The sequence below is a fragment of the Lissotriton vulgaris genome, chromosome 6, assembly GCF_964263255.1.
Source record: "Lissotriton vulgaris chromosome 6, aLisVul1.2, whole genome shotgun sequence".
Taxonomy (NCBI): domain Eukaryota; kingdom Metazoa; phylum Chordata; class Amphibia; order Caudata; family Salamandridae; genus Lissotriton; species Lissotriton vulgaris.
Genome location: NC_141694.1, coordinates 68542409 through 68614497, shown reverse-complemented (window position 1 = coordinate 68614497; position 72089 = coordinate 68542409). Strand labels below are relative to the sequence as shown.

The following is a 72089-nucleotide window of genomic DNA, read 5'->3' as shown; positions in this document are numbered from 1 at the left end:
ACCCTGGTCCCGGGTCTGACCTCAGCTTCCGGGTCTGCCTGCTCTACACCGTGAGCCACACTTCTCCACTACTTATTTTTCAGTCGCCTTAGACTGATTAATGGTAGGTGCTTTTAGTGTGATAGTTGACACAAGGGGGTGTCATTTCTGACTTGGGTTACTAGGCACACCCTCGGGGTGTCTTAAATTAAACTATGATGCTCTGGGGTTCACAGTGACACTACCTTTTTGACATTGCACATTTGACATAAGTGGAGATCTCTGATCTGATTGCATTCCATATTTCAAATTTTTGAGCTTCGAGTTAATCTATGCCTTGTATATGACTTTGACATGGTTCCCTCTTGTTATTAGCTTTTAAGAGATCTATGTCTAGAGTATTTTACCCATCTGGGATTGCTTTTAGATGCGCAATCGCTATTTCATTTTTGCCTTTTTTCCATCTTTGATCTTTTGCTCAGCTATACTCCTTCTTCTTCTGTCCGTTCTCTTTTTTATTTTTTCTGTTTTGAACACATTGATTGGTTTAGAATGGATTAGTTACTTTTTAGTGTTTTAGGATTGTGTATTCACTTTAAGTCTCTATATGTGTGGAATTTGGGGTATGGTCATGTATTAGTTTGTCGCTGATATGTTACATCTCCATGTATGTTGCCATTGTGTGCATGTGAATTTGTTTTGTTTAATGCATCTTTTATATATGTGTGTATATATATCTATATATTTACTACATTAAGGAAAAGCTGATTGGGAATTTTTAACTTTGGAACTCTAAACTGTTATTTTCTCCTGAGGGTGAAAGGAATGGCTTTGGGTATGTATGATTGAGTATGTTCGTGTTTTGGCTGCTGGCAATGGATGTTTGGATTTTGACCTTTCTTTGCTTTATTGATGTAGGTATACAGCAGTACAATTGAAGAGAAGTATCTCTAAGTTGATATACAGGAATACAGTGACATTCCCTAGAAGGTTCACAGGTAATAGGCAGCGGTAGTGAGATCATATGAGTGTAGCCGATGTATATAGGATTGGTGTTAACCTTGTATGCTTTTGTTACAGGTATCCTCATCCCCGCTGTTCCTACTCTAATTCCTTTCCCTCGCCTGACTGCCTTAATACTCTGTGTTGCATTATTTAGAGTTAGGGACGTCGCCTCCTGACACCTGCAGCTTCCGGCCGGAGGTGCATAAACACCAGCAGCTCCTCCGGTGGAGCGGGGGTCATTGCTGCTCTTTGGGGGCATTATTTGCAGCGTACCTGCAGTTTCTTGGGGCCACAGAACTTCACCGCTCCCCCCGCCGCCGAGTGCTACCGGCCGCCGAGTGGGGAGGAGCTTTGCCTTGCCTCGCCAAACTACACCTCCCAGCATCCCTGTAAGACTGGGACCGGGACGCCGCCTCCTGACACCTGCAGCTTCCGGCCGGAGGTACATAAACACCAGCAGCACCTCCGGTGGAGCGGGGGTCATTGCTGCTGTTTGGGGGCATTATTTGCAGCATACCTGCAGTTTCTTGGGGCCACAGAACTTCACCGCTCTCCCCCGCCGCCGAGTGCTACCGGCCGCCGAGTCGGGAGGAGCTTTGCCTTGCCACGCCAAACTACACCTCCCAGCATCCCTGTAAGACCGGGACCGGGACGCCGCCTCCTGACACCTGCAGCTTCCGGCCGGAGGTGCATAAACACCAGCAGCACCTCCCGCGTCGCGGGACGCGCGTGGGCGACGCCGGGCGGAGCCCCGGCAGAGGGCGGACCGTCTGTGGCCATCCGGGGACGACGAGGGACGGGACGGGCCCCCCCCTTCGAATAGCAGCACTACATAATGGGTAAGCGCAAACTGCAAACATCTATAAATGGGGGCACAGTTAAAGCCAACGTTGCGCGTAAAGCTACTGCATCGGCCAGCATCATGTCATACCTTACAACTGCTGTGGGCAAACTGAATCAGGAAATCGCAGATAAAGAACGTGAACTGGGTTTGGACCCGATAATTCTGGATAGTCAACTATCCCCTTTAGCAAATAGACTTCCTATCCCTCTGGAGCCTGCAATACTCATTTTTTTTTTTTTTAAATCTGTTTTATTGGTACACGTGGCATACAATTACATTTCTTGTGTGCATAATTCAAAGGGGAAACAACAATTGGAGTAGTTCGTACATCATCAATGCGAATGTTGGCGACGGTAGAACGTCAATAAATGCACTCACTGTTAAAAAGTACCATCCGTTATCTTGGGGCGGTCCCTGCATTCACCAAATCATTCGCTTCATTGCTTCTGTACAGTGTAATGCGCTCTGCCTGCCTTACTATGGTGCCAGACCTCACCCGTCAGGGCGGGTAGCCTGATGGCCAGCCGCGCCCCCGGTATTCGCGACCCACTGGTTAGCGATCGAGCAAGTTGTCCCTCAGTAGTGTGAATAACCAACCGGGCCCAGTTCCAGGCAACCTGCATATGTGCTGTGGTCGGCTAGGAGGTTCAGTAGTACGCCTCCGTGAGGCAGAAGGTTGCGGCAGTGGCTTGCATGTGTGCTGCACTCCTGTGTTTCGTCGCCGTGTGTCGAAAGTGAAAGGTGTGGGTGGGAAAGGCAGATCCAGCGTGGACAACTGGGGGGTGTCCTTTGCCGTAAACGCCACCAATTCAAACTGGGGAAAAACAGGAGAGTAGGTGAGGGTGTGAAGAATCCGATCTCGGAGTAAGGGGGGGGGGGGTGCTGCAGTGTTGGTTCTGCCTAGGCAGTTTCGGGTGTAGTAGTCTCGCGGGGTGCTGGCCTTGAGTGTGTTCGTTCGGGGAGGAGGTACTAGTGGTGTGTGGTAGCTCTAGGTCTCGGGTGGGGGCGCATCGGTGGGGCCGACTGTGTATTTGGGCTCCGCTGACTAGTGGGGGGGGGGGGGCTGGGCAAGGCGGGATGGGCGGGATGGGCGGAGGAATTGGGGGGGGGGATGGAGAGGGAAAAGGGGGGGGGAAGGTTATGGGGGCGAGCGGTGAATTGCTGGGGTGGTATTTCATGTCCATATATGTGTGGCTCCCGATACTCCCCTTTCTCACTACTCAGTCTGTGGTTCGGACCTGTCCCCCCCTGTCCACTGGGGAGGAGCCATCTCCTTACAATATCCCTTTATCGTGGCAGGCCCTGGTGAATGCTCTCAGGAAGCCCTGCCATGTCTGGGCTATCGGTATGGCCCTCCGCCCCGCCGTCTCTTCTCTACGTAGCACCGTGCCCTCTGCGGTCACCCAATAGATGAGGGAGGCGCTCCAATGTTTCGTCAGGGGCAGTTCCGCGGCTTTCCAGTGGCGGGTTATGAGTCTCTTGGCGGTTATCAGCCCCAGATCCCAGAACCTCATGTGTGCTTTGTTATGCTTGGTCCTTGTTAGGAGGCCCAGCACACAGATGTCCCAGTCGTGACGTAGGCCCAGCGCAGTCCCTTTTGTCAACAGCGTGTTGACATCATGCCAGTACGTCCGGAGCTTGGGACATGCCCACAGCATATGCAGGAGATCCGCATCTAGGAGCGCGCATCGCGGGCATTTGGAGGTATTCAAACCAAAGTAGCGGTTAATCTTGTCCGGGGACAGGTATGCCCTATGCATGATATAGAACTGTATGATTCTGAATCTCGAATTGCGGGGAACGTGTTGCGGCCCCTCTAGGATCCTCTCCCACTCTTTATCCGACCAGTCCCTCCCCCTGTCTGTGGTCCACCTGTCCTTGAGCGACTGAAGGGAGGCCGTTGTGTGGGACCTCAGCGCCTGCGTTAGCCAGTGCACAACGTGCGACCCTGCCCCCATTACGTGCAGGTATTGTATTAAGAGGTGGGTCTCGGGTTCCACGGACATATCGCCCCAGTGTTCCGTTAGGACCCGCATCATTGATGCATGCATCAGGAATTGTCCCGCTGGCAGTCCTGGATTCTCCACTAGCCCCTCGAACGGTACCATGGCCCCGTCGTCGTACAAGTCCGCCAGTGTCTCAAGCCCCACCTGCGCCCAGTCTTGTAGGCGTGCTGCAGTCACCACTCCCCCAGGCCTTGGCAGTCCTTCTAGCGGCAGGGCTGGTGCGTAGGGGGCAGTTTCCTTGGTCAATCGCAGTGCACGCCTGTAGCATCTCAGTGCCACTGCTAGGTGTAGCTGCGTCTCGCGTGTCGCGCCTCTGAGGGGGTGGAACAGTGCGAGAGCTTCCGCATGGGTCAGGGCCGGGACTGTCGAGGCCGTGTCATTTAGGTTCCTACCCGCAAGCCAGGCCACCACCCATTGGAGCTGCGCGGCAAGGTAGTAGTGCTCTTGATTCGGGACCGCAAGTCCCCTGGAGCCTGCAATACTCATTGATATTGTAACTGATACTGGGCCTAAAGACACAGCCAATACCTCAGGACAGGAGGGTCAAGAGAACAGTAATCAAGACAGCCAACAATTAATACATAATTGCACTCAGGAGACTGTTCCCCATGCTACTAAGCGCATCAAACGGTTAATTCAAAGACCGAAACCACAAGGATTACATTCTCGTAAAAAAAAAACGTAATTCATTGAGTGATTTGGAATCTTCAATTAAGGATATGGTGGACAAAGTGCTTGTGGATAAGCTTGAAGTGGTACTCATACAGATCTCTACTGACATATTTGATACACTAAAGGAATGCGTAACTGAAATATTGGGGAAATGTGAAAGAATTAATGCTTTTTTAACATCAAACCTGAATGAACCCCTTGTATCTGCAGAAAATGTAAAACCACAGCCTCTTACCAATCTAAACAGGCAACCCCAATCCCCGATGGAGTTGGGGAATGCCGTACGCAAGGTCTTTTGACATCAACTGCACAGTTACAAGTCTCTAAAGCTTGTGTAAATAAGCAAAAGGACAATAGCACAACAACTATGGCGCGTTTAATTAGTAAATCTTGCCTTCCCCAGACTAAGCCTATGACACCATTATTAGATGAGCCTAACTCATCAGGACTTAGGAGACATCGTCCAAGGCCACCAGTTCACCTTCCTCCTGAAGCTACACCTTTTGTTGCCGTTTTGGTGAATGTACCAGTATTGAAACCAGGTGAATTTGAGTCAAATAGTGCACAGTTAGATAATATTAAGACGTGATGCGATGCAAATTGCACAGGGCCAAATAACATTTCAGAGTATATTCAGACAGGCAGACGGGTTGACTGGGTGGGATTTACAGACAAGAAACTTGCTGGTGATTGCCTGATTGTTAATTTCAATAGACCCTATGAGGCTTCACGATTATTCTGGGATGCCACAGAGGTAAAAGAAGACAGGATCAGAGCGGTACCCTTAGGTTTCTTTTACCCACGGCCCGTACTACACAAGTTGCAACCGGGTAGGGTTACTCAGCATGTTACCCCTAGTCATACTCCCTGCCCTAGTTCTTGGGCCACGCAAATAACAGGCATGTTACCAAAATCCTCTGATAACCATAGAAGTGAAATAAGGACTGGTTTGGTGTTAACAAACAGGTTTTCTGCCCCATCAAATTTAGAAGAAAACGATTGACTGACTTCCCCTGGCAGTACCCTAAACCCGTCACAACCTATTTTGCTTATTATAGACGAAAAGGGTAATACAGTGAAAATGATGAGCTGGAATATTGCAGGCTTACGCTCAAAGAGGGGCGATACAAGATGGCTGGACTTGCTAAAAAAATATGATGTGGTGGCCCTACAGGAGACGTGGGATAGGGATTGTGATTTCTGGTTAGATGGATACACATCTTATTTTTTAGCTGCCCAGACATCGAGTTCAGGTCGAAATAAAGGGGGGTTGTTGTTCTTAATATCTGTTAATGTGAGTGGCACTGTAAAGGTATTAAACACTCTGTTCCAAAACTATCTAGTCTTGGAAGTTACTATGCCTAATAATTATAAATGTGTTTATATAAACTTTTATAGTGCCATACAAAGTACAACCCAAAATGACAATATTAAATCCTTGACAGAGTTTTTATGTAAATATAAGGAGGGTCAAACCACTTTTGTATACTTCACCCTGATGGGAGATTTTAATATACACTTATGTCAACAGAATTGCCAGTTGAGAGATACTACTAACATAGATACGCTGCCATTCTCACTTTTTGAACACTCTGTAAAGTGGTCTGCCCTAGAAGAACTTCTCTTAGAGAATGATTTATCTGAACCAGAGTTCTTCGACACTAACAAGATGGTGCCAACTTACAGTGCTAGGGACAGCAATACTATTATTGATTACATATTTATCTCTCCGGGCATGTTACAAAATGTAATTTTTTATAATGCTATACTTACCACATTCAGCGATCATAATCCTGTTGTTTTAGAATTAGAAAACAACAACTTGTTCTTATTTAATAAAGGTAAAAATCCAGAAATATTTACAGACTTAACTGCTAAGGACCAGGGGAGACGGGTTAAATGGAGCAAAGTCATCCCAGAGGAGTTTTTTTATTCCCTGAACCTAAAGGTGGGTAAAGAAATTAACATCTGTAGGGAAACACTTAAATTTGAGGGGAATATAATTCTGTCATTCGAAACTATCTGCCATCAAGTAGCGGATGATTTAAAATGTAAAGTGAAAAACAAGGAAAAAAAGGCAAAGGGGTGGTTTGATAATGAGTGCTCCAAATCCCATAGAGAACTATATAAAGCACTGAAAAAGATACCCCGAGATAGACAGGAGGTGGCCAGGTTTAGGAAAAAGTACAAACTGACCACTCTAAGGCGAAAAAATGAAATAAAAAGAAAAGCATGGGATGACTTATATGAGAAGGCTACTTTAAGGGATAGCGCAAAATTCTGGACTATTGTTAATACCCCCTTATTTAATGGGAAAGAAAATGCACCACTAGAGGTAAATATCCCTGAGCAGGACTTGCTGCACCATTTTCAAAAAATGTATGGTAGTAATCTCAAGCAAGGCACCCTAGATCCAACTCTGATTGAGACGCAGCAGATTTTTCCTAGATTTTTCATAAAGGAGGTCCAGAAGGCAATTGAGGACATGGCGGGCCAGAAGGCACCAGGTCCAGATGGCGTACCGGCCGACATGTTTAAAGCAAATCGAGGCATGTGGTCAGTGGTCCTCACTAATGTTTTTAATGTAGTTGCCATAGATAAGACTAGAGCCCCAACATCCTGGTCACAGTCCATTATAATCCCCTTATTTAAGAAGGGTCAAAGGGGGGACCCAAGATGCTATAGGCCCATATCTTTGTTTGATTCTTCTTTTAAAATCCTAGGTAAGGTTATCCTAGAAAGAATCTCAGCCTGGGCCACTAATAAAGATATTTTGTGTGAGGCTCAGTACGGCTTCAGATCTGGGAGAGGTACAGAGGATCAGTGCCTAAATTTACATCTTACACTGAGCAAATACACTGTAGCATCAAAGGGAATGATGTACTTGGCATTCATGGACTTGTCCACAGCTTTTGACCTTGTCAATAGGTCAAAGCTGTGGACAATACTCCTGGAAAAGGGTCTGGACTGAGCACTTGTGAACTTTCTGACGCAACTCCATAGTGACCTGAGGGCGACTATTCGCATGTCTCAAGAGGGAAACTGCACCGCTTTTTTTAAGTCCGGAAGGGTGTTACGCCAAGGGTGCATTTTGGCCCCCATGCTTTTTTCCCTATACATTAACTCATTAGGAAAATCCTTGGAAGCGGCATCTACTGATGTACCGCGCATGGGTGGCTCTTTGATGCCGGTTCCATTATATGCCGATGATACGGTATTATTGTCGAGAACCCCAAATGGCTTACAACATCTACTTAATGCCTTAGGGTCTTTTATGCAAGACTGGATCTAATAGTAAATATAGAGAAATCACATGTAATGGCAGTGGGTAAACGCAAGAACAGTATTAAAACCCTCTCCTGTAATGGCTCAGTGCTTTCTAAAGTCAAAACTTTTACCTATCTAGGAGTAGTGTTTGATGAGAAAGGGACGTGGGCACCACAAATTTCGACCAAAGCTGCGGCAGTAAAGAGATCAGCAGCCGCTATCCTGGGTTTCGCAAAACGACTGGGTGGCAAACCAGCAGAGGCTATATTGTCCATCTATTGAGCCAAAACCCTAGCGATTGCCAGGTATGGGGCCTCAATATGGGGTTTTAAAAACTTGGGCCATATACAATGAGAAGAGAACATATTCTTGCGATCTCTTATGGGCCTCCCCCAATCTACTCCAGCTTTTGCACTCCATATGGAATTGGGACTGGGGTATATTGAAGACACGCTGTCCTTGACCCCGCTTCTGTCATGGATTAGAACATGGCTCAATCCAGATTTAACTTTAAATCATAAGATCATCATGGGCTATTGTTCATTATCTATATTTAATATCTTGATTTTCCTATCAATTTTAGCCCTTTTTGCACATCTCTATTGCATCGATTGTATCACTTGTATTGCATTATATATTCATTATTCTTACCATTATTCTCGTCAATAAAATTTTCTTGAAATGTAAATCATAAGATCATCAGGGATTGTGTGGGGCGGGAAAATGTGGCTGAGATCGGGTGGCTAACACATATTAAAATAACAGCAGGATATCTGGCCCGCCCAGATCTATATACAAAACCTGAGACTTTGATAAGAGAGGACATTAGATGGGTTAAGACCCATTTCGTTTGGAAAAAGGAAGCGGAAAGAGAGGCCTGTGAAATAACGAAGCCAACTGTAAGGTCTCACTACATGATGATTACATCATTATCTATACAACCATATTTGACGATAGTCAACAAACCATTTCATCGGTGGCTCCTTACAAAATTTCGCTTCAACCAAGCCCACCTTCTGCTGGGAGAATATGAAAAGTGGTGTAAGCCCCACAAGAATTCTCCCTGCAAATGTGATGACTTTTCTGACCAGGACATATTGCATTTTGTGTTTTTTTGCCCCTTCTATAAGAGTGGTAGAGATAAGTTTATCAAGCCAATATTGAAAGATCAAGAGTTTTTGCAGGTTAAACCGGCTTTATTGTTCCTACAGATTATGGAATCACCGCTAGTAATGTTTGGGGTTGCAAACTTCCTGACAATGTCAATTCGATCTTGGCAAAATAGACTTCGGCCACTTTTGGCTCCGCATCATGGGATTAGATGATTGACCTAAATAATTTTAGGCTAATAGTTCTGTACCATCTGTAACTCAGTAAATACTTGTATATGAACTTTGCAAGGTTTGCACATTTTTCCCTGGTTGAAATAAGTTTGTAAATAGAATATAGTAAATTTTAATTTACTAACTTTGTACGATTTGCACATTTTGCTATGTATTCTGTGTCTGACTGATTGGATAGTTATCTTGATCATGTATATATATTGAATCTCTGTTTTTAATAATTAAAAAAAAAATTCTAATAACCTGTGTTTGTTATGATCGAAAGTGAATGTATAGCATACTTTTATGATTTTAAAATAATCGAATAAAGTGTATTTGACTCTGACTCTGAACCATTCCCTGTAGTGCTTCCTGAGGGACCTCTCCAGAGTTCAGTTGCCTACTTGCAACTATTCTATGACCCTGCTCTGACCCTCACAGCAGGCTCATAGAATAGCTACAAGTAGGGCACAAAGGTCCTGGGAAAAAAAAATGCACTGCAACAGAAAGCAAATTACAGATAAGGAAGCAGGTGCCAGACAGGAGGTTTAAATTCAGTGACACATTAATCAACCCCAAATTTATTCGTGTCAGTTGAAGCAGGGCAGGTGTGCTTGCTTTTCTCCCCCATAATCTACAGTGATGAATCAGAGGGTGGCAGTGATATACCAGAGGGTGGCATGGGTGAATCAGAGGGTGGCAGTGGTGAAACAGAGGGTGCTGTGAACCTGTGATGATGAACCAGACGTAGAAACAACAAAGTCACGACCGTTGCGACCGACAAGTAAGTTCGCAATTGCGAACTGGTACAAAACCCTCGCGAACTGGCAGAAACCCTTGCGAACACAAAAAAAATCCGCAAATTCACGAGAATGCGTGGATTTTGCGGATTGCGAGCTCGCAAATACGCAAATTCGTATACGCCAGATTCGCAAAATTCGCCCATGCTTATTTGGGACCCAGTGGCACAATCTAAGCTAGAGAATATTTCTTGAATAGAATTTAGTTGTATTTTGACCATACATCTTCAGACATGTCTAAATTGAATGCCAAGATTGAAGAAATGGCCTTTGACCTCTTTTCTAATATCCACTCAAGTAGTGTGAGTACAACAAGGGAACAATCAGTTGAGGGATTCAGAATGAAGTTTCAGAAGTTGGAAGGGCTTAAAAGGCAAATAACATCGCGTTGGTGGGACGGAATAACCTTACAATAATACTGTGATAACAAAAAGATACAGAGAGGGCTGAGGATAATATTCTTCCCAACCTTTGAAGACCTCGATGAGGATTCGCTCAGAGATTGGGAGGACAACCTACAACAGGCCTCTAATACTATGATCCGTATCCCGATTCGGCACACTGACAAAAACGTGACCAGACTAAGGGAAGACATAGTCAATCTGGAGAGGGAGATTGATTTTCCCGATTTAAAAGATGTAATCAAGAAGAATTATGAAATGCATGATAAGGTTATTTAGAACCACCAAAGTTATCTAAGGGATAAAAAATTTAAAAATATAGCATGACAACAATGACTATAAGAACGAGAGGATTTAAACCTTTGCACATATTTGACAATACCAGGCCCTCTGGTGAAGGTAAAAGAAGTAGGGAGGAATTGGCAGATTCAATTTCTATGAGCAGTAATTCTCTTTCCACCGTTGAGAGTAGTACCTCTGGGGATGAGGGCACAATTCTACCAACCTCTCCAGGACGGCTTAATTTTTTAGAGGAGATGGAAAGAAAGGTGGATGTTTTATCATGTTCTGAAGATTTGACGTTCATCACCATGGATGTGACTGGATTTTATACATGTATTCAAAAACACTTTGGTATGTTAGCGGTACAGTAATTTTTCAAGACACACCCTGTGGATCATGCAGAGCACAAGAGATGTTGATGGAGATGACCGATGTCATCTTATCAAGGAACATCTTCCTGCATAATGGGACTTGGTACCATCAGACCCAGGGGACTGCCATGGGTTCCAGGTTTGCTCCCTCGTATGCCCGTCTTTTTATGGGCTGGTGGGAGAAGGAGCATGCCAGGGGCAAATATGCCTCCCCCTGGGCATGATTGTGTTCTGGGGGATGTATATTGACGATTTCTAGAAAAGGTGGAGTTTCCCCACCTTGAGAGGTTGTGTGCACTCTTCAACTCAGGCCTGAAAAGGTCATTCCCAAATTTCTCATTTATTCATTTCAAAACGTTTGTCAAAAAAATCAGCCAAGTCATCAAATATTCTTCATCTCTTAATGCCGTTTATTTATTCATGCATAATATAAACTTCATGATTAAATCAAATTTCACTTCACATAAACCCAATGCATTTCGGGTCAGGGACCCTTCTTCGGGGGTCTGTATAAGGAAAAAACAAGGACTTTTATGAGCCACCCTTTAAGTGTTCTTTTCAAAATGTAAACATTCACGAAACTTTTCAAATATACACTGAATCAATCGACATATCAAGTCAATGTTAAATAAACAGAGTGATCAAGATAATCTCGACATTTCGAAAGAGACATCTGTCGGTTCTGTAAAAAAATTCAAAGGATAGAGTCTTAACGCAAAAGATCTAAAGATACAGATTTTGTCTTAAAACTACTTTTCCTATGTTGCTCGCTAAGTTTGTAAGCCTAATTTTCGTGTGTTAGATGGAAAATTCATGTTATCTACATTTTCAGCATTTCGATCGTACTCACGAAAGTGAAAGTCCGCGCAAACCTTGTGGTGTATCCAATCCTCAATGCGCTAGCAGTTTACTGAGTGCAGTGGTTATAAAACACTCTGTTGATTGGATCAAGTGGTAGTCACGTGATCGCGACCTGTACATTTTATAGGACTTTAAATCTGAAAATGATTATTTAATAAGATAGGGCTAGTGCTTTAAAATAACATGATGAGCAATGTGGAATGTCTCGGTGAATTATACAAAATGACATTTAAGACGCCTAATATGTAAAGTCTGAAAAAAATAAACAAAATGGACATATATTAATTGTAAGAGTACATAAATGTTTAAATGATATTAAATGATTTCTAGTGTGTATTATAAAGAGAATCTACTATCACGTTATCTTTCATAAAACACGATGATGATCTCTAAAATGTCGGCCATCTTGGATAGGGAAACAGTTTGCAGAAACAACAGTCTTAATTCGAAATTAAAGAAAACAAGATAATTCGATCCTGTCATTTAATCCTTGTGGCTGTAGGCTACACATTTTACGAATCCGAAAGTATTCTGCTCTTAATCTTTTTTTATGAATATCAGTGTCTTGTTCTGTTGTGATCACTTCATGTATGGTAAATCGAAGTTGGGAAATGTTATGTTTTTCCTCCAACCAATACATTGCTATGGATGATTTTTGATTCCTTTGTCTGATATTGCTCTTGTGTTCTGTTATTCTAACTTTGATCTTGCATTCAGTTTGGCCTACATAAAGTTTACCACATGGGCATTTAATGCCATAAATAACGTTTTTTTGTGTCACAAGTGCTTGAGTGTAGTAATGGAATCTGTTTTCCTGTCATGGGGTGAGTGAATACTCCTCCCAAAATTACATTATTACAATGTACGCAGTTCATACATTTCTGCATGCCTTTATGTGTCTCTGTTGTAGATTTCAACCCTTTTCTCTTCAACAATTCTTTAATATTTCTTGATCTACTGTAAGCAAATGTAATCTGTTCAGCAAATAGTGGTTGGAGATCTGGTTCTTGAGTGATCATTGTCCAGTATTGTCTCATAATTCTTGATATTTGTTTGGATTGTACTGAAGGTTTAAGCACACATACTGTGAGTTTTGTTTCTTTTTTCTCTTTTGTTTTAAGTAGGTCTTCTTGATTCATTTTCATCACTCTATTTTTTGATTCTTCAAGTATCGTTTTGGGGTATCCTCGTTTGAGATATTTTTTGATCTGATTGTCAATAGTGGATGAAACTTCAGTTGGGTCAGATGTAATTCTCTTTTGTCTGATAAATTGTGAAAACAGTAGGTGTATTTTTAAGGAATAATGATAAATACTTTCAAAGGGCAAACTGCTGTTTCTATCTCTGCTTTTTGTGTATACATTCGTGAATAGTTTTTTGTCCTCAATCTTTATTTTTACATCCAAAAAAGCCAATTCTTTGTGGTGAATTTGATAAGTAAGCTTGATTGTTTCATGTTGTTGATTTAGAGTCATTATATTCTCTTCCAATTGTTGTCTTGATCCTTTCCACAATATAAAAATATCATCGATGTATCTTTTGAATACCATTAATCCATCTTTCCAGTTCGAATTCTCAAGAATATGATCACTCTCAAATTTTGCCATAAAGGTGTTTGCGTAGGACGGAGCCCCGCAAACCTCATGGAAGTGCCACTACACTGTTCAAAGAACTCTTCCTTCCATTGTAGGTAGCTATGAAATAAGGCATATTGCATCAATTCCATTAGAAAACCTTTTTCTGATCCTTCAATGTCATTCTGCAGTAATCGCCACTCAATGGCTTCAAGTCCCTCATTATGAGGGATCGAGGTATATAATGAAGTAACGTCTATTGAACATAGTAATAGTTCTTCAGCAGTTGTGAGATCGAGGTTTTTCAACATATTGAGACATCCAGAGGTATCCTTCACATAAGTTACCCAATTTTGCACCAACGGTTGTAAAAACCAATCCAGATATTGCCCCAATGGTTCCGAAAGTGATCCACACAGGCTGACCCTATCGGTCAAAATGACGACATCATCCTGCTGTGGAAAGGCACCTCTGGTCAATTAGCAGAGTAGCATTCCTTTTTAAATAGCAAAACAAGATGCCTGCTCTGTGATTACCTCAGTAGCACCAGGAGAACTGCGGAAGTGACGGGCACTTAAATGCGCACACGCCGGTAGCTGCTCTTGGGAATGGACGTTGGAGGCGCCCCGGAGTGGAGAGGCAAGTTTTTAGACCTAGATTTGGTCTAATTTTCTAGTTATACTCTCCTTTTCTCCTGGGTTGCTTCATGTCCCGGCCGCCATTTTATAAGCGGAGCTCCCGATTTTTTTCTCATCTTTTTTTTCCTTTCTCAAAACTGCAGCACTCGGCGAGTTTGCATACTCCTTTATCTTGGAAATACAGCAACTATCTTTCTTTCCCTTGCTGTAATTATAGTCACACAGCAATATTTCCTCAACATGTGATTCCTTTTGGCGCATTGCATCACGGAGGGATTGTAATGGTTTTTGTCGACCGAACTATTATTTGACGCACATCTATGCTATCATTGCACTGATCTACAAAAAGAACTGCAAGTGTGTGACGAGGAGATCCACCTCGGGAGCCTGATAGGGGATGCGATGCCTTTGGGACTTACCAATAGCTCCTCATTGTCTCTCTCCTCGCAGCCTTCAGAAATATCACCCTTCTGACTGCCAGAGACCGAGTCAGTACCATGTTACTTTAACTGGACTGAGTTCGCAGGAGTTCCCGCTCCTTTTTCAGACGTCACGGATGCGGAAGCTGAAAATATTGGAACGCCAAGACGAGGTGTGTGTCATTCACGCGGAGGACAGGAGTGCGAGACAACTGAGGAGACTAGCTTTTCATGGTGGAAGAAAGAAGCGGAGGAATAACGGCCAACGAGTTTGAGAACCAGAGTAGAAGGGCTGGAAAGCCCATCCCAAAGACTACCGGAGCCAGGAGGCCAACAACACCACGCTCCGCCCTGCCACACTTCTGGAGAAGTGTGGCTAGCACAGGTACGCTCACGTATAGCAGGCTGGGCGGGGAGGAAGTTCTAAAGTCGTCCTGAGAAACACCAACTATCCCCATGCACTGCCCTTCCTGAGCACAATCAGCACCCGAACCTCCTAGAGTTTGTCACACCAAGTGAATCCTCAAACCCTGTCCCTGTGTGCTAACAAAAGAACACCATCCTAAATTAGTTCCCCTTTGTTTTCTTTTCTGTTTATTTTTTCGCCTACGAGCCTGGGGCATCCTGGAGAGGCGACGACATGGAGTAAGAGGGAGCGGATCCCCGGAAAAGGACCTAGAGGCCTCCCTTCCCTATTATCGACCCAGTCCCAGGAGAAAGAAATTCTTGAAACCAATAAAACCATGGTTAACACCTTTACATGCCTCCCCTGTTTCCTCTGTCCCGCTTACAAAGTGATATTGATAGTTCCAATTTTGTACAATTAACAGTGACAGTTGGTGATTTTTGCCTCAACCTCTGGAATAAACTATTTTTGTCCGCCATTTTGTTTTACCTGAAGAGTTGCCCTGAAGCCTCTGCTCAAATAAAAAAGTCGCAATTGACAAGACTTTCTTTTTAGTACATCTTCACAATGAAGTCTGCTAGCTCAAATAAATCCCAAGATTCCTCTGGTTCCAGCAATGCCAAGCGTAAAGATATTGCAAGTAGTGCTAATAAAAGGGCAAAAAAGACCCCACCTCTCCGTCTAAATCTCCTCTACCTTTAACATTGGAGGATATTATGGAAAAGTTGCGAAATATCCATCCATTCATGGCAGAGACCACTGCGACACTCCACAGAATATATGAGAAATTGTCTGGCTTAGACTTAAGGTTAACCGATGTCGAGCAACAAATTGGTGATGCACAGGATGTCGCTGGTATAGTTAATGCCCTATCTAAAGAGGTAATTCACCTGAAGACAGTAACAGAAGATTCGGAAAACAGAAATAGATGCAGCAATTTGCGTATTTATGGTATTCCAGAAGGTTCTGAAGGTGATGATATTAACTCTTTTTTGAAGCTGCAGATTCCTCAGATTGTTGGTCTACCAAAGGCGACATATCTCAATATCCAGAGAGCTCATAGGATTGGCCCTCGCACTGCGCAATCCTCAACCAAACCTCGAGGCATCATTGCTTATTTTCTTTTATATTCTTTTTTTTAGTTTAACATTTTTTATTCAGATTTTTGTCTTTAATTACATCGAGTATACCAATGATACAGAAGAAACATTTCATCATAAAGTTACATTAATCTGTGTCCATTATCAATCGAGAGTTAACCTGAAAAAACATTTCCCACTTGTTTTCACATTATAAACATGTCATAACGTTCACATTGGGGGTTATCCCTCTGATGTAGTGATAGGAAATGTACGAACTCTCTGCTAAGTACTTCAGTTTGAGTCAGAGATTGCTTATTTTCTTTTATATTCTGACCCAATGGAGATTCTTGCTGCTGCCAAACAACGTAAACTGATGCTTTGGTTTGGTCCAAAAATTTTCCTCAGTCAAGATGTTTCAAAACCCACCGCAAATCGCCGGAAGGAGTTTTTGGACCTCAGGCCCATGCTTCGTTCAATGAATGCTCGTTATGGCCTCATTCACCCTTGTTTCTTTAAAGTGACATACAAAGAAAGAACACTGACCTTCGAAGATCCTGCGGACCTTAAGAACTTTGTACATATGCCTAAATCTGAAGCAATGGAACTGAGTAAACCCTGAATGCTTTTTTCTCTTCTTTTTTCTTCACATGTCTACAATTAATGTATAGTAAGTTCCCTCATGCTGTGCGCTTTAAGTCCCTTTTTCAATATAATTGCCCCTTAATCATTTACTTATTATCCTTTTGTTTACGTTTAGTTTTGATGATCTGGAGCGATATGTGTTCTTTTTGTCACCCTCTGTGATCTGTATTGTCTTTCTTATCTTGCTTACATGACTAAAGTCCTTCTGATTCTGGTTATATACTCTAGATATATTTCTCAAAAGAGACTATGTTCTCTCTTCTTTCTCTTCGTTTTCCTTTTCTCTCTTTCGTCTGTCTTTCTTCAGTTTTTTCTCCCTCCCCTCCCACATTTCACTGTTGCGAGTTTTCTCTTCCCTAAGGCGATTCTGGATACCTCTTACTCTTCGTTATTTGGTCAGCTGTCTCTCAGTAAATACTATGGTATTCATTTTTCTTCTGCTACTCTTTTCCTTTCATCTTCTCAACCCTTTGGCTCTAATCTCTCTTCCATTTGTTTCAGTTTGTACCTCTTTTTGTACATAGTTTGTCAATTATCAATCCTGTTTTGCTTAATTATTTCAAATATCTATTTGGTTATGTATTTATTTCATGTTACAAGGTTTATAATCACGTTTATATATACCTATTTACCACTATTCTACTGAGTAATTTACGTCTGGTGTCATGGAATGTTAAAGGTATTCGTAATCTGGTTAAAAAGCAAAGAGTCTTATCCCACTCGCCCAAATTAAATTGTCAAATTGCCCTACTGCAGGAAACACATCATAAAGAACAAGATATTAACTCTATTAGGAAACAATCAATCAATCAATCAATATATTTGTAAAGTGCGCTACTCACCTGTGAGGGTCTCAAGGCGCTTGGGGGAGGGGAGGGGCGCTGCTACTGCTCGAACAGCTAGGTCTTGAGTAGCCTCCTGAAGGTTAGTAGGTCTTCGGTTTGCCGTTGGAGGATGGGGAGGGTGTTCCAGGACTTGGCGGCGAGGTAGGAGAATGATCTGCCGCTGGTGGTCGCTCTCCTGATTCGGGGGACGGTGGCGAGGGTGAGGTCGGCGGAGCGGAGCTGGCAGTTCGGTGTGTAGAAGCTGACCCGTTTGTTGAGGTATGCTGGTCCGGTGTTGTGGAGAGCTTTGTGTGCGTGGGTGAGGAACTTGAGGGTGATCCTCTTGTTGATGGGAAGCCAGTGCAGGTCTCTCAGGTGGGGTGTGATGTGGCTGTGGCGAGGGATGTCGAGGATCAGGCGGGCAGATGCGTTCTGAATGAGTTGCAGTCGTTTCAGCAGCTTTGCCGGGGCTCCCGCGTAGAGGGTGTTTCCGTAGTCCAGTCTGCTGCTGACGGGGGCCTGGGTGACTGTTCTTCTGGTGTCGGTGGGGATCCTCTTATAGATCTTTCGGAGCATGCAGAGGGTGTTGAAACAGGAGGATGAGATGGCATTAACTTGCTTGGTTATGGAGAGTGTAGAGTTGAGGATGAATCCCAGGTTGCGTGTGTGGTCGTTGGATGCTGGAGCTGCTTCTAGGGCAGTCGGCCACCAGGAGTCGCCCCAGGCTGAAGGCGTGGGGCTGAGGAGGAGGACCTCCGTCTTCTTCGAGTTCAGTTTCAGACGGCTGTTCTTCATCCATTCGGCGACGGCTTTCATACCTTCGTGGAGGTTGGTTTGGCGGTGAGAGGGTTCTTGGTGAGTGAGACGATCAGTTGTGTGTCGTTGGCGTAGGAGATAATGTTGAGATTGTGCAGTCTGGCAACATGAGCGAGTGGGGTCATGTAGATTTTGAACAGCGTCAGGCTGAGGGAGGATTGGCAATGTCTTTTGCTGCCAGGCTGTACAAAACAAAAATGGTGTTCTCATATCGTTCCGTAGATCTTTCAATGTTCAATTGATAAATGCATATAAAGACGATGCTGGAAGATGGCTTCTCCTCGAAGTAACCATTAATAACACTCATTTTATGATTTGCAATATATATGGACCGAATGGAGTAGATTGTAACCAACCTCTTGACCCCTTTTTAGATCGTAAGTCGAAACTAGATTTGTTCTATTTCAAATGCATAAGGCTTTCTAAAAAACTATTTTGGATAAAGGGCTCACTGATGTATGGAGAGTATTGCACCCTAATGATTTGGAATGTACCTTTTATTCTCCTGTTCATAAGTCCTTTTATAGAATAGGCTATGTGTTTTTCACACAACTTACACTTCAATTTCTCACTCATGCAGAAATAGGATCAATTCTAGTTTCCGATCATGCACCTGTTATTGGAAATGTTGATTATCCTAACCCCATTTTATCCATTCGCAGATGGCGATTTAATAACACCCTTTTACTAGATCAGCAGTTTACAGATCAATTAACACAAGAATATTTCACTCATAACCTCCCTTCAGATACGCAAATTAATTTTGCCTGGGATGGGTTCAAACAACTGCTAGAGGCTTTATAATTGATTATGTTGCCAGAAAAAAAGAAAACTCTACAGGATTCCCCAAATCTTTTAATTTAGATCAAATTCTTGAAACACAAGTATTTTTCCTCTAATAAGGATGGAACAATGTCTAAACTCATCAAATGCAAATTGAAATATAATAAGCAATCCCTCGATGATGCCTGTGGTACATTACTTCGATTTAATGCGAAAAAGTACGGCGGGCGCAATAAAGCTGGAACATCTTTCGCTAATTATCTGAAAATTTAAAATACAGAAATCTAGATTTGTTGCCATTACCGATTCCTCTGGTGTAGGACACATCACTGATTCCGAAATTTTAGATTGCTGTACTGATTAATATAAAAAATTATATACTCCAGAATCATCCTCATCCCCCTCTGCTGAACAAATTGAGTCTTTTGTTCAATCGATTCCCGAAGACCCTAATAAAAATATAAATCTATCCTCCCTGACACACCTTTATCTGAACAAGAACTGTTGAATGCCATAATCATGCTCCCTAAAGATAAAAACCCTGGGCCCGATGGCTTTACTGTACACTTTTATTTTCATTTCAAACACCTTTTAATTTCCAAATTATTACTGCTTTTTAACCATTTTTGAATGCTAATTGCACACAGGGCTCTTTTGCTCATGGCCATGCTATGCCTCATACCTGAAAAGGATAAGGATTTGTCTCAATGTGGCAATTATAGACCTATCTCATTAAACAATATGCAGTGCAAGATTTTTGCAAAATTGTTGGCTATCCGTGTCAAATCTGTTATTCCAGATTTAATAAACATGCACTAGTCTGGGTTTGTAAAGGGCAGATTCATCTCAGATAATTCAAGAACCCTTCTTAAAATTATAGATTTAGCGCTCAAACTCAATCTTCCACTACCTGCCATAACATTAGCTGCCGAAAAGGCCTTTGATTGAGCGAACTTGGATTTTATGTTTGCTGCTTTGAAATGGCGTGGTTTCAGTCTCCAAGTTATCCAATATATTAAATTATTATATTCTAATCCTTCTACCTCTATGTTGGTAAATGGTAAGCAGTCCAGTTACTTCCCCTTGCATAGGGGAACTAGGCAAGGATGCCCCCTATCTCCCCTGTTATTCATCCTTGCACTGAAACCCTTTTTAGAAACAATTCAACGATCCTCAACTTTTTCAGGTTTTCAGTTCAAAAGCTTGAATATAAAATACACTGCATATGCAGATGATATTTTACTATATGTATCTAACCCCACTACCTCCCGGACGGAATTCTTCTCCTTATTCAATTTTCCTGTTATTAGAACATATCATTCTGCTTTTACGCTTAAACATATTTTGATTTCCCTTTCAGACAATTATACAGCACCTTCCACAGTATGGGGTCAACTAGAGCATGCACAGTTTTCTCCTTTTACCTTTAAGGATACCATTCATATTACTCAACCCCCACAAGATCTAATTTCCTCCATACTTACCCACTCAATTGCAATTAGAAAACCATTACTTGCGCCTTTAAATACTATTTCTGACAACATTCTACAAACCCCACTATGGTACAATACAAACCTTAAATTAAAGAACAGGATCCTTGGGTGGAAGGAATGGATCAACAAAGGCATTATCACCAGTGCAAGCCTCGTAGGATCAGTTTGTCCACATGCAACAGACCAAAAGACTGTCTAATTATAAAACGCAGTACGTTTCAAATGTTAAACACATGGAATAAGGTCAATGGTAATGAGAAAAATATTGCTAGTTATTTATGATTAAAAATGGACTTGACTGATTGAAATGTAGACATGCAAACCTCTTTGTTGCAGGGAGTCAAGCGGAGTTGAGGGTTACATTGCGAATCTGTATGGGCAAAAACCATGATGTGGGTGGTGTGTCAAGCATCTTTGTCGTAGAGAGGCCAGTGGAGTAGCAGGGTCACATTAATAGCCTTTATAGTAACATACCATGATGAGGTGCTGTCAAGCACCCCTGTTGTAGAGAAGCGCGCAGAGTATGTACAGTGGGCACGCAGGTCCAAATCACATTACTCAAAGTTTGGATAATGATTTACCTTTCTTACTCAGGCAGAATTTGTTTCGAAAAAGGTTTTTTTAAACTCAGTATTGAGTGTGTTCCCTCATTCTAGTAGACATTATTCCCCTTGTTTCGGAGGCCTGCAAGTTAAACTTGAGCTGTGCACCTAGAATAAAAGCATTTAGGCTGCATTTACCTCTGAATTGAAATGAACATTTATCTGGCTTCCTTTCCTTTTACATTGTGCCCATTTCTAAACCAAATTGGCCTATGATATACTAATTTTCTACGAAGCAATTGGTGAACATGTTGCTGATTAAAAGGCAGTTCAGAGTGTGCCGGTTTCAAACGCTTTTTCTGAAATTATTGTAGTTCGACCCTGCTCATGTTTTATTATTGTTTGCCGCCCACGCACCTATCTCACATCTCAGTTATTTCCATCTGAAAACATAACATGGACTGTGTGCATGTTAGGTATTGCAGCCGCAGGCGCCTTACTTGTCTGCAATGTGTCACCTTAAAGGCAAGCAAAGCCTGCGGATATTCATGGGGACGATCGGTCCTCGCACACCTCTTCTCGGCAGTGGCGCCCTGCATTATGGGCGGGTGGGGGGGTAGAATTTGAGATAGGGTCGCCGCGCAGCGGGGGCATGGGGGGAGGCGGGAGGAGTTCAATGGAAAAATATCAATAAAATAAAACTTACCGTCCCGCACCATCTTCTGGATGGGTCCTGACTCCCACCGTTTGACTCGTGCGCTTTTCAATTCCGGGTCGGCCGGCTGCAGCTCTCGCATCATCATTAAAGGCGGCCTCCCTCCCACCCCCCGCCAATGAGAACTGGTGAGGTTCAGCGGGGCGCGCCCTACCAGGGCCATTTTCTCTATGTAGTCTGCTCCCACATAGAGAAAAAGGAGAGTGGGCGGTCCTGTTCGAGGGCAGGGGGGAGTGGCTTGCCCACTGTTGTGCATACAGCGCGTTTTATATTGCTTTGCACAAGAGCATACAAACACACTTGATGGTGCTTCGCATGCAGAGAGCTGGTTGCTGATGATGTGATCCCTTACCACTAGGATCTTGAGGTATGGGGCCGCTCTGCTAAAACCCACAACAGACCTTCTCAGATATAATATAATATACTAGCTAGGGAGGGTGAGAATTAGGTTTTGTTAAACCCTATTCATTTTAGCATAATACTATGCTTGCACCGTTTGTGTTCTATGGACTAGTGACTATGCTAATTACTTTGTTTCTTATAATATGTTTGCTTGTATTAGCTAAGATACTGCGCTTGAGGGCACTGCATTAGTGAATAAACATTTCAAATATGCACGTGTCCTCTTTTACTCCTGGTTCTTGATTGAAATGGTTGTATAATGAAAGAGTGTTCATGTGTTCCACGTTACCTGAAGTGTACTAAGTTCATGTTCTGGTTTGTCTAAGCATTGGGAGTTTATGATAACCAATGAGAAATTGTAGCTAGTCTAGTAGGGGATTTTTGGGTACTAAGGTGAGTTTTGGGACATCCTAATTCACAGAGGTTCCAAGCCTCTATGCACAGTTCTGTCTGAGCACGGAATCCCTGCGACATGGCGCCCAATCGTTGGTGGTCTTATAGCGTGATACTTGAGTAGTACATCATTCAGTCCTTAACACCTTCACTATTGTTTCTGGTTAACAGTGGTGTCGGACAAACCTACCTATATTAGTATAGGTCTTTTCAAGCTTGAATCTTTCTAAACGGTTTCCTTGAATTACTACCCAGTTGTGCTACAGGGTTGACTTTGTACCTTTTTCTTTCTGTGTCACTATGGCCGCGGTGGACATTCCGCAGCATAGTCGCATTGCGGTGCGTAATCATTTGCAAAATTATAATGTTCACGTGGATGGCATGGCAGTAATAATGGTAAGCAGAGGTGGCTTACCCTTATGAAATTTTTTATTCGTCGGTGACCTTCCCGCCGGTGGACGGAACTTCAGGTTTTTCCATACGTACACTCCCACTGCTGTGCCAAATGAGTATACTCCGTATAGGGCACAGGAAATTCTTCTTGATACTTGGCAGCACCGCGTTTGGTTTAATGGCGCCCTACCCCATTCATTATCAGCTCCGAGGTTAGGTCCTTTGCCCATTCCAGGCGCAACTTGACCTGTCTTGGCTGGATTTACGCCTCATCCTCAGCACAGAGCTTGTCCCGTGGCTGAAATCAGACGACTACATGTAGTCGCAATTAGCGTGATTAGGTCGTTAGTGCAATACATCACCCGCAATATCCCGGGCGGGGCCCCGGGTGGTGCGGCGCTTCCTGCCGGACAGGGCGGTATGAAGCTCAGTCCTGTTATGGTCAACACTGTGACTGAGAAGTTTGACCAGGTGGAAGCTGTATTTCCTAACACGTCTTCTGGTGAAAAACACAGGATTCTGACAATTAGCTTACCGAAGGATTTGACCCCCGAAATCAGTGACTGTGAGACCTGGGGTAAAACATTTGCAGCGGTCTACGCGAGGTGTTACGGAACCCCGTCACTGACTGTCCTACCGACGGTCCTTAAACGTGTTCAGGATGACCACGGACCGGAGGCTGCGGTTGAATTGGGTATGCGCCTCTGTGGCTCCTTTGATGTGGTTTTCGATCTCATATTTGCTAATGTCAAGGGGGATGCGGTGAACTTTCAGGTTGCCAATGCTTTGTAGGCGGTTCCCGATGCCGATAAACCCTGACAGTTGGCGAAAATTATTGTGGCGGCTTATAAAACCGTGGGCCGCAATAGTAGGGGCCTCAAGCCTTTTTCTACTAAAGAAAAAAAACAACCCCAAGGGCAGAAGTCGGAGAGTGACAAACAGCCCAAGTCCAAAAAACAAACTTAGCCTAAAAAACAGAAACAGGGAAAACAACAGCAACAACAGAAACACGAGTCTCGTCCTGTGTCTCCATTGCCTGCGCCAACAGAACGTGTTTATGACTTGCACGATTGCGCGATGACAAAATCACCTGACCGTTTTCAGGTTTCTGATCAACGTTCTCCTCGTATTTTTCAGGAGTCATCAGCTTTTTGTTACGGTGGTGGAGGAGGTGGCAAGGGTCAGGGCGCCCAGCAAGGATGCGACCAGCCCCGCCCGAAAGACGGCAAAGGCAAGCAGGACGATTCTACACAGAAAAGACCCCAGTTTCAGAAAAAGAAAGTCGCTGCTTTAACAGCACATAGATATGCCACAGATAGAGAGAACCCAGCTTCGGAATCAGACATGGGCTCTGACCTTACTGGACAGCGCGGCGGAGATCACTATAGTGCGAGAGGCCCTGCTTCCACTACTGAAGGTGACAGCGACTGACCGTTATGTTGTTGTGGAGACAGCTGACACTAGAGTAGCTGCCCCCTGACAGGATCTATGAAATAATTTTATTCATTGAAGGTGACATTCAACGCACCATAGAAGGGGTATTTTGGGAGAATCTTACGACTACCTATGATATTTTGTTAGTGGAGGCTGACTGGCCCCCACCTTTTGTGCTCGCAGCTCCGAGAGGGGAGGAGGTAATCCTCCCCAGTTTCGCGCACACAGTCTCGAAGGAGCATGCGCTGAATTTTGCAGAAGAGTGGGCTAAGGCTCTTGCGCCGTACTCACTGTGGATGGGATAAATGTTCCCCTCACCACGAGATTCCTTTGCAGTCTATGCCTCAGCCTCAACCCCAATATCACATGAAGCGCGAAGCGAAGGCTTCCGTTGCAGAAATCCTTGAACAATTGGAATATCAGGGTGTTATTGAAACTTGTGTGTCGCCAATGAATAACCCTCTTTTTACTGTAACCAAGCCTGACGGTTCATATCGTTTGGTTTTGGATTACCGGCATTTAAACTCGCATTGCCATACCTGTGCAGTACAGAATACACACGGCTCTGCTTTAGTGGATAGTCTCGTGCGTAAGCGGTTTAAAACCACGCTTGACATTTCCAATGGTTTTTATGCTCACCATTCGGATGGTCTTAGTTCCCAATGGACCTCCTTTACTTGCGGCGGTGTCCACCAACATTTCAAACGTTTGCCCATGGGCTACAAGAATAGTCCTGGAGTGTTTGCTGCCCGCATAGTCTCTCTCTTAGAGAGAGTTGACCCGGATGCTTGTTCATATGTGGATGACATTTATCTCACAGATGACGAACTGTGGGAGCATCTGTGTCGCGTTGACCGCTTAATTTGTAGCTTTGAAGACTTTGGTTACAAATTCAACTTTGCAAAATCGCACATTGCAGAGTACACGGTGTTGTGCCTGGGCTACGAGCTCAACAATAAAGGTCGAGGATTAGCTCCTCACTTCTTGGAGAAATGTGCACAGTTGCGCGCTCCGACAACTCTGAAAAAATTACAGTCTTTGCTGGGATTTTTAAATTTCGGGAGGACATACATTCCTGAATATGCCCAGCGTATCAAGCCTTTGTATGCTTTGATACAACCAAATTTTACAAAATGAAACTGGCTGCCTGAGCACTCGGCTATACTGCAATCTTTGCAGGCTGATCTGCTCGCTTCTAAATACTTATTGACTTGTGATAATCACACCAACCTGGTGATAGGAATCATCCCTGGGACGGTGGGTTTCACATACCTTACTTTTAACGAAGGAGATACAGTACCTATTGCTTACAAGTCACACTTGTACACTTCGGCTGAAATGCGATTTTCCACTGTGGAGAAAGTTTTGACGGCTGTGCAGATGGCAATTCTAAAGGAACGCGCCCTGTCACAGGGAAAACGCATGTTGGTTGTTACCCCGTGTCCTGCTTTGGAGGCAGTTACAAAGTCCAGTGTACCTAATTCTAAGGCATTGCACTCTTGGTGGATACAATGGGCTGCATCACTGACGTCTCCGGATGTCACGTTCATTTTTGATGCATCCTTACAGTCGCAGGAGTTTTTGCAATATGAGTTTGTTCATCCTGCTCCTTTGGCTATGTGGCCTTTGGAGGATTTCCATTGCATCATATACACCGATGGTTCGGCGCAGGTTGCGCATGGTTCTAAACACGCCTACATTTCGACGTGCGCCATTGTGGTAGGTGCCATGGTGAACGATGAGTTCAAGTCCAGAGTCGTGCACACGCAGACTCTAGGGGACTGCACCGCACAATAAGCAGAGTTTCGTGCTTTGATGCTTGCATTGGAGTACGCTGATTCGTGTGTGACTACACTTATCGTAAGTGATTCTTACTACTGTGTCCAGTCTTACAATGAGAACTTGTTCTTTTGGATTCAGAATGATTTTCGTGATTCCAAAGGTAGCACAATAAAACATAAAATGATCTGGATCCGAGTGGCTGAGCTTAAAGAGCAGTTGCCACTCGTGTTTGTAATTCATACTCTCGGTCACCAGCGCGTTGGAGTCCATGCTGTCAGCAACTCGCTTGCTGATGAAGCCGCAAAATCAGCGGTATCGACATATTTAGTTGCAGCAGTCACACGGTCCAAAAGTAAGATTGATGACGACATCTTGGTGGCTGTTGCTGCCACTGAGAAAGGAGATAAATATCCTCAGGGGTTCCCTTCGAAGTACACATTCCACTTAAGTCCCGATAAGGTTCCTTATGTGAAAATACCTGAAGTTGGAGAGAGATTGATTCCCAACTTGGATCGCAGACATTTACTGATCACGGCGGCCCATCAAGGGGTTGCGTCTGCACATGAGGGCGTTTCAGCTAATGTGTCTCAGTTGCAACAACGTTTTTGGTGGCGGAGCCTGAACAAACAGACGCGTGACTTTGTCCTTCAATGTGACATATGCCAGCAGATTAAGCCTTCAACTGCTACGCGTCCGCCCCAAACGCAGTTTTTCATTCCTAATAAGCCATTTGGTTGTGTTTATTTAGATCACTGCGGTCCTTTTTCTTCTGATACTGCGTATAAGTACATCTTAGTAGCAGTTGATTCATGCACACGCTTTGTTTGGGTCTGGCCTCATCGCAGCGCTGATTCACGGACTGTCATCAGGGATTTGCGTGTCTTTGTAGGGATTTTTGCCTGTGGTACCTTCAATTCGGATCAGGGTCCTGCTTTCGCCTCTAAGGCGTATAGGGATGCCATGAGTTCGATGGAATTCCGAGTCAAGTTTTCGTCTCCATACCGACCTGAGGGTAATAGTGCTGTGGAACGAATGAACCGTGACTTAAAGCAATCACTGACAGCTCGAGTTATAGGCACTCGCAGAAACTGGCTGGCCCATCTCAATGGCGTGCAGCGTGCTCTTATTAATCTCCCTAGAAGGTCTCTGGGTGGGCGGACCCCATAAGAAATGCTCTTTGGTATCAAGATGTAGGTCACGGACCTTGACCGTCTAGACGCGGTCGGTTCGGGTGCCTCCTTTGACGTAGATGAACATTGCAATGTTTTACAGACTCTAAAAGAGACCAGAGACAGTCTTGCAAAGGAACATTTGCCCTCCACCTCGGATGATGCGTTGCAGTTCCCGGTAGTTGGCTGGCTACCCCAAGTTGAAGAACTGGTTCGGGAGAAGACCTCTAAAAAACTTCCTGGGACGCCGCGAGGAAACTTTGCCTGCTCTTATCCGTACCTGCATCGGCTCTACTTCTTGCCGCTCCCGCTTCGCGGGAGCCGCTGCGTGGAAGCTTTGCCCACCAACGCTGCCTGTTTGCCCTGTGTTTGCTGAGGTGCTGAGAGGCTACAGGGGAGCCGCGCGGCAGGGACTCACTCTCCCAGGAGTCCCTGCGTGACCAACCAACATCCGGTCAGCGCCCCCTGTGTGACCCGCCCCAGCCGGCAAACAGGTGAAAAGGACCCCGGACCAGCCGACCAGTGTGACCTCTAAAAAACTTCCTGGGACGCCACGAGGAAACTTTGCCTGCTCTTACCCGTACCTGCATCAGCGCCACTTCTTGCCGCTCCCGCTTCTCGGGAGCTGCTGCATGGAAGCTTTGCCCACCAACGCTGCCTGTTTGCCCTGTGTTTGCTGAGGTGCTGAGAGGCTACAGGGGAGCCGCGCGGCAGGGACTCACTCTCCCAGGAGTCCCTGCGTTACCAACCAACATCCGGTCAGCGCCCCCTGCGTGCCCGCCCCAGCCGGCAAACAGGTGAAAAGGACCCCGGACCAGCCGACCAGTGTGACCTCTAAAAAACTTCCTGGGACGCCGCGAGGAAACTTTGCCTGCTCTTACCCATACCTGCATCGGCGCTACTTCTTGCTGCTCCCGCTTCGCGGGAGCCGCTGCGTGGAAGCTTTGCCCACCAACGCTGCCTGGATGTATGACGTTACTCCGCATACCGTTACAACTACCTACCATTACAACGCGACCATTACAACGCATACCATTACAACGTATAGCGCTTTGGGGTGCTGGATAGTGGTAAGTATAATTTACTATTCTAACTCCAGTCCCCGTGGACCCTAGGGAAGGTGTTGGATAGTAAATTATACTTATTCCCTATCCTAGAGCGCCCCCCAGCGCAATGCGTTGTAATGGTATGCGTTGTAAAAGTCGCGTTGTAATGGTAGTGCGGAGTAAAAAATGCGTTGTAACAGGTGCATACCACGCTGCCTGTTTGCCCTGTGTTTGCTGAGGTGCTGAGAGGCTACAGGGAAGCCGCGCGGCAGGGACTCACTCTCCCACGAGTCCCTGCGTGACCAACCAACATCCGGTCAGCGCCCCCTGCGTGCCCCGCCCCAGCCGGCAAACAGGTGAAAAGGACCCCGGACCAGCCGACCAGTGTGACCTCTAAAAAACTTCCTGGGACGCCGCAAGGAAACTTTTCCTGCTCTTACCCGTACCTGCATCGGCGCTACTTCTTGCCGCTCCCGCTTCGCGGGAGCCGCTGCGTGGAAGCTTTTTGCCCACCAACGCTGCCTGTTTGCCCTGTGTTTGCTGAGGTGCTGAGAGGCTACAGAGGAGCCGCGCGGCAGGGACTCACTCTCCCAGGAGTCCCTGCGTGACCAACCAACATCCGGTCAGCGCCCCCTGCGTGCCCTGCCCCAGCCGGTAAACAGGTGAAAAGGACCCCGGACCAGCCGACCAGTGTGACCTCTAAAAAACTTCCTGGGACGCCGCGAGGAAACTTTGCCTGCTCTTACCCGTACCTGCATCGGCTCTACTTCTTGCCGCTCCCGCTTCGCGGGAGCCGCTGCGTGGAAGCTTTGCCCACCAATGCTGCCTGTTTGCCCTGTGTTTGCTGAGGTGCTGAGAGGCTACAGGGGAGCCGCGCGGCAGGGACTCACTCTCCCAGGAGTCCCTGCGTGACCAACCAACATCCGGTCAGCGCCCCCTGAGTGCCCCGCCCCAGCCGGCAAACAGGTGAAAAGGACCCCGGACCAGCCGACCAGTGTGACCTCTAAAAAACTTCCTGGGACGCCGCAAGGAAACTTTTCCTGCTCTTACCCGTACCTGCATCGGCGCTACTTCTTGCCGCTCCCGCTTCGCGGGAGCCGCTGCGTGCAAGCTTTTTGCCCACCAACGCTGCCTGTTTGCCCTGTGTTTGCTGAGGTGCTGAGAGGCTACAGGGGAGCCGCGCGGCAGGGACTCAATCTCCCAGGAGTCCCTGCGTGACCAACCAACATCCGGTCAGCGCCCCCTGAGTGCCCCGCCCCAGCCGGCAAACAGGTGAAAAGGACCCCGGACCAGCCGACCAGTGTGACCTCTAAAAAACTACCTGGGACGCCGCGAGGAAACTTTGCCTGCTCTTACCCGTACCTGCATCGGCGCTACTTCTTGCCGCTCCCACTTCGCGGGAGCCGCTGCATGGAAGCTTTGCCCACCAACGCTGCCTGTTTGCCCTGTGTTTGCTGAGGTGCTGAGAGGCTACAGGGGAGCCGCGCGGCAGGGACTCACTCTCCCAGGAGTCCCTGCGTGACCAACCAACATCCGGTCAGCGCCCCCTGTGTGACCCGCCCGAGCCGGCAAACAGGTGAAAAAACCCTGGACCAGCCGACCAGTGTGACCTCTAAAAAACTTCCTGGGACGCCGCGAGGAAACTTTGCCTGCTCTTACCCGTACCTGCATCGGCGCTACTTCTTGCCGCTCCCGCTTTGCGGGAGCCGCTGCGTGGAAGCTTTGCCCACCAACGCTGCCTGTTTGCCCTGTGTTTGCTGAGGTGCTGAGAGGCTACAGGGGAGTCGCGCGGCTGGGACTCACTCTCCCAGGAGTCCCTGCGTGACCAACCAACATCCGGTCAGCGCCCCCTGCGTGCCCGGCCCCAGCCGGCAAACAGGTGAAAAGGACCCCGGACCAGCCGACCAGTGTGACCTCTAAAAAACTTCCTGGGACGCCGCGAGGAAACTTTGCCTGCTCTTACCCGTACCTGCATCGGCGCCACTTCTTGCAGCTCCCGCTTCGCGGGAGCCACTGCATGGAAGCTTCGCCCACCAACGCTGCCTGTTTGCCCTGTGTTTGCTGAGGTGCTTAGAGGCTACAGGGGAGCCGCGCGGCAGGGACTCACTCTCCCAGGAGTCCCTGCGTGACCAACCAACATCCGGTCAGCGCCCCCTGCGTGCCCCGCCCCAGCCGGCAAACAGGTGAAAAGGACACCGGACCAGCCGACCAGTGTGACCTCTAAAAAACTTCCTGGGACGCCGCGAGGAAACTTTGCCTGCTCTTACCCGTACCTGCATCGGCGCTACTTCTTGCTGCTCCCGCTTCGCGGGAGCCGCTGCGTGGAAGCTTTGCCCACCAACGCTGCCTGTTTTACCTGTGTTTGCTGAGGTGCTGAGAGGCTACAGGGAAGCCGCGCGGCAGGGACTCACTCTCCCAGGAGTCCCTGCGTGACCAACCAACATCCGGTCAGCGCCCCCTGCGTGCCCCGCCCCAGCCGGCAAACAGGTGAAAAGGACCCCGGACCAGCCGACCAGTGTGACCTCTAAAAAACTTCCTGGGACGCCGCAAGGAAACTTTTCCTGCTCTTACCCGTACCTGCATCGGCGCTACTTCTTGCCCCTCCCGCTTCGCGGGAGCCGCTGCGTGGAAGCTTTTTGCCCACCAACGCTGCCTGTTTGCCCTGTGTTTGCTGAGGTGCTGAGAGGCTACAGAGGAGCCGCGCGGCAGAGACTCACTCTCCCAGGAGTCCCTGCGTGACCAACCAACATCCGGTCAGTGCCCCCTGCGTGCCCTGCCCCAGCCGGCAAACAGGTGAAAAGGACCCCGGACCAGCCGACCAGTGTGACCTCTAAAAAACTTCCTGGGACGCCGCGAGGAAACTTTGCCTACTCTTACCCGTACCTGCATCGGCGCTACTTCTTGCCGCTCCCGCTTCGCGGGAGCTGCTGCGTGGAAGCTTTGCCCACCAACGCTGCCTGTTTGCCCTGTGTTTGCTGAGGTGCTGAGATGCTACAGGGGAGCCGCGCGGCAGGGACTCACTCTCCCAGGAGTCCCTGCGTGACCAACCAACATCCGGTCAGCGCCCCCTGCGTGCCCCGACCCAACCGCCCTCCCACCTATGAAATCAGGAGAGGAAGCGCCTCGCGGGACGCCCGGGGCTAAGCCCGGGCAAAGGGCGGGCCCTCTACGGCCCTCATCGGCAGGAAGAGACAGGGCCTGGAACGCAGGTCAAAACATCATCCGTGAGTTTTCTTAACTAACACCCATCTCTGCAATTGTACGAAAGTCATCCTGTCCAACAGCGTTGTGCGGTATAACTCGGTGGTAACCAGCGTTACAGCCTCCTAATATGTCGAAGTCAAAATCGACTCAAGCTGTCAATACTATTGACAATTACATGGTTCAGGTTGTTGCAAAAATAAACAGTGATAGGAGATCCTCACTGGGGCTGAGCCTTTCCCCTATACTGCCAGCACCTGATAACATGTCTCTTGACACACCTGCCCTCGACATTAGCAATGAGGTTTTTCAGCAACCTGAGAATAATCCATTAACACAGCTATTAGTAGATATAGCCGACTCAGTTGCTGAGAGTATACCTGATGAAGACATAGTGTTGTTAGAAGAGGAGCCCCCAGCACCGGTACCAGCTCCAAGAGCAGTTAAAGGGGGGGGGAAGAGTCTTTCAAAACGGGGCGGGCTTCGCTCAAGTAAAAAACGCCTAGATATATTCCCACCGAAAAGTACTGGAAAAGATGTAAGGGGAACCTCTAGGGAAAGTTACTTTTGGACGAAGACCAATTTAAGAAACTGTTAAATGCCCTAAATAGCAAAATTAAGACCATAACTAAACCTCTCCTATGTAAAATAGACCACCTCACTGAAGAGGTGAACAGGCTGGGGGGACTTTTGCAAAAATCACTAGAGGAAGCAGCAAAAATTGCTAAACAAGAGACACTTAGAGTCGAGTCAAAAAATACACTGACAGCCCCCAGGCAAGAACCCTTAGAAAATACTCCCCTTATCCCTATGCTGTCCAATGATATAGGGGGGGGGGGTTCCAGGGGACTAGGTATTAACATCGGTGATTTTGAAGGGTCAAGTCAAAGGGACAGGCTGATAGATTCCAACATATAGAAGGGACCAGTAGAACTAATTGTTGAGGTATCCCCCCTGGTATTGGTCCTGGCGAATGTTCCCCATTTAGAATCTGGGCAAGTAGAGAATCCATCTTCCCTAATAAATAAATCATTGCACTGGCTATCAATGAACATGGCCTTTTCTCCGGGGGGAATGGATCAGTTGGCACAAGAAGTTGTGAAGGCTAATAGAGTAGAATGGATCGGGGGTGGTAACAAAAAATTTAGAGGGGATTGTATGGTGTTACACTTCTCTGATCCTGAAGTACTGCCAAACATTCTAGCAAATATATATCCTCCCCAGCGCAGATCCACAGAGATAGTTCCTCTAACCCTAGATTTTTTCTATGCAAAGAAAGGGAATATTCTAAATCCCACAGTACTTAGAACAAAATGGAATTCTGTGGTAAGAAAAGGCAAACCCCTTGGTATAAGAAGTAACTGGGGCATACCAACGGAAAATAGATTCTCTGCCCTTTCTGATCTCAACGAGTGTGACTAACTGAAAGGGCGGATGAGTATAGCCAAGGGTAACATAGCAGGGATTCAAGAGAAGGGAACTGGCATTGCTAAGAAGCTTATTGTCACTAATTCTAGTAATAGGAGGATACCCTGTTGTACTGGGGATCATCCTTGAATTAAGGGACACTTGGCTTCCACTCCCCGCATTACTGAAAACAGCAGGGCAACTAGCCCCCTACCCATTCTGGCTCAACCCCCGCATGCCCAATATGTATCACCATTAAAGGCGAGGGCCAGTTCGCTGAAGGAAGGTCTTAAATTCCTATCCTGGAATCTGCCGGGAATCTCCCACAAACTAGAGTCCCCAGAGTGGTGTGAATTTGTTGACAGCCACGATGTAATTATGTTCCAAGAAACCTGGTCAGTGATCCCTGTCCATCGCCAGGGCTTTTTAAATGTCTTTGTCCCTGCGAAAAAGAATCCAAAAGGGCGGCCCTCAGGGGGACTAATTACATGGGTACGCCAATCACTCCAATGCACTATTAGAGCGAGACCCGTTAACAATTGTGACTTACTACCAATTGTGATAACCTGGCCTGACGGCCATGAGATGGCCCTCTACAACATATATGCTAGGGGAACAATAGGGGGTAAAGCTTCGGAGGTGGTAGTAGCGCTAGATAATGATTTAGAGAATCTTCCAACGCATATCACCATCCTAGTGGGGGGTGACATGAACACAACATTCGAACCACTAGGCCAGGAGGATATTGAAATGTCCTTAGAGGAAGATACTAAATGGGGAGTCCCTCAACTGGATTTACCTGCGGCAAAGAAATGGTCTGAAGTGGCAGTACAAATAAAGAGATTTGTGTTTGGCTAGGGGGTGCAGGGCAGCAAATGGCCACACCCCCTCAGACCTTCATGGTGCTCACACCTTTGACAACACAAGAACAAGCAGTCGGATAGACTACATCCTTGTAGATGTCAGAGATTGGCATAAGTTGATAGATATGAAAGTGGCACCTAGATTGGAGAGCGATCACAACCCGTTGTGCTTGCTCTTCAAATTGAACCAAGGAGTAATATTGCCAAATCCGGAAAGTGGCGTCACGCCACTAGATATTATTTTAACTAATAACCATCTCCACGTTAAATGGGCAACTCTGTTGGATAAGCCAGGGGAAATGTAAGATCTATTGGAGGTTGTTGTAAAAGAGGTTAGTAGATTGCAGGATCATTGTAATGAGCCTAATTTTAATAAATTAATCGAAGAGTCACACCCCAAATTTTTTCTTAACATGCAGGGGTTCTTTTTAAAAAAAAGTTCATCAGGGAAAGGTTGCTTGTCCTCAGAGAAATAAAGGATGGTATGACCATTCTTGTAGAAAGGCACGGCAGAACCTCAGCCTAGCGTTGAGGAGTAAAGAAGGAGTGTTGAAGGCCAAGGACGACTATAGAAAGGTTAAAGCTAGGGCAAAAAAGCTGTGGGATGAAAACCAATGGCTAGATCTTAAAAAAGCCTGCGCAGCTTAACAGCAGAAAGAGTTTTGGGCTATCTTAAAATGGGGCAGGAGGGGAATTGCAGAGTGTCCAAAAAATCATGTGGCTAAGGAAGCATGGGTGGATTTCTTTAAACCGCAATATGCTGACAACTCCCCTTTGGGTTTCCACCCGCCCCCCAAAATGGTATTTTATAGCCATGAAGTATTCTCACGGGGGGATGTAAATGTAGCATTGGAGAGGGTGACAAGAGGTATGGCTCCAAGAATTGACGGAATACCGGCAGATGTATTTTTATCTGACCGGGCTAATTGGTGCCAATATTTTGTTTGGCTTGCAAACTCCATCGCTCAAAGAGCTGAGATACCAGCTTCATGGAAGGGCGCGGAGATCATTCCAGTTTTTAAAAAAGGGGAAAAGGCTTTACCAAGTAATTATAGACCCATCAGTCTTATCGACTCAGCACATAAACTGATGGGTAGAATGATATAAAATAAAATACAAGCCTGGATAGATGATAAGGATATCCTTTTCCCATACCAAGCTGGCTTCCGCCCCCTAACTAGCTCTGTCGACCAGGTATTCCATTTTTTAACTCTTTACTGGAAAAACGTGACCTTGACAAACGGCCGACTATATGCCGTTTTTGTCGACTTAAAGTCAGCATTTGACTTAGTACCTCGACAAAAACTGTGGATTGTTCTTAGTGAGCTTGGAATTAGCCCCGAGCTATTGACTTTGTTAGTGCATATGCACAAACACAACTACGCCAGGATTAGGTGGGGTGCACAGGGGGACGTCACAGACTCTTTTCCCGTGGAGCGTGGGGTGAGGCAGGGATGCGTCCTGGCCCCCGCCTTATTCTCCCTTTATATCAACGGCGTAGTAGACTATTTAAAGAAATCACCAACTGATGCCCCTACGCTAGATGGGGAGCGGGTTCCAGTATTAATGTTTGCTGATGACACTCTACTGGTCTCACGGACCCCTAGCGGATTACAAAAGACAATAGATGCATTTGGAGATTTCTGTCGGATTCGTGGCCTGGAATTAAACACTACAAAGACCAAGTTTATGAATTTGAATCCCGCTAAGCAATTCAAGGGCAAAATAAATTTTAATGGGTCTGCTTTGGAAGAGGTGAATGCTTTCGCTTACCTTGGAATTTCTTTGCAGGGCAGTATGAATTGGAAATCTCACATTGACTCTGTGGTTTTAAAGTTCCACCAGCTGGCTGGGGCCATAGCACAAAAACATAAATCTTCATTAACAAAACCCATCCAGCCTATTATGGAGATTTATAGTATGAAAGTGCTGGGCGCCTGTCTTTATGGATCAGAGCTATGGGGCTTCGCCAATCTGGGTGTCTTGGCTACTGCAGAGAACAAATTCCTTCGCCGGTTGGTTGGCGTCCCGCAGAGCACTCCATCGATCCCTCTCCTTTATGATCTTGGGAGGAAAAAGACCTAGGATATGGCTCGATTGCGCCCACTTTTATACTGGAGGCGCATAAAGACTACACCTGAACTGGGTCATTATGCATCTGCTCTCATGGATATTATTAGCTCTGATCGGTTCCATAAAATAACCTGGCTTAAATAAATCAGGAACTTGCTGCAAAAACTGCATCTAGACCACTTATGGACTACTACTGACCCTTCCGCCTTTCCATCTAAGGTGTTGTTGAAATAAATGTATTGGGACATGGTACAGCAATCTGTTTTAATTTCCAATCAACCCTCTATGTTAACAGCCCAGTATTTGGAGTCTAAATTAACCCCAAATTGTGAACAGTACTGGGATCTGATCACAAAACCCTTGGACAGAAAGCTGTATTTCCAGTTCAGAGTTGGTTGCCTACCTCTAAATACTTTTACTTTACAATGGTCACCAAGTAATGTTAATACATGTTGCTACTGCAAGGTTCACGTTGAGGATATTCCACTCTTTTTGTTTGTATGCCCCTTGTATGCTGCTCCAAGAAGTAGATGGCTAAAACCAGTGTGCAAGAATTTGGGTATAAGAAAATACCTAGAAGCACTAAGAATACTAAGATCAAATTGTGCCCCTAATCTTGCAATTGCCCTAGCCAAATACTTGGGATGGGCCTGGATTATCCGCACCCGCACTTTAACTGCAATTTATCATGAATGATGAAAAGTATTTTTTTTGAGCTAGACTTATTCTTTATGTACCAGGCATAGATACCCTGATTTTTAAACTGTATAAATTCTTTTTAGTGTAAAGAATTTGCCAGCAATTTGTATTTAATGTGTATCTTAATTTGATCTTAAGCTTAGTATAGTATTTATTTATGTTTAGAATAGGGATAAAATGCTTTTATGACAATGCTGTCGAATAAAGTGTTGAAACTGGTTCGGGAGAAGATCGCTAATAAAAAGGAATTTGGTCCCTCATACCGTGCTCCGGTTCCTGTGCTTGGAGTGAAGGGCACAAGAACAGTCATATTACCACCACTTCCAGGTCATAAAGAGAACAGGTATATCTCCATTGACAATGTCAAAATACACAGAGTGGTCGATTCTTCTTAGCATGACACCAGCAGTCTCATGTCCCTCGATAGTGAGAAAATCTGTTTTGGCAACTTCTTCAGATCATGCACCAGAGGTGGCCCTCAAGATGCCTGCAGTTTCAAGTCCTTTATTGAGTGCTTTGCCTGGTGCTCGCCTTGATGATACAGACTCCACCTACCCAACTGACTTATCGAGGCCTGATTTGCAAACTCGTTTAGCCACAGAATCCAGATTTTCATTTGACACTGTTTCATGTATGTCTGGGAAGCCCGCAAGGCTGAGAGCCTACGCGACATTGTTTAAAACACATTTTTAATTACCCCTTGGACTTACATGTGGCTGGGGCTTTTTGCTCTCTATCTTTTTATGTCAATTGGTTTTGTGTTTTATTTTTTTCAATTTATAAATGGACATTATGTCGAGGAGAGAACATGCATTAGACATCTGAATGGAACATTGGCTCCCCACTCCTCATCACATTCAGCCCACAGATTGAAAAGAGACTTGGCCTCTGTTAACATCACCGCGTGGCCTGTCATGGATGGAATATTATGGGATGCAGTTAAATATCAAATCCATGGTCCGACTGAAGTTATTAATGTTCCTAATGTACTTAGAGTTAACATGGGGGATGTGGTTCAACAAAACATACACTCTGATGATTGTGATGTTCAGGCCGTAGAGGCTTTGTTTGCTGATTTAAAGTATTATGCTGCCTTTGATGCTGAAGATTTATATTTAGAATCTGCTAATTCTGAGGATTTGTTTTGCTTCCAACATTTTGGCAATCATTACTTGCAGAAAACTAATTCTTGGAGAAGTTCTGTGAATTATACCCAATGGGAACATTGCCCAGCTCCTTTAAGAGGCAGCTCAAACTAGGCATGGGCGGAAAATCCGTTCCGCTCGCGGATTTTGCGGATTTTCGGGAAATCCGCAATCCGCGAGATTCGCGAATCTCCCGCAAAATCCGCAAATCCGCGAGCAGCGGATTTTGCTCGCACTGCTCGCACTGTTCGCGTGAGTTCGCGTGAGTTCGCGCCCCGCGAATAAGTGCAAAATTGCAGAAATACGATCTTAGCAAAACTGAAAGTAACTACTTACCAGGTTCAAAAGTTCAGGCTCATCATTAGTAGTCATTTCCTGTAGTGCTTCCTGAGGGGCCCCTCCAGAGTTCAGTTGCCAGTTGAAACTATTATGTGACCCTGCTCTGAACCTCAGAATAGTTACACATATGCCACAAAGGTCCTGAATTACAGCTAAGGGAGACAAGCAGGAGCCAGGCTGGAAGTTAAAATCCAATAATCAGCCCCTAATTCATTATTGTCAGTTGGGGCAGGGCAGGTGTTGTAACTAATTTTGCAACAATGAAAGCACTTAGCAAGTGCAAAAGATCACTAATCAGGGCGCACTAAGGAAGCAGGTGCCAGCTAAAAAAATATTCTGTGACACATTAATCAGCCCCAAATTAATTCAGGTCACTTGAGGCAGGGAAGGTGTGCTTTGCTTTGCCGAAAATAATGTACACTGGACAACCAGAGGGTGTGGTGATGAAACAGAGGGTGGCATGGGTGGGCCAGAGGGTGGCATGAGTAGTCAGAGAGTGGCAGTGGTGACAGAGAGTGGCAGTGATGAAGAAGAGTGTCCCAAACAGGCTGGACACGTAGAAACAACAAGTTCGCGAAACTTGCGACCCGACAGGTAAGTTCGCAATTTGCGAAAGTGTACAAAACCCTCGCGAACTGGCAGAAACACGGGCGAACACAAAAAAAAAAAAATCCGCAAATTCGCGGGAATTCGCGGATTTTGCGGATTGCGAATCCGCAAATCCGCAAAATTCGCGAACGCGAGATCCGCAAAATTCGCTCATGCTTAGCTCAAACATGTTTTTGGAAAAAGTATACTTATTTTACTGGCTTTAATCGGTCCAATCCCTCCTCCTTTTATTTTAAAATGACAGATAAATCCATGTCCAAAGTTAGAGTTACCGATACTAAGTTATTATATTCGAAGTTCTTTCTAGACCAGCTGGCTGTTGGTGGCTACGAGTTGTGGAAGGAAACTATTGACCTTAAATCGGTTTGGGGTTCTAAAAGTTGGCAGGTACAAGGCACTGAGGCTTTGCACAGTGCATGTCTCATCCCAAATCATATGTTGTTTTTTAATTCTACCATCTCACAGACAACATGCTTTGGATTGGCTACTTCTAAAAAATTAAATACTTCTTCCTTCCCTGATTTCGAAGAATATTCAGGTTGGGAAAATTCTACAAAATTTTTGATTAGAGAATTGCAGACCCTTTTGCTAAATTCATCCTTTAACATATCCGATTTGGATCCAAAGGGTTGGTTGATGTGGCACAGAAGTGCTGATTCCTGCCAGCATCGTTTTCTGGGCCTGACTTAGGGTTTTACACAGGTCAGAGTAGATCCACGTTTTGAGAGTGACCATTCAGTTACCACTTATTCTGTAGGCAAATTGTGTCAGAATTGGCTCAAACACTCTACATTGGCGTCAGTAAAATTACATTTGTCTAGACTGACGGACGAGGTTGACTTAAATGATTTCATAAAAGGCCCGGCTAAAGGTAGATCTAAAATATGGATCTATGCCGTTTATAATGAACTCTGGAAAACATCACAGATTGAAGCGGCTACCCGCCTTAGGGCTATTGACCAAGTTGACTTGGAAAAAGTGCTTGCAGTTGTGGATAACAGTATTAACACCCTTTCCTCCTATATTTACACATTGGATAATATTGTGTCGTCTGTTGTTGAAATTGTACAAGATGAAGTGTCTGTTTTGTACCATGGTCAAAATCAATTGCGTTCTGTTATGCAGTTTGCGTGGACCTTGCAGTCGCTGAAAAATGGAAAAGTTCCTTGGACCTATGTTAATGTCACATCTCTGTTTGCACCTTTTAATCTAACCGAAAAACAACGTTTGCTTTCCATGAGAGATACTTCTTTTTCCACGTTACACATTGAACAATTAGAGTCTTTACCATTTTCAGTGGCAGAGGCCACAGCTGCAACGTGGCTAATCCACGGGTTGATTACTTTACCTTTTGCACTTTTCCAGTTTACAAATTGCATGAAGTATTTTGCGATAGGCAGGTACGAAACGCTAGGCACCTCCTACTTACATGAAGCCTGGTCACTCCCCTTCACTTATAGGTGTCTTAGAGATGGGAAAGAGGTTTATCTGAAAGGTGATGAGTGTACAGAAACGCCAGATCACTCATTGATGTGTAGACACATCCAATTGCATGGTTCTTGTAATCAGGACCGCCCTAATTTGGCATGTGTTTTGAAAGGTACACCAGTGCCTGCTATAGTCCCGACTTTCACCTTGTTGGCAAACGGGAGTTATTTACTTTTGAATATTGAGGATTGTTGTGGGTTATTGAAAGGCATAGCTTATGTTGTAACAATCAGTGAGCGTGTGGTTTGCTGTAAAAATGTGCTGTATCCACCCCCGCATGGGAACCTGGCTGTTTCCATCTGGCCGAGGATTCCCACCTTAAAGTTTTAGTTCAATAAGATGAGCAGAATAAGAGCCTTATTGTCACAGAAGGAAGTTGCCCTGACATCTGCTCGAGAAACATTTGTCCTTCACGTAGCTAACACCCGCAAAGAAGTGCATGCCTTGTTAAATACTGACCTTCCTTTACATTTTGGTGAGCTAATTCATACAATCTTTAAACCCGTCCTCCACTTCGGGCTGGCTCATTTTTTTAAAGTAGTAAGCAGTGGTCTAGTGACTTCTTTCCCAAAATATTTGGAGTCATTCCTGCTTTCTTCCACTTGATATTCTCCAGCCTATTTGGTGGACTTCCTGTTCTACTGGCGCTGGCTGCGGGTTTTTTTTTCTGTTTTGTTTCATTAAAAATGGATGCCCGTCCTGTGTTCGCAAACACGAGGGGGCAGTTAGCACTGTTTCGCAACAGGATGCTTGAATACTATAGTGTGCTGCCACTTGCCACCCTGAGTGCATCATATGGATTGTCGTTTCGATTTTCCTATTTCACCTGTGTCCAGCCTGTATTTCATTGCCTGAGCTGTGATTTCATGTGGGCCCTGGATTTGTGTCTCTGCAATTTGGTGTCTTCTGAAGTGGATTATGATCATCTCATGAGTCCCTTAGTTGCTCATGAATTGCTTTGTTCTGACGGAGGGATTATGGCCTTTGCAGCGATGCATGGAGTTCTGGGTCGTTGGAATATATTCGCAGCGGCGCAAGATTTCTTGGGACACAGCTTCATTGAGAACCCACTGAGTTGTCCTCTGATGGTACGAGACTCCGGTAATTGAAGAGCATCTATGTTCTTTCTCTCTATTAAATTGGATGGCTGAGTTGTTTTCGGACGATAACAGTGACTTCCTTTTGGAAGCGGTTGCTGCTTATTTTGCATACTCAGTTTTAGGCTAACTGCTATTGGGGCCTTTGATGTCATGATTTTTTTTCTTCTTCTCTCAAATTTTTTCCGAATTATGATGGACATTTTAGGTTTTGTTAAACCCTATTCATTTTAGCATAATACTATGCTTGCACCATTTGTGTTCTATGGACTAGTGACTATGCGGATTTCTTTGTTTCTTATAATATGTTTGCTTGTATTAGCTAAGATACTGCGCTTGAGAGCACTGCATTAGTGAATAAACATTTCAAATATGCACGTGTCCTCTTTTACTCCTGGTTCTGGATTGAAATGATTGTATAACGAAAGAGTGTTCATGTGTTCCACGTTACCTGAGGTGTACTAAGTTCATGTTCTGGTTGGTCTAAGCATTGGGAGTTTATGATAACCAATGAGACACTGTAGCTAGTTTGGTAGGGGATTTTTGGGTACTGAGGTGAGTTTTGGGACATCCTAATTCACTAAGGTTCCAAGCCTCTATGCACAGTTCTGTCTGAGCACGGAATCCCTGCGACAATACATACATTTATTATGTATGTAGCACTTCATAGCACTGATTAGGTGATACAATGCTGTAATTCGCCTTAAGTTCATGGACATGCCTTGGTTAATTGTTATAAGATTATTGGTGATATGGCGCCCTAAATGGATATGTATGTTGAACATAATCTCCAAAATAAGTTGTGACTCTAATATCATGGTCAAACTGTTATGACTACAAACAAATTGAGAAATCAAAGATCAATGTCAAATGTATATATTTTTAGTTTTTAACAATAGTATTAATGTTTAAAGTGTTGTAGTTTGCTATTCTTGTGTAATTATTTAATGTTTTATTCATTTCTTTGCTAACTGGGTTTATTTGATTATTTTAAAATAATCATGAAAGCACATAGACATATATACAGATACATCAGGACGAAATAAAAAGAGGTCAGCAAAAAAACAATAAATTAAAAATGTGTGTACTTCACATGCTATTAGCAAATAATTAGAGGATTAATACAAGAGATTTGGGCAGCATATGCAAAAAGCACAGTGCTTGTTTGTACTGATAAAATCCATAGAGGTTAAGCAGAGGTTTTAAAAGTCACTTTTTTGAAAGTTCAAAATATTGACAAATGACAAAGGGGTATATGTACAAGAACTGTTGCTAACTAGCGTTCACAGCCGTTTTCTTAACGTGGCCTAGCACCAAAAACTGTCACCCTCTTAGCGATATATTTACAATACGTCGCTACATGTTGATAGTTTCAGGTAGCCGCTGTGAAAACTGCCGCTAACACTAGCTTGAAGGCGATACAAATTCTGACGCCAGTGGTCGAAAACTGACGAAAAGCCTCTAGAGGCAGAAATAGCCCATGAGTTCTCCTCCAATGAAAAATAGGAAACAAAACCAATGAAATGCAGAATAGAGCAGCCAGGGCCAAGTGCAGCACAGATCAACAAACCCCACCAACAGCCAGGATGACCAGCCAGAGTCCCAGTGGAAGAGGACATTCAGGGCTTCAATCATGAAAAGAGGCACATAGCTGGGCAAAACCAGTAATGCATCACTTATCATTGCGCACTCCTTGCAACACCAAGGCATCCAAAACTTTGAAAGCGAGGACAGTCCCCAGGGACCGGAGGCCTCATTGGGCCTCCCTCTGGGACCCGGAGTGGGATACGGAGATGCTGTGGAGTTGCTGGACCATGGCGATAGACATTAAGGCGACAGCAATCCCCCTTACTGGGTGTTGAAGTCTGCCAGGTCGAATGGAGACACATTGCTGACCTGTGTGAGAAGACCGCCTGGTGCCCCTTGGAGCTGTGAATGGTAGAGGCGCTCCTGCCCACAAACGTAGGGAGATCTGCATCGCATATCATGTGCCACCACTACACCGGGGTGCACGGAGGGGATTAGCAGTGTTAGGCCACGTCTCTCTTCATCACAGTCTGGAGGATGTTACCTGAAAACACCAAGAAAACTGTTGTCAACGCCCTGATCACATCCAGATTAGACTATGGCAATGCTCTGTACCTGAGGGCAAATAAAGCTACTGTCCGCAGGTTACAGTCAGTACAGAATGCAGCAGCCAGACTACTCTGGAAAATTCCCATCACTACTCCAACTACCAAATACATTAGGAAACTACACTGGTTAAAAATTGAAAATCGGGTCAAATTCAAATCCCTATGTTTCATGCACAAGATTTCCACCAATACCGCCCCAAAATACCTACAAAGCCTGATGCGCCCCTACCGTCCCTCCAGATCTCTTCGGTCCTCTATGGCAAATAATTTTGAAATCCCAAAGATCAAGCTGTCACGCATGGGTGGCAAGTCCTTTTCTTTTCTAGGACCCACACTTTGGAATTCAATGCCACACACATTGCGGTCTGAACCAAGCTACATCAAATTCAGGAAAGCCCTAAAAACATGGCTATTCAACATCTAATTCCTGTAACCGCATTGACACTGGGATCTGTCGCGCCGGGAAACCCTTTGTTGGGTAGCTGTGCGCCATATAAATTCAAACAAATAAAATAAATAAATGTTTAGCTGGCAGGATGCTGTGGAGGTTGAGGCCCTTGAGCTGCTTCAAACTTGTGTTGTGGGAGCACTGCAACTTCACACCTAAGGGGGCCCTGTTGCATCACCTGCATCATGAGGTTCTCCTGCTGATTGGCGGCGACTGCTGTACCCATGCTTGTGAAACTACGCCTGGCTGAGGCTCCTGCTGGCTGAGTCATAGATTTCGAGAGAGTGCAGCAGATTGTGCCACGGTGTCAATGTCGAGGTGAGGACAACGCAGGACGCATAGTGGAGGAGACACGGGGTCGAGTTGGGCCCAGGCCTAGTACGTGTGGGTGGCAGCTCATCCGCTATGTCGGAAGAGTGTCACCCCACTGCTTCCAAGGAGTCCAAGAAGAGGAAACATGACATGATGATAACTTTCTGATGTACTTATGCTATGCATTCTTTGCGGGCGGGAGGGTGGGTGTTGCTGCTCTACTCACCGAGCAGGGCAGGGGCAGAGTGGTATGCCCACTCAAGTGCACAATGACTGCTGGTTCGGCCTTCTCAGGCCACCCAAAACAGTCATGCGCACATCCCTGTTCACAATGCAGGCTGCCTTACAGCCTGCACATGCCCACCCCTCTAGCGCCTGGCTGAACGCCTTGTCACGGCACTCAAGAACAATCACAACGCTGCATTGCCTATTGTGATTGGCTTAGGAGAGGGAGCCTGGCTAACTGCTTTCTGTTCCTGAAAGCAGACTCAGGAGAGCAGGAGTACAGAAGACACGGGACACGGCCTCAAGGTAAGAATTAAAAAATATATATATTTTTAACCCCCACTCACCCTAGCATCCCCGCCCCCTCCAGTGTCTTCTTCTGCATTTCGCGCCTCACAGCTGTCCAGTCCTCCCGCAGCACTACATAATGGCGTATAACTAGTGCTTCAAAGGCAAACCCATCTGCGGCCATCTGCCCCTGGACCATGCCCATAACAAGGACCCTACCTCCACCGATGGATCTCCAAATTCGCGGACACCCTGGCACCCCTCAAGAAAAGACCAGGCAACCAACACTCCAAGAAGGCCACTGGTTCACTCCCACCGTCCATTGGTCCAGCCCCACCTGCAGATGTCTCGAGAAAAGATGGAGACACAACATCAATCAACTCATTTCCTTTCACTACAGATGTACAACATAGCTGATTAATGCACTATTTTGTTGGAGGCTGCCCGCCCTTTCAACCAGCGATTAATTGGGGTTAGACTAATATAGTTCCACGCACATTCGTTACCAGCGCCAATAAAGACTAGTAATGCACCTCTATGAACATGAGTCCTGTTTTTAATATATGAACGCATCCATATATTATGTGTTCTTTAGGAGAAGGACGGTTACCCAATGAATGCCCTTTTAACAACATCACCTTAATTCAATTTAAATTAGCTAATATGTGACTGTATTTATAGTCATTGATATTGTGACAACTTTGTGTGAGGAATTCCATGCCATATTAGTTCATAATGACTTAATATTCAGTTACCTTAGATCAGCAAATCTATACTATAAACATATACATAGTACTGACAGATTTTGGTTGAAGAACATTTGAGTAAATAATGCTCCTATTCTCACTATAGATTCTTGATGTGCCTCAAAAATAGCTCATCTACCACAGTCCACTATGAGTCTGGACCTTACGATTAGGTTCCCAATTTACCAGTAAGTGACTTCAATGATTCACTTTGAGCATTGTGTTGGTGAAGGGATAGTGATTTCTATTTTTTACGCTATCACTTTCCTCCCTAACTAATCTGGTGACATTTTCTTGTTTTCTTTCTCTGGTGAATGAACACAGTTTCCATCTTTTTCACATCCCTGGTGTCTCACTTCTTCATTTTACATATCTTTTATTGATTTACAGTTCTTTGGATTATTCCATTTTTGTAAAGGTAATCAGTACACAAAATAACTTACGTCCTGAAGATGGTCTTACAGATGTTTTCCCTATAAAGACAGAAACGTGGACAATCAACCCCATTTTCTTTGTCATTATTGTCTCGAGAAAGTTTCATTGTATAGACAATGATGTTGTCCCTATTTAATATGTGAAATGGGTTGTGGCTTTAAGTATTTATGATAACAAGATTTCTATGATAGAATGTTCTTTTCAGTTGCTTTTGTACCCTTTTATATAACAACTGTTTGTATAAATCTTGACTTTTTGAAGTAGACACCTGTGCAGTATTGTTCTTTGACTGAATGTGTCTCAGTTTTCCGATTCATTCATTGTCTAAATCAAGCAATCTATTTCTAACATTTGTTTGTATCGAGCCACCAATCGGGCTTTGAAATGTATTTCAAAAGTGGCACATCTAGGCATATGCATGATCTTGTGAAGCCCTGTGCCACATTATAACTGCATCAGGTATGATGTGTCCAGGGCGGGCGTTCCCACACAACAAAGCCTCACAGGAGTGGCGCAGTGAAATACATAAGATTCCACTGCAACAATCGTAGGACGCCACTGCATCAGTACCATAAGCCTGCCTCATGGCAGACGTAAGGGTGATGCAGTGCCACAGGGATAGGCTGGCCCCCATGCATTTCTGGAGTTGCGTCATGCTTGTGACACAACTGCATATCTGTCATTAATTCGGACATGGAACGCGGTACAGTGAATATAGCGCATCCATGGTGTTGCATGAAGGGTGTAGTGAAAAGTGTGACAATGCTGTTTTGTCGCAGCAATGCAACACTTTTCATGAATGAGGTCCAGGAATGCGCCCTACCTTATTGATGGTGAGCATTTCTGCCCTATAGTTTTGCCACAGGGCATTGCAGCAAAATTCCTTCAGGCGCTGTCCAGCACCAAAACCTTCTGAAATGAGGCCCCAAGTGTTTGCACCATTTTTAAGACCAGCTATTTCTGGTCTTAAAAAACTGCCTCTAACTGGATTTATAGGCAGTTTTTTTGTCTTCTACCATACAAGGAATTCCTTGTAAATGTTGCGAAGTCAGGTTAGCAGCAGTTTTGTCACGGGAATGTCTACCTTGCATCTCATTCTCATTAAGTCCCGCTAACAGAAGTGCTGATCTTGAAAATTCACATTTACGCTGCAAAAGTGCCGCTAACTGCAGTTAGCGGCAACTTGTGAATAGGGAGATAAAGAAATAGCTGCTGCAACGTTAAAAGTGTGACGCTACGGGGGCGTTACGTTCTTGTACATATGCCCCAAAGTGTGCAAGGATTTGATCGGAAAAGTCATCTCATGGGCAAATCATTATCAAAATAGTATTGTATTGACCAAGGAGAAAACATAAATTACTTCTAATTGTCCCTAGACAAAAGTTGGTCATGTGCATTCTTTCCCATGAGTTCTTTACCAAACACAAGTAGAGTGCAACAGCAGCAGTTCGAACCATGGCATAATCCTGCAGTGTTGATTTCTCCATAGCCTTCCCTTCCCTGGCCATTTAAAAAAAAAAAAGACATGTCTAAAATGATCAGAGCTCCCAAATTGGCCTTTTCTATCATCCAAGGCAAAACAAACAAATCAGGTCTACCAATGGCTGTACGGAGATCCTTAATATATTTAAGTAAGGGGAGCACGAGTCCTCTGTGAGCAGCTTGTTACCCCTAAAGATAGCCAGCGTGACAAACTAAATTTAGTTAATGTTTTTAGATTTTGCATAGTTTTTGTTTATAACATTTGTTTGTGGACTTGGTTCATATTGATGTATTTAAAATATGTATTATTTAATTATAATTGTTTCTTTTGTAAATGTTATTGTAGTATTATGTGACGGATAATTTTTAGGCAGAGCATCAGCGCGCATGTGCTGTTTGTAAGAACTGCAGTAATCACTCAACCGAGTGTAATCCCACCTGTGTCCGGCCTGCTGCTTGCAATTGGTTCTATCCAGTGGTCGAAGTGGGGAAAAAAAGTAGGGGAACTGTGGGTGGAGAATCAGGGGGCGGGAATAACCGAAGATTGAATCGGTGGGCGGAGTCAGGGGTGTGGCTAGAAATAGCGAAACATACCAATTTTTAGTACGTTTAGCATTTCACTGACCAGTTTCACCGTATAACGTTATTTAATTAAAACAATGGATAAACATGTTTATTTGAGTTTTAATTCAAGAAAAAACAAACACTCATAGGGAATACAAGTTTATGTACAGCGTGTGAAATATAAGCAGGAACAACATGTTACCTTAATATTTTACTCTCATTGTTCAGAAATCCATGATTATTTTTTGTCTCAAACATTGAGGTCATGAATACAGGGCTCCTCCTGTACACATGTGTTAAGCAGGGCTCAGAAGAGAAAGGGACTCTTCAGGAGAATCTAGCCTCACAGAAACCCACAAAGGCTCCTTCACATTCATGTCAGTCAGCTAGCTGCTCAATCATAATATAGCAAAAAGAACAACTGCTGGACAGAAAGCAGAACAATATCATACATTCACCCCAGTACAGAGATCTGGGCCTAAATCCATTGTTTCTTTGCTCACCATGCCATTCCAGTTTGAATCCAGCCATATGCAAATCAGTCTTGATCCTGCACCCAATGGGAACAGTCCAGCCCGAACTGCCAGGCCAGGTTCTCCCTGGACTGGAAACAAGCATCCTAGGACCGGTTTCGGGCTATCAGCCCTGATAGCTTGACTCCAGTGGCATAGAGAGCATGGGACCCACGTCTGGGCATACCAGTCCCACTAGGGGTGACAAATGCAAACAGAACAATTGTTGGACAGAATGCAGAACAATGTCATACATTCACCCCAGTTCAGAGATCTGGGCTTAAATCCATCGTTTTTTGCTCACCATGCCATTCCAGTTTGGACCCAGCCATATGCAAATCAGTCTTGATCCTGCGCCCAATGGGAACTGTCCAGCCCGAACTGCCAAGCCATATGTAATCAAGAGTCCTTTCATTCGAGAAGTGAACACAAAGCAGTACCCACTGAACTAAGCACATAACATATTGCTCTTTGATATGCGTGGTACATTTTCTTTGCAGCAGGCATATTACCCCTCTGCACTACCTTAGATGAGTAAAACAGCCACCAGACAAAACATGCTCCCATCTCTCTCCAGCAGGTACATTGATCACCAAAGTTATCTTGGCACTTGTATTGTTGACCCAAACCTGCTGAATATACAAAGAACTTTGCAGTGTTTTTAAAACTCCTGCACTTGTACAAAACTGGTCCCCCAAAACTAAACTGCCCCCCTACCCTTCCAGTTGCCCTGGGTAACACCTGCTCCTGCCCTTTCACTGCTCCTGTCAAGTCAGTACTCCTGCTCGATCAACACTCCTGCTTTGTCAATTTCCCTGCCCCCTCCCTTCTCCTGGCCCGTCACTTCTTCTGGCCTGTCACTTTTCCTGCCCTGTTCACTGCTCCTGCCATGTTCACTGCTCCTGCCTTGTTCACTGCTCCTGCCCTGTTGACTGCTCTTGCCCTGTTCACTGCCCCTGCCCTGTTCACCGCTCCTGTTCGTTCACCGCTCCTGTCCGTTCACCGCTCCTGCCCAGTCACTGCTCCTGCTCATGCCTAATCACTGCTTCTGCCCGGTCACCTCTCCTGCCCTGTTGCCTCTCCTTCCCTGTCACTTCTCCTTCTCCGTCACTTCTCCTTCCCAGTCACTTCTCCTGTCCCGTCATTTCTCCTGTCCCGTCACTTCTCCTGTTCCGTCACTTCTCCTGTCCAGTCACTTTTCCTGCACCGTCACTTCTGCCCCGTTCACTGCTCCTGCTCCATTCACTACTCCTGCTCATTCACTGCTCCTGCCCCGTTCACTGCTCCTGCCCCCTTCACTGCTCCTGCCCCCTTCACTGCTCCTGCCCCGTTCACTGCTCCTGCCCCGTTCACTGCTCCTGCCCGGTTACCACTCCTACTCATGCCTAATCACCGCTCCTGCCCCATTACTTCTACTGCTTCATCACTTCTCCTGCCCAGTCACCTCTCCTGCCCCGTCACCTCTCCTGCCCATCACCTGAAACGAATGAATGAAATGAAATGAAAATGATTTTTATAGAGCGCACATAGTTGCCCTGAGGCGTCCAAGCGCTGAGACTGAGGTTATTGTCTAACAAGGCGAAAAGCCGGAGAAGGCTTTAAATAAGAATGTTTTTAATTGTTTCCGAAAAGATGTCAATTCCGTATTTGAACTTAGATGAAAGGGGAGAGCATTCCATAACTTAGCAACATTGAAGGAAAAGGAACGACCTCCTGCTCTGGTTCTTCTGACCTTGGGTACTACGGCCAAAAAGGCGTTGACTGATCGTAATTGTCTTCTGGGATGATACGGGGTAATTAAAGGGATGTTAATTTCTGGACCGGTTTCCCAAAAAGCCTGATGGGCAATGCATAAGTACTTGAAACTAATTCTGTCCTTAATGGGGAGCCAGTGCAATTTTTTCAGGCCGGGCTTAGCAGACGACCTGCGATGGATTTGCAGTAGTGTGCGAGCGGCGCAGTTTTGGATTACCTGCAGTTTCCGCAGAGTAAAGTCAGGAGCTCCTAGATAAAGGGCATTACCAAAATCCAGACGAGATTGGATCAAGCCCTGTATCCCCGTTTGTTTGGCTTCGAAAGGTAGTAGGGGAAGAATTTTCCTCAGGATTCTGAGTAGGCCAAATCAGAGAGCGGCTAGCCTAGTTGCCTGATAGTCAAACGTCAGGGGCTTGTCAAGCCAGATACCCAGACTCTTAATGGGATTCTTAGGTATTGGTGGCGGGCCTAGATTGAGGAGCCAAATAGAATTGATTAAAGCTGGAGCCGAACTACCCAGCAGCATGATCTCTGTCTTGTCTCCATTGAGCTTGAGACAAGACAGAGTCATCCAGCTTTTTACTTTCTCCAGGCAGCCCACCAGGTCCACCTTGGCTGAAGAGTCATCTTCCTGTGCCAGGGAGAGCACCAGCTGAGTATCGTCCGCATAGGTAACAATCTTAATACCATACGGACGGACGATCTCAGCCAGCGCTCTCATATAGACGTTAAATAGCGTTGGGCTCAAGGAAGAGCCCTGTGGGACTCCGCAGCCAAGGGGTTTACTGGAGGAGATATTATTTCCTTCATATACCTGGAAAGTTCTCTCACTAAGAAAGGACTTGAGCCATTCCAGCGCCCTACCCCTTATTCCAATATCACAGAGACGCTGCAGTAGGGTTTTACATGTCACCTCTCCTGCCCATCACATCACCTGCCCATCACAACACCTGCCTGTCATGTAACCTGCCTATCATGTCACCTGCCCGTCACTTCTTGTGCCCGGTCACCTCTCCTGCCCTGTTGCCTCTCCTTCCACGTCACCTCTCCTGCCCTGTCGCCTCTCCAGCCCCATCACTTCTCCTGCCCTGGCACTGCTCCTGCCCCGTCACTGCTCCTGCCCCGTTCACTACTCCTGCCCTGTTCACTGCTCCTTCCCTGTTCACTGCTCCTGCCCCGTTCACCGCTCCTACCCTGTTCACCGCTCCTATCCTTTCACCGCTCTTGTCCTTTCACCACTCCCGCCCGGGTACCGCTCTAGCTCATGCCCCATCACCTCTCCTGCCCCGTCACCTCTCCTGCCTGTCACCTCCCCTGCCCCGTCACTTCTCCTGCCTGTCAGTTCTCCTGCCTGGTCACCTCTTCTGCCCAGTCACCACTCCTGCCCAGTCACCTCTCCTTTGCTGTTGCCTCTCCTGCCCCATCACTGCTCCTGGCCCATCACTTTTCCTGCCTCGTCACATTTCCTACCCCGTCACTTTTTCTGCCCCATTACCGCTCCTGCCCATTCACTGCTCCTGCCCGTTCACTGCTCCTGTCTGGTCAGCACTCCTGCCCGATCACCGCTCCAGCCCCATCACTCCTTCTGTCCCATCACTTCTCCTGCCCCGTTCACTGCTCTTATCCATTCACTGCCCCTACCCGTTCACTGCTCCTGCCGGTTACTGCTCCTGTCCATGCCTAATCACCGCTCCTGCCCCATCACTTCTCCTGCCCCATCACCTATCCTGGCCCATTACCTCTCCTTTCCTGTCACCTCTCCTGTCCCGTCACTGCTCCTGACATGTCAACTCTCCTGCCCCGTCCTTACTCCTTTCCGTTACTTCTCCTGCCCGTCACTGCTCCTGCCAGTTCACTGCTCCTGTCTGGTCAGCACTCCTGCCCGATCACCGCTCCAGCCCTGTAGTGTAGTTCCTAGTTTCCCACTAGGCCCTGCGCATTGGAATAACATAAACAGTAGTATCGACGTAGAAGTGCGGATCTTCCAGGCCTCCACTGACTATGCTAAACTTAATTGGGTTTGTTACCAACTAGCTCAGAGGTCACTGGAAACTTTCTTCTCTGCATGGGAAGTGATCAGCTTCCCTGGCACAGACAAGAAGGGATTCAGCTTTCCAACAACCGTGCAACATGACAACTTTGCTCCTCAGATCAAGAGTCAATCTCTAGGGTCGTGTGAAACAATAGACATGTATTTCACTTAGTCAGGTTAGTGCAGTTTACTTTCACGATATGTAGAGAATAGAGAGATGGGCGTTTGTCAATAAAGGGTTAACATTTATTGAACAGTCTTTCTTCTCGTACAAGAGAAATGTATTGCCACAATTGCAACACTTGTTATGATAAAAAGTACGTACAGTAAGATAAGTATTGCAAGATAATACTGTAAAAGCATTGATATGGTTTCTTAGCCATACAATGGTTTAAAAGTAATAAAACATATATACATTCATATATACATTAGGCTAACATACTCAACTGGTGTTTCTAACTACGCCTACCCCAGTGCGCCTGACCTAAGCCTAACACGTGGAAGGGGAGTAAGTAAGTAGCTTTAAGTTAAGTTGGTTTTGCAAAGGTTTGCTTCAAGAATTCTCACTAAGGGTTTAGTCAACACCATACCTCTGAATAGAATGATGGAGGTCTGGTATCTTCTTCAGGGGGTCTCGGTATTCCAGTCACCCGCAAGGGTACACCAGAAACGCTGGAGCTGGATTTCTCAGCAAGAGAAAGGCAGCGTCTCTCTTCAGCGCGTCGAGGAGGAAGAGGGGGGACAGCGTCCGCGGGCAGTTGGCATCTGCTGGGCTTCTTCGCAGAGGGACGGCTGTTCAGCTCCTAAGCTCACCACACCATCGTTCGCGCTTTAGCAGCGATAATGGTATCAGCAGCTTCACCACCAAAGGGACAGCAGCAGCATCAGCGTACTGCATACAGCATACAACAGCAATGGGACACCAGCAATTGCTTAAGGCAACGTTGGTAGTATTTATACCTGACAGGTGCCTGGTTTGACGCAAGTTTGCTGGACATAAGACGTCAATTAAAGATGTCACTAGGAAGTGATAGCTATCAGTTGCTCATTAGAGTTCCATTACTAATCAAAACACAGCAAGCGGGGATTTCCAGGTTTGCTGAGTTTTTATCTTGTTGAAGAACTCGGAGTGTTAATCTAGGAATATCAGATAGTGACTTCTGCTCTGTCATTGCACTAATTGGTTGCAAAGGAAGTGGCAGAGAACTATTCTGGAATGTGGCTCTGTTCGTGTGAGGCCAGAGATGACTTTCTGAATATCGCACTTGAACGGTTATGCCAATATAGGGTTTCAGTTTCATTGACTTTTATTCGATTATCATTTCAATAATCATAAAAAGTACATAGTTTAAAAAGAGAAGAATTTTAACACATGATATAGAAAACACAGTATTAATAACATTTTTGAGTGGAAATAAAGAACTAGGGTTTAAAATACTGTTCAGTTCTCATTTAACTAGAAATGCTGCGACGTAATGTTAAGACTTCTTTAAGGAAGGTCGCTATAAATTTGGCTTCATGCATTGTCTTTAAAGATTGCAAATAAAGATATGCTGCATGCGTTTGTCTGTGACCACTGATTCGGAGAATCGGAATAATCCATTTTTTCCTTGATGTTTTATAATATTTGCAGAAGAGGACTACATGGATCGTAGTTTGTTTAGAAATTCCGTCACAGGGACAGTTCAGCAACTTTGGCGACCAGTTATTCGTTTCAGGGAATGTAACTAGACGAAAGAAAATGTTAAATCGAAGTCTTGTTAATAGATACCTTTCATAATTAGATAAAAAATACGTCAAATAAGGCTGTATGCATTTTCCAGTTTGTTGGGCGCCGATTTTTTCGTTTAATGGTTTGATAATCTCTGTCTGGTTCCGTAATTCCCTTAGGTGGTCCAGACACATTACCTTTAACTGCTTCCTGGAGATATCTTCTACTGAGGGTGGTTCTTCAAAGTAGGAAACGCGGTCCAAGTCTTTAAAGAAGTTGAATACGTAGGTTAACCATGGGATTTTACGCCAGTTTGTCAGAGCTAGGCAATCAGCGATGAGGGAGCGGGTTAAATGACATTCAGGCTTGCACCATATTCGATGCCACAAGAGAATGGGCTGACATCGAATGGTGTCAACAATATACTCCATGCCAAGCTCCCGATGTGAGGCTAATGTCGGCGAGCTTTGAGGGAGGGACAGGATGTACTTTACAAAGGAGTTTTCGGTGACCTGTAATTGGTCAATACGTCCGTAGCCCCAGATTCCAGCACCATAAGTAGCCACGCTATGACATTTTGCGTAGTATATAGTCAAAAGTTCAGATGGGGCTGGTTTCCCCAGTTTCCGTGAAAAAGATGTTAAGGCTGATGTAGCTCGACGAAAGTGAAGATTCCTGGCCTCAATTGCCTTCCGCCAATTCAATGCATCGTCCACTAGGATACCCAGGTATGGATAGACCTGGGTTTTTTCCAATTTGATGTTATCTACCACTATTGGTTTTGTGGTTTTGGTCCTGGGACCGAGGTGCATTGTAAAGGTTTACTTAATGTTTACTTTGAGGCCAAGTGGCTCCATAAATGCTGTGTACTTGTTGGTTTGGATCTGGAGTTGGTTTAGGGTCCGTGCTAGGATCACTGAGTCATCAGCATACAACAGCGTAGGTATCGGGCGATGATTTATCTGGGGGAGATCCTGGGCCCCTTCCAGCATAGCCTGTTCGAGTCCGTTCGTGTAAAGATTGAACAGGAAGGGAGCCAGGACACAGCCCTGTCTTACTCCCTTCGTTATCTGAAATGAACGTGACAGCTCGCCTCTAATGCCATATCGAACTCTGCCTTCAGCATTTGAATAGAGTTCTCGCAGGAATGTTGTTATCGGGGGATCCATGCCCAGGTCGCTTAGTATCTGCCAGAGTTTCGCGTGCTGGACGCAGTCAAATGCCGCACTTAGGTCGACATAGACGAGGAAGATGTTACCTCCTTTGGCGTGTGCATATTTACCAGTCAGTAAGACGAGATTCAGGGCCTGCTCCACAGTCCCAAGTCCCTTTTGGAAACCATATTGCAGATCGGTTAAGATGTTATTCTCCCGGGCCCAGGATTGTAAACGGTCCAGGAGTACCCGACCTGCAATTTTGCCCATTGAGTCCAGAAGGGAGATTGGTCTGTAACAAGCGGGGTCATTGCGGTCACCTTTTTTGAAAATGGGCAAAAGAATGGAAGTAGACCACGAGTGGTACAGGCCGATCTTAGTTACTGCTGACATGACCCGGGTGATTAGCTGCGACCAGAAATCCACGTCATGGAGAAACAGGTCCATTGGAACACCGTCAGGGCCTGGGGCTTTGCCGGGTTTGGAAGCCCTGATTGCCTTTATGATTTCATTTAGATGAAAATGAATCTTAATTGGGTAGATGTTACTTCTCCTTGGCTGAACCTCGTATGTTGTGTTTTCTGTTGCAGGGACTGGGGCTGTTCCAAAACTTTTGGCGAAGTGGGAGACCCAGTTTTCCTCTGAAATAGCCACATCAAGGTGTTCAATATCTGCGTTGTTGGCCAGGAAGGGCGATCTAATGATTTGCCAAAATGCAGTACTGTCTTTTCTTTGGGCACTGTCGTGAAGGCGCAGCCAGAGATCTTTTTTAATTAGGGAATAAATGGATTTATAGCCGAATAGGGGCATAAGGTCACAGTATCGATCAGGAACCTAGATAAACACGCAACAGCCCCATCACTTCTTCTGTCCCATCACTTCTCCTGCCCCGCTCACTGCTCTTATCCATTCACTGCCCCTATCCGTTCACTGCTCCTGATGGTTACCGCTCCTGCCCATGCCTAATCACCGCTCCTGCCCCATCACTTCTCCTACCCCATCACCTCTCCTGCCCCATCACCTCTCTTTTCCTGTCACCTCTCCTGTCCCGTCACTGCTCCTGACACGTCAACTCTCCTGCCCCGTCACTACTCCTTTCCGTTACTTCTCCTTTCTGTTACTTCTCCTGCCCGTTACATCTCCTGCCCGGTCACCTCTCCTGCCTTAGTACCTCTCCTTTCCTGTCACCTCTTCTGTCCGGACACTGCTCCTGCCCAGTTCACTCTGTGTACAACATTGACAAATTACACAAGGTGTCAAGTTCCACACAGTCCTCTGTCTGGGGAAATCTCCTCTGTGATCACCAACTCCGATCTCACTGGCACATGATATGCTAAAGGCAGAGGGCGGGCGCATTGTCATTTGAAAGGGGATAATCTGCCTCAATCGGAATGACAATGGAGCCTGGCCTCTGTCTGTGCGAGCTCAGGGAGGGGCTGCTGCAGTCTCTGGAGTTCAACAGAGAAGTGCAAGCACCCCATGGAATCTGAGTGAAAAAAGTTATTGTTTTTAAGTAGGACTATTCTTGCCGCCCCGGGATGCTTTTTTGAAAGTAAGGGAACGGACTGAAATAATTTTTAGAAGTAGGGGCACGCCAGGGGGGCAACTAGAGCCATATTTTGGGGGTGGCTGAAAAATATTTCGGGGAGGGCTAATTCTTCGAACCATAGACAGAGTAGCTGTAAGAAGGGTGAAAACACAACAAAAGCCTAATTTAAAAGTAAATGGTCTTTTAAAGACCTGTTAAGTACTTGGGTGCGGCTGCAATTAGATGGTCACCAGCTCGCAAAGCTGTGTCAGCCCGGGCTGACACACACAAGTGGGGCGGGGGGGCTGAAGCCCCGTGAGCCCAATGGGAGTCGCTGTGCCATTCCGTTCCCGCCCACTTCTACCACTGATTCTATCCAGCGACCCTTTAATTTCATTGCTACTTATTGGGTCATTTTCACATACATCATTTCCTGTTTAACTGCGAAGAGCACTGGTCAATTACAGTTACCTTACACTCATACGTTTTTGGGAGACTACTTGTTTATTTAATTACATACATGTGTGTGCTACAAACACTTTCACTTTAGTATTGCCGGCTGCATTTGTTTATGCAGGGGCGAGCTTTCACTTTAAGAATGGTTGCCGGACGCATTTGTTTGTTTATGCATTTTTATTAACAATTGTGGACATACTTTAGCAGCGCAATGCCCAACTCATGAGCGCCGTTCAGCTTTTTCTTTCACTGTTGTCTTTTCTTTGTTCCTCTACCCCTTCCCTTCCAATCAGTCTGCAGGCCCCAGCTTGGCCTAACTCACAGCAATGCAGCTGAGATGACAGGGGTACTACATGGAGGGCTGTGTTGCCCACCTCAGAGCAGGGGGTACTGCTGTCTCTACCTGCTCTGCGCAGCTGCCCTGTTTCTGAGGAGAACTACAGGAGGGACCTGGGGGTAATGTCCTATTACTTACCGGTAATCTTTATTACTTCGGGTCCCGTTGTCCTCGTCCCCTTCATACTAAAATGTGAGATTAGTCATCTCCAAGACAGAAAAAAGAAAGCAGGAATACTGGTACGCCCCTCCCTCTCCCTATAGAGAGTACATAAGGGTACAGTACCCAGCATGCCTCCTGAACCACCAAGCCCAAAGTGAGGGCCAGAAAGCCCGGGAGGGAGCGAGGGATGGTATGAAGGGGACGAGGATAACGGGATCCGGAGTAATGAAGATTACCGGTAAATAATAGGACATTACCCCCAGGTCCCTCCTGTCCTCGTCCCCTTCATACTAAAATGTGAGAATACCCAAGCAGTAACCGGCCATCATCAAACAAAAAACCACCAGGACACAGCAAAACAGCAATCCAGCAATTTATTGAAAAGAACAGCACAGTAGAAGGCAACCAAGGGGAATCAGGAACACACAGCCCTAAGAACCCCCAAACCAAAGTTAGTGTCATCCCCCAGAACATTCTGGATACGGTAATGTCTAACAAAGGTATTAGCCGAAGCCCAAGTGGCGGCCTGACAAATCTCAGAAAGGGACACACCACGACCTCCGCCCAGGAAGCAGCCATCCCCCGAGTAGAACGCCCCTGAACCCCAGCCGGGGGAGGAGAACCAGAAAGAGAATAGGCCAGAACAATAACCCGCTTCAACCAACGCCCAATGGAAGAAGAAGAAGCACAGCAACCCCTGGAGACAGCACCAAAGGAAACAAACAGGGAGTCAGAAAGCCGAAAATCACGGGTCCGATCCACATAGACCCATAAAGCCCGGCAAACATCCAGCAAGGACCATGGAAGGTCATCCTCGTCCACCTGAGCCGAATCCAAAGCCGGCAGGACCAGCTCCTGAGAGCGATGAAATTGGGGGGAAACCTTAGGAACAAAGGAGGAATCCAGACGAAGAACCACCCCATCAGCAGAGAAGGACAGAAAAGGCTCCCGAGCCATCAAAGCACCCAGCTCCCCCAGGCGACGAGCAGAAGTGATAGCCACCAAAAAAACAACCTTCAGGGTAACAAACTTCATATCAACCTCCTCCAAAGGCTCAAAGGGAGCCGCAACCAAAACCCTCAAAACCAAGGGAAGATCCCAGAGAGGAAAAGAAGGACGCACCACAGGGCGGGAATTCGCAAAACTGCGCAACAAACGAGAAACCAAACCATCAACATCAGGCAGGTTCCCCCAAGGAGCCCGAAAAACTCTGATAGCAGCCCACTGAGCCCGGAGAGTAGAGACAGACAAACGCTTCTCGAACCCATCCCAAAGGAACTGAAGCACATCCGGCAAAGGACAAACCAAGGGTGACAATGCCAAGCCAAGACACCAATGCTCAAAGTTACCCCAATGTCTACCATAGGACTGAAGGGTAGAAGGCTTCCGAGACCGCTGAATAGCCAAGGCTAAATGCTCCGGGAGACCCCTATTCCTCCACACCTGCCTCTCAACCGCCAAACCGACAGCCGAAGCCATCGCAGGGGCAACATCGGAGAGGACCGTAATTGAGATGGAGGGAAGGGGAAGAACCACGGACCCTGAACAGCCAACAGCATCAGAGTGGGAAACCAAGACCTGTGGGGCCAGAAAGGCCCCACCACCACCACCTCCCGATCCTCCATCAGTAGCCGAGACAGAAAGCGAGAAATCAGAACCAGAGGGGGAAAGGCGTAAAGTAGGCGTGAAGGCCACAGAAGGGACAGGGCATCCACCCCCCAAGACCCCTCCTAAGGAATCCGGTAGAAGAACCAGGGAAGCCTGGAAGCAAAGAGGTCCAGAAATGGAAGACCAAACCTCACGCACACCTGACGAAAGGCCACCTGAGTCAAGGCCAACTCCAGGGAGGCAGGAAAAAAACGACTGAGGGCATCCGCCACCCCATTGTCCACCCCCCGGACATGTACAGCCACCAGGGACAAAAGATGGCACTCCTCCCAGCAAAACAAGGGGGACACCACTGCGTTCAGGGACCGAGAATGGATACCGCCCCGGTGATTCAAACAGGCCACCGTCACCGAGTTGTCCGACCGAATCAACACAGGCTGGCTCACCAGAAGGAGCCGAACAGCCCGACACACAGCAGACAAGTCCCGCCAGTTCGAAAACCGACGACCCTCCAGGAGGGACCACCGACCCTGAAGGCACTCCGACCCCAAAGTTGCCCCCCAGCCCAGAGCGCTGGCATCCGTCGTAAGGAACACCGGAGGAGGACACTGCAGAGGCAAGCCCCTGTCCAGATTTGACGACAGAGACCACCAACGAACAGGAAGAATTGAAAGAGACGCAGGAACCAAAAGGGACAAGTCCCCCGACAAGGGATTCCACCAAGCCAGCAGGTAAGACCACAGAGGATGAAGATGGAAACGCGCCCAAGGCACCGTGAACACAGAGGCCGCCATTAGCCCCAGAAGGCGCAACCACAGACGGATTTTTTCGTCAAAAAGGAATCCCTGGACTACATATGCTTTTCTTCACACTCTTATCTTTCATACACCCAAATCTTTGGAGCAACACAGTTTTCAATATGTATCTTCTCTCTTGTGAAATCAAATCAGCAACCACAGACGGACCCAGAAGGAATGACCCTCCAGAAACCGATGAGCCAGGGAACACAGGTTCACAGCACGAGCCACCGGCAGGATGACCCGATTCAAATCCGTGCGGAAACGGGCCCCTATGAACTGCAAATCCTGAGACGGCAGAAGCTGGCATTTGGGGAGATTCAAAAGGAACCTGTGGTCCCTCAAGGCCGCACACACCAACCTCTGATCCCTCAACAACTGATCCGCGGAGGGAGCATGCAGGAGCCAATCATCCAGATATGGATAAACCATCATCCCCTGGAGGTGCAAGAAAGCCACCAAGGGGGGCACCGCCTTGGTAAACAGCCTTGGAGCCGACCTCAGGCCAAAGGGAAGAACCATGAACTGGTAATGCACCCCCAGAACCCAAAACCTTAGGAAAGGACGAGAAAGAGGATGGACAGGCACGTGATAATAGGCATCCTGGAGGTCCAGAGTGCAAATGAAATGACCCCGGAGAACCAGGGGAATCCCCCGCTGTAGGGTCTCCATTTTGAACGGAATCCGCATCACATACTTGTTCAGGGCTTTGAGATCCAGAACAAGACGAAATCCCCAGTCACCTTGGGCACCAGAAAAATGATGGAGTAAAACCCCCAACCCAGCTCCCCTGGAGGAACCACCTGCACCGCCCCCTTGTCCAACAGAGACTGGATCCCCAGAGACAGCTCCGTTCGTTTGGACGGTCAGGATGGCCAAGGAGTCGGACAGACCCCCGAGTCTGGAGGAGTGCTGGAAAACTCCACAAGGTACCCCAAGCGGATCACGTCCAGGACCCATAAGTCTGAACAGGAGGACATCCAGGCCGGAAGAAAGAACCGAAGACGACCTCCTACCAAGGATCCGACCTCGGACCCCAGATAGTCAGGAACGAGGTTTAGCAGGAGGGGACTTTGCCCTCTTGTCCCGACCCTGACCAGGCTGAAAACGACCACGGCCCCTGGAAAACTGCTTGCGAGAGGAGGGCCGAAAAAAAGGCTTAGGCTTAGAAGAAGCAGGAGCATCCAAGGACTGCTTGAAAGAGGAGGAATGCTTCTTCTCCTTGAAAAGCCGATGAAGCCTGCCCTCTAACTCCGCCCCAAACAACATGGAACCTTGAAAGGGCAAATGCAGCGCAGCAGACTTCTGGTCCGAATCCGTCTTCCAATACTTGAGGACCAAGTTCCTACGAGCAACAATGCAAGCACCCCCCGAGGGGGCAGAAGCACGCACCACATTGAAGGAAACGTCAGACAGAAACTCCACCTGGCGCTCAACGTGAGCCAGAATTTCAGAGCAGTCAGTGGCATTATCCATGGACCCATACAATGTCTTCAAGTCTGAAAGCAGAGACTCAGCAACATAAGTCCCGCAGATGCCAGCCCGCAGAGCCAGATGAGAGCCAGAATAAACCTTACGCAGGGAAGCGTCCACTCTCTTGTCCACAGGATCCCTCCCAATAGCATCCTCGGCCAAAGAAGTGCACCCCACGAGACTTGCCACAAAAGAATCCATAGGAACAGAGTCCGGCAAATCCTTTGCCATATCCTGAAGAGGATAGAGCTTAGCCATGAAGCGAGGAAGAAGAATACGATCCGGATCCTTCCACTCCCGGTCCTAAACCTCCTTGACACAAGGGTGGACAGGCATCACCACAGGAGCCGTGCACTGGAACTGGCGAAGCAAGGAACCTCCAGAAGTACCAGGGACATCATCAGCAGGGAACCCCATATTCGCCTTCACGTGGTCCAACAAGTCCGGCAACATATCCTTATCAACATATTTGCCCTTAACCACATCACTCTCCAAGCCACCATCCTCTGACCCAGAGGAAGAAGAAGAGGAAGACGGAGGCGGGGCACCACCGGACCAGGACTTAGATTTGGACTTGGATAGTTTATAAACTTGTAATAGTTAATAAAATGCACTATATTAAGGGAAGCATAAAAGTGCGTTAAAAGGATTTTCCAGTAGTGAAAATATTAAAAAGCTAGAACGCACTGAAACTTACTTAAACAATGTTGTGTAGTATGCGGTATATCCCAGTGCAAATAAACCCTGAACCTGATGAAAAATGACCTTACACAGTAGGGGAGGTTCGTATCGGTACACAACTGCATTATACTCCGGGAAGCATAAGTAAGACCCCAAGTTGCATCAGAAGTCAGCACGAAGAATAAAGTAAATATATTTAAAATGCAGTTGACGAAGCATACAAAGAATGTAGACCAGTGTCTGGGATTTGTGAGGGAAGTGTTAAGTGTGACAGCATGTGGTGAAAAGCAATCAATGTTTAGGTTGGGGCTCCTGCTCCCAGATGAACAAAAGATGGTGACACAGATAGTGATCCAAGTCCTTCCTGCCGGACTGTCAAACGGATTGCTTGAGGGGAGGTTTCCCCACAAGAAAAGAAATCATAGCATCTGTCTGCTGTTTCCCACTTTTGCCGACCAGAAGAACCATCAAGGATTATATTATTCAATTTTAAAACAAGTGTTGCTCTAGTGTACGCCATTTAATAAAGTATATACCGGCTGGGGAAGCGAGAGAGCAGTACTTCCTTACCGAGCTTACAAACCGAAGCACTTCTAAAATAACCAATAGATACTGTGCCTTATGATGGCGCCGTTCGCCCGGGATGAGTGAGAAGTCACCGCAGTATTGTAAACAATAAGATAAATACATTACTGTTAGGGAAAGTGGTTGCTGATGCAAATTAACTTCAGACACAAAATTATATCCATTGTGAGTAATAACGCGTAAACGGGTGTGAAAGTCCATGTAATCCCCATACGTGTATCCCCGTCCAATTACATCCTGGGACGAATGAAAATTCCAAACAGACACTCTGGGAAGTTTGTAGCTGCACAATAAAATGCATTACATTTTCGAAGAATGAAAGTATGTAAAAAAAAAATCATTTTCGTCGGTGATTTCGTGTATTGCTGTAGCGCTGGTAACACTAGATAGAAATTAGAATTCTGTAAATGCAGTATCGGAGGACAATGTTCCTTAAAAAAATGTAAGTGACAGCTGGTCCAACAGTTATAACATTAAGGAGCCGGTACGCACTGTAACTTAATTAAACACTGTTATATGTGAACGCGTAATCGCGTATTCTAGTGCAATTACATCTCGGGACTAGAATGTTCGGAGAAGTCCGTAGCTGGACACTTAAATAGATAATATTTGTAGTAGCATATACGTATGTTAAGGTGCAGTAAGACGTTCTTTAAAAAAGTAACAGAAATATGAAAAGAAATGTTTTATAGTAGGCAAAGCACAGTGTGTGTGTAATAGTGCGCTTACAGCCTGAGGCGTGTTCAAATTTAGCACAATTAGGCTGTGCGCTGAGTGGGAGGAGATGTGGGACGGAGAAGGGGGCGCGAGGGAAACAGAGTAGCAGGAGGCAACAGAAGTCTAATGAGGAGAGAAAATGTGCAAAATATGAAGGGGCAGATTTACAATAACTGGCGCATCCCCAGGGATGCGGCAGTTATTCTGCGCCGCAGTTCCACCACCCATGGCGCGCCACTTTTACAATGCGGCGCACCATGGGGCAAAAACGGCACAGATGCGTGACGCATCTGTGCCGTAAAGGTGGCGCATTGCTGGAGTTGCGTCGCAAGCGCCACGCAGCTCCAGCAAGGCTCAAGGGGGCAGATTTATGGTAACTGGCGCATCCCGAGGGATGCGCCAGCTAACATGCGCCACAGTGCGCCACAGCTCCGCCACCCATGGTGCGCCGCACTTATGATGCAGCGCACCATGGGGCAAAAATGGCACAGATGCGTGACGCATCTGTGCCGGAAATGTGGCGCATTGCTGGAGTTGCGTCTCAAGCGCGACGCAGCTCCAGCAATGCTCTGGGGGGGCCTATTCTTTCAATGCTGCCTCAAGCCTTACGCCTGCTTCAAGCAGGCGCAGGGTTTTGACGCAGCATTGCCCTGAAAGTGACTGAGTGAAATCTCATAGATTTCACTCAGCCACTTTCAAGAGGCGTTCCTGCGCAGGAACGCCCCCCCCTGCGCAGGAACGCCTCCTCATGGCGCAGTGCTGTACAACGTGACGCATCTCCTAGATGCGTAACGTTGTAAATAGGGCGCAGGGATGCGCCACGTTTCCGTGCCGTTGCGTCACGCAACGGCGGCGTAAACGTGGCGCAAGCCCTTCATAAATCTGCCCCAAGGTGCCCTATCTGTCCAATGCTGCGTCAAGCCTTATGCCTGCTTCAAGCAGGCACAGGGTTTTGACGCAGCATTGGCCTAAAAGTGACTGAGTGAAATCTCGTAGATTTCACTCAGCCACTTTTGCGAGGCGCACCTGCCCCGGAACGCCCACCCTGCGCCGGAACACCCACATGTGGCGCAGGGCTTCACAACGTGACGCATCTGCCTAGATCCGCAGATGAGAAGGCAATCCCAGCGCACGGGGAAACATGTGTTCTGCTGCCAGGAGTCAGAGTTACTATGCTAAAAATTCCACATTTAAAACACTCCCTACACAAATAAACACTGGATACACCAAAAAAATAAAACAGCTGATTCAGCCTTCTACGAAACATTCTTACTGTTCCATTTAAGTAATCTTTCGTAAATAAAGTAACTACTTTGAAATATATGCTGTCAGTTATGATCAGAAAATAAATGTGCTACCTAACAACTAGCCGTGCCGGCAGTCCTAGCTCTGTGACCCTTAAACATGGAGAGACAAAGCTGCCAACTGTGTTATTTGCTTCAAGAACAGTGGCGCGACTTCCTTGTGTTTCTGGACACCGGTTAAAAAACATCAAACAGGGGCCATTATACTATATATAGGACCATTGGAATTATGCGTTTGCTGAGCACTAAATTATGCGGCAAGGTTGACCAAATCATGCGTAAAAAAAAGGCAAATTATGCGGCACAACGCGCCACAATATTTGATTTCACATCAATAGTACCAATTGGACGACCAAATACAGAAATAACCAACTAAAATATAACCATTACACATAATTAAACGAAAAAAGCTACAGCTGCAAAATCACACAGTTCTAGTGCTCCTGGCTTTATTAAAGGGTAGAAAGGTGCCCAATGGAGCTAAACCTGCCTATAAATAAATCTTGTGATCTATAGCGCAACTCCGTAACAAGCAGTAAGTGTGTATATAGGCAATGCCAAACACAGCTTAGAAATATACTGCGGCAGTTAAAGACTCATGTTTGTTTCTGACGCACTCTGTGCAGTTCACGCGCTAACTCATCGATTCACAAAAAAATAAACAATTACAGTATGAACGCAAAGTGGGGTACAAATTGTGTCTGTAAATACGTGTTTCTTTCCATCAATCTCACCGGTTTAAACTGTGCGCAACTTCATAATATGGCAACGTGCACAATTAGGGGATTGAGTTCCAGAATTCTGGTATGAAATTGAGGCGACTGCTGACTGCACAAGTATCACAACCTCAGGGGTTTCCTTTTCTAAAAACCAAGCCCAACTGTTTAAATTACTAACTGGTAAAGTATAATGAACTAAATTGGATGAAAATGTAATTGTGTGTAAGTATCAGGAGCCTAACATTATCCCCTGGTCCTATTGTGCAGGTTGTAAACAAATAGGGTGAGACTATTTTAGTTTATCCTATTTTGTTTGCAGCTATCCCAAAACAAAATTAGTATTGTGAATGTAAAAAAAGCGTATTTGTTGCATTACGATTTAAACTTTGGTTTAAAAAAAGGTTGATTTTATGCAGTCTAGTGTGGCTGTGTGAATAAATCCTACTCTATTCGCATTTGTTTTGGAGAAAAAAAGGAGCCTGAAAAGTCTGCTGTAGTGTAAAATATTACCATGTTCCCTACTGCTGCGAAAGGAAACCAGGGCCAGCTAATTGAGTGGGGATAAGGCTTGTTGTAAAGATCCTAATCTTTTTGTCTGCAGCATCTGTCAGATGCAAACCAGTAATTAAAAAAAAAAGCAGGATGGATAACGTGCGAAAACAACTATAGGTTACAGCTAAAAGAACACACGTACAAGGATTTTAAAACTTTCAATTAAGTTTATGGATGCTACACTAGGGCTGGAGTAACTGAGACGAAATGTAATTTATAATTGTACTAGTATGTTTATAAACCATGGGTGGCAATTATGTTTGGTTTATGTGCATGTGGACGTGAAGCTGGGAGTGATAAGCAGTAGTTTACTGTATTAAACTAGGGCACATGTTGAGGAGCGGGAAGGTACGGGTGGAGGGGGTTGTTCGGGTGGAGCAGGAATACGGGTGTAGTAGACGAGATGTGCTGGTGAGGGGGGCATATGGCACAGGTAAGGGGACTTAGGTGGAGCAGGGGTGTGCGTGGAGTAGAGAGAGGGTGCAGGGTGAGGAACATAGACGACCTATAAGAAAGGAACCACAGGGAGACAGAGGGTTTGTTTACAAGATCAGAATGTTCGTACATGGCCATTTAATATGAAAAGTAAAAAATACTTCAAGTCTACAAATCAAAATCAAAGCTCGAACTCCATAAGATTCAAGCTGGGAGCAATGCAGAGAGGGACAAGGCAGAGGTTTCACAGACGCAACAAAGAAGAAGACCGAGGGACTACAGGATGAGACAGAGGGGGTCCTTATTGCAAGGATGATGGAGGCTAGAGAGAGGCAGAGGAGAAAGACAGGGGACAGGGGCCACAGTTGGAGAGACAGTGGGCCTACAGATCCGTGGCTGGAGAGGGAGAGGTAGGGCGCGAGTTACTAAAAAGTGTTACTAAGCGCTTAGTGACTTCTTGATTCTGCAGAAGTGTGAATTTCTCCTTAATCAAAAGTACCACTAAGTGCAGAGTGAGTTACTGGGCCTGCTGGAGCCTGAGTAAGCATACAGTGAGTTTCCAGTCCTGATGAAGCATGAATTAAAATAGAATTATTTCTTGGTTCGGCTGAAGCACGAAGTAAAGGTAGAATGAGTTCCCAATTTTGCTGAAGCGTGAGTGAGCTTAGCGTGAGCATTTGTGATCACTTTCGCAGCCACTTTGATGTTCTCAGTGGCCGCGCGGCTCACTGAGAACATCAAAGCGGCAGCGAAAGTGATCATGCAGGCTGACAAATGGTGCACACGCCCGGCGCACATGCACTCTACCTGATCCGCCTGCAGCCTTTCAGAAGCCCCTTACTTAATATCTCGCAGAGAGCTAGGCGAGACCTAAAAAACGTACACACTATGATATTACATCACCAATAAAATAAGTGCACAAGAATATTAGTTTCGTGTTAGTGGAGAGGTGATATTTGCATAGCGCTATTGTCATATTGCATATTGCCACAGATATAGGAACTGGATCACGGAACTCACAAGAGCGTCTGGTGCACTGTGCTTGTTGCAATTGAGAACATTTCGAGTTTCACCAATCACAATCAATGATTTTATTTTTTAAACTGAAATCGTACCAAAGCCTGGAGGAGAAACAGGGGACATGTCACATGGCTGTTGCAGGCAGCAGTGTGGGCAATAGAATGGAAACAGGGTGCAGAAGGTTAGAGCCACTGGATGTGTAATGTGGTACGGGAGGCTGGGGAAATATGTGAGGACACAGCGTACAGGAGCTGCAGAAGGAAGAAACACGGAACTAACCTCACACAGGCGGGTGTGTAGCAAGGAAGGACTGCTGGCAGGAGGAGTAGGGCAGGCATGAAATAGGCGGCCTGGTTTTCCAGCTAAATAGGATAGCGGGGCCTGGGTCAGCAGGCCCAAGGGCTTCTGCAAAGGAGGCACCTCTTGGAAAAAGATCTGCTCTCACACCTGGGGCTACTCCCTCAGGACACAAGTGTAATCTTTACATGTGAAAGCATCCCCCTATACATGAAACATTGAGCGTCAGTCTGAGTTTCCTCTGTGAAACAGGTGTGTCCAGCCCTGGGCTTGCACTTAACACACCGCTGCATTCTGGTATTTGTGGTTTTGTCTTTCCAAGCGGCTTAACACACATACCAAGGACTTGTAGAGGGTGAATATGGTTTCAATACACGAAGAAGTTCATGTATGTTCGTTCACATTAACACAAACTATACCCTGGGTATGTCTGTGGACTCGATCACCCCGTTGCACATGGTGGCCTCATGGTGTCTGGCAGCCTCCTCGAGTCCTAACCTTTGAGCTGACAGGCGCCGACTGCTTCTTGGCGCTTGTCCTTCTGTTTGTATCTCATTGAAGGAAAGTAAATCTCTACTTATCTATATTAACTTACTGTCATGATACTGTGGTAGTTGGAATTTTTGCAACCACACTAGGTTTTAGCGGGATGTTGTTGTTCTCACGTTTCTGGCATTCAACCTCAAAGGTAATGAGTATGGTGCGTTTCAAGTAGCTCTGCAGTAAGACATGGCGTCAAAGGAATTCTTTTAGGCCTATAAATTAGGCAATTCATATGTTAAACCAAGCATTGGCATAGCCAATACGTCTCGCCTTTGGGGCCTTATAAGTGTTTAGCCATGCAACAGTTGATGTTGTTGCACCAAGGATATTGTGCTGCATAACTAAATACTTAGAAGGTCCCAAAAGTGAGACCTATTGGCTTTGCCGATGCTTGTTAAATGAAGGGTCTCACTGGCATATAATACTATAACAAAGTAGACTGGGAATTTTGTCCTTCCAGAAAGTGTCAAAATGAACAGATTTGTTGTACTTCAAAACCTCAACTCAATGTGCATCCATAAAACAGCATACTGCACAATTCACACACGGGAAAACATGTCTTTCAGTGAGCCAGGGTGGAACTAAGGGTCAAACAAAAACTGTTTCAAGCCACTTCTCTTCAAAGTCAAGCATGTGGCCTTGCAACATCATTGGCGCTTTAAAACCACATAAAAGAGTAATATTGGAATAGAACAGCGCAGGAGAAAAACGTGTTAGAGTAAAATGTTATCTTAATCATTTACCACTTAATAACATAAATAGCACATTTGGAAACACTCCTGGAGGTTTGATTGCCTGCGATTAGATACTTTAGTCAAGGGGTTAACTCAAAAATGTGAACTGGTCTTCTGGTTCTAAGGCCAATTTCAATCAAGCCATCAGTTCACAACTTCCTTGAAGAAAATAGCAAATCTATGACCAAGTGTTGCCAGACTCTACCTATTGTTTTCTCTCAGTGGGAAGCAGCACTTTGATTTCATCCAGTCTCCCCACTGGAACCTAAACTTATGTTAGCAGAACATAAAAACGTCATCCAAAGCAATATGGATTGTTGCCTAAAATACAAAAACATCAAGAACTCCTTATTAAAAATTCAATTGGGGTGCATTATATATTATACACACATGCCACTTATATTGTGCACATAAATAGTTATACAATAGTTGCTTTCCATAAAATTTGTATACACATATGTACATGAAGAAGTCCCCTTTGGCTAGTGTTTAATGCATAGATTCACAGGAGCGATGAGTTCAAGGACTGTAGTTTCCTCAAGTGAAACGTTACAATATATGCAATATTTATTGTGCTTTGTGAAGCCTGGGGAAACAACCACTGAAGCAAGCAAACCAGCTCCTAAGATGAACTGAGCTATAGAAACGAGCCATCAGCAGCTCAGGTGCTAATTGCAGAAAATTGGGCTGAGACACACGACTGGAGAGAATGTTTTATCCCACCTCTTTTTATTTTTTTTTGAAAGACATTGCAATTATGGTGGTAGAAATACAGAGACCTTGATACATCATACAAAAGTATATATTTCGGAACAGGTGCTCACACTTGAGGACATCTACAGTGTCATGCAGCTACAGTTAGCATCAATGGGACAGTTGCATGACACATTCAATATAAAGCGAACCTGGTCATTGCTTTGTTGGCTTCCTGCGAGGAAATAACGTTTGTAAAATGATGGCCAAGTAAAGCACGTAAAGAAGATGCCCTTTCTCCAAAATTTAAAGATACGCTGCTTGTCACATGTAACTTGCAGTGAGCTGTATTTCGAATCATCCTGATTTCACATGCCGCCTGCACGGGTAATAGAGTGTTAGCCCTATAAATGTTGCGTGTTTGTCTGTGGGCACAGATCCTACTCCCCAAATTGCAGCAAGACGACAGACTGCCAGAGATCCGGAGCAGTGGATGTCATAGAGGAGCCGGGGCACTATCCTAGGATGACGCAACCTGGTGGGAGAAGAAAAGGGAATTGGAGGAGGACGGACAGGGAGGGTGCAACAGGCAGACTGTCTGAAAGCTGCAGGGAGCGAGCTCTGTGATGGGTTGGATGGAGCTTGTAAAAACACGAGCACTTCGCGCGGCAGCAAGGGGAGACCTGCGAGATTCCATTGCGAGAGCGTGCGTCCATATGGCGCCACCATATGGTGCTGCGCGCTCCTGCAAGGAAATCGCCAGATGTGCACGTGTTGCCATTGCAAGCAATGCAACGTGTGCACGTCTTTGCGAGGAAAGCTGTGCCGATGGCTACAGGTCTCTCTCCTATGCAACGCATGCACGCTGCGTAGGCGAGACCTAACAAGGGACCACCACCTCCCCGGGGCTACATGCCAGAAAGAAATTGGGGATGGAGGACCTGGTTACCGCCACCTCCCTGGGGCTAAAATGAATTTATATTGGGGGCTTCAGGACCCCCCCTACGCCCCAGGTACCACCACTTCCCTGGGGTCATCTGCTTTTGAAATATTTGGGAGAGGGACAACCTCTCCCGGGCAGGCCCTACAAATAGGAAAGGAGGATGTGGCAGCGCACCCCCCCTCCTGGAGCCATAGATGCCCATGGAGAACGCCACTCTCCCGGGCCCATTTCTGCTATGTCCCGGGTGCCCATGCCAGGGAATTTGCTGTTTGCTGTGGCTTAGCAGGAGCTTTACTGATCCTGCCAAGCCACAGCAAACGTTACGGTTCCATCAAGTGAGAACATTAAATATGCTCCCGCTTGCTGGAAATGGAGCTGCCTTTCTAGGAGCTCCCTATGTCTAAAAGCAATACTGGGTCCTGCAGGTGGCAGGGAGCCGGCAGGGACTGCGGGGCCTTCAGGCTCCCCCTGTGATCTCCGACTAAAGTGGCTGGAATAGAGGCTGTGGCCCTGGGGATGGGGTCCTCGGGCCTAAATCAGCCTGGGAGGTGGGCTGCACAGCCCCTCTCCTAATTTTACAAAAAAAATAATAATGCCATGCCCCGGGGATGGGATCCCTGGGGACGAAATTGGCTTGAGGGCCACGTGACTCCTCTCTCCGTTCGAAATAGGAATGGCCCTATGGGGTGGAGTCCCATGGCCCTCTGCTAATAAATCCAAAGAAATACAACAATAAAAGCTGCCCGGCATGTTGCCAGAAGCCCTGCCCTCTTTCGTCATTTCTCTTCAAACATGCCTCCTGGTGCACTACTAGTGCGGGATTAAGTCCCTATGACTCCTGAGGCTCCTAGGGGCCAACTACCCCTTTTATTACCTCCAGTGAGTCCCACACAGAGGACTTGCTGAGAGGTTTTCAGAGCCCATGTCACCTTTCTCCAGCACTCTGCAGACGTGCATCCTGGCGCTCTACTTATTAGGAAGGAAGGCCCCTTGGCTGCTCAGGGTCCTTGGGGCCAAGAATCCCTCTTGTTACCTCCATAAGTCTCGCACAGAGTGATTGCTCAGAGCTGGTTGAAGGCCCGCACCCTTTCACTACCACTCTCAAAAAGTGCCTCCTGCCGCACTTCTGGTTGGGGTATGTAGTCTTCTTGGATGCTGAGGGTCTATGGGGGGCAAGAACATCCCCTGTTACTGCCAGTAAGTTCATCACAGCAGGATTCCTGAGAGCTCGCTGGAGGTCCGTCCCCTTTCTCCACTACCATGAAAATGGGACTCCCATATAAATTTACTTAACAAATCAAAGGTTACAGGGACATTATAGTTAGGGAACAGAATTTAAAAAACCTTAGATTTTCACTGACAAAAACAAAGGTTACAGGGATGTTTTAGTTAGGCTCATATTTCACTCAAACAAAACCAGTG

The 72089-nt window shown here is 46.0% G+C and overlaps 1 pseudogene; it reads left to right on the top strand.

The window, feature by feature from the left end:
* Nucleotides 1-23352: 23352 nt before the first annotated feature.
* On the top strand, nt 23353-60529 carry LOC147706799 (uncharacterized; annotated as a pseudogene).
* Nucleotides 60530-72089: the final 11560 nt, after the last annotated feature.